Consider the following 72,089-nt stretch of genomic DNA (forward strand, 5'->3'; position numbering starts at 1 on the left):
CTGCAGGGGGCCTAAAGGAGGGAAATTAGAAAGGAAGGTGCTCTATTCCACAGCAATTTAGGATAGGATGGATTGGGGGGGAGACTAACAGGGATTATAGAGGATCAAGGAGTAAATAATCTAGAGAAGGGCCCTCTCCTTTTTGCCAAGGACACGCCTATTTCCCTTCCCCATATGCTGTAGTCTAGGGGAAGGCAGCTCCTAACCTCATGCATTCCCTCTGGGTGGGAGAGGTACCTCTAACCTCTTTGTGTCTCACCAGGGTATAGGTTGGCTACCCCTTAGAACTAGCTAGCTCCTCTCCTATACAGGCAGCCCAGCATCTTTCCAGACCCTTAGGAACTTTATTTATTTCCCTAGGTTTGTATTAGTTTCTTATGGGGAGGCAGACACTGACAGGCCACACACCACCACCTGGCCCAGCCTATTGATTGCTGAGTGCCCCACTTGGGGGAAACTGGGGGAGGGGCTCTTGCGCTCATTCCTTCAGGCTATATAATTTGGCCTTCTTGCCCTCTCCCACCTGTCCCTGGTGCTACAGACCTCTCGAGGCTTCCTCCAGATCCAGGAGCAGGGGGAACCTTGGGAGGCGCTATATAAAGACAGCTAATAAAGATGAGATCAGTGTGAATGTCAAAAAAAAAAAAAAGACTTCAAAATACTCATGTATTTTGGTAATCAAAACAATGCCTATATATATTTTATATTTTAACAATACAATACACTTATATTCATGAAACATTGATTCTACAGACCCTAGTTTTGTTTGTTTATTATTCTGAGTCATGCCTCATATGTGCTGGAATGAGATAAAGATCAAAATGATCAAAAAAGAGTCAGTACTAGGTAGAGTTGACTAATGTAAAGGGAATTTTCCAAGTCTCCATGGTTATAATTTGTATGCTAATGGAAAAAATTCAGTTAGAATATTAAGACTTATATTTAGGAAAGAAAGGCCAAAGTGAAACCCTGGAAAGTTTCCAGAAGGTCAACCATCCATTTTTATGGCAGATTTTCTCTTGGCTAAAGCCTCCAGGGCATTAACCTTTCCAAGAACAAAAGATATCTAATTACTTCAAAGAAGTAAGGATCACACCCATCCTCCTAAAGATTCAGAGGAGATCCAAAGATAGAAATGGAATTCGAGAAGGTTGAGAGGAGCCCTGGAGCTTCTGGTATGGCCACTATGGGATGATGAATAATGTTGAATCCGGAGTCACAAAGAAAGAAAATTAAGGACAAGGGGTAGCTAGGTGGCATGGTTGATAGAGCACTGCCCTGTAGTCAGGAGGACCTGAGTTCAAATGTGACTTCAGACACTTAATAATTGTCTAGCTGTGTGACCTTGGCAAGTTACTCTTAACTCCATTGCCTTAAATAAATAAATTTTTTTTAAAAAAGAAGATGAAGGGCAAACATTTATTTTTATTATTGTTGTTATTATTATTATATTTGCATGAATTTATGCAGAATGAAGTGAGCAAGACCAGAACAGTTTACATAGTAACAGCAGTATTTGAAACATAATCAATTGTTTTGAAACAGCAGTATTTGAAACATAATCGATTTGAAACATAATCAAAAGGCTTAATGACTAATTAACAATGACCAATGATAATTCAAAAAGACTCATGATGAAGCATGCTATAACAGCAGGAAAACTGGATTCAAAGTCCAAATTGAAGAATGTTTTTTACTATTTCTTTTTTCTGTGTATTTTTGAGGGGAGGGGAGGAGTTAACATGGAAATTAATTTTGCCTGTCTCTATATAGGCAATTTTTTTTGCCTTCTCAGTGAATAGGGAAGAAAGAGAATGTGGAACTGAAATTAAAATAGACATAAATTTAAATTTTTTTTGGAAAAGAGTAATCAGGAGAGGTTTTTCCTGTAGAAGGTGGGATTTTGAATGAAGCTAGGAAAACCAAGAATCAGAGATGAGGAGCGTGAGAATTCCAGACATGAAGGACAACTAGGAAAAAGTACCCAGAGTGTGGAAGTGAAGTGCTTTGCTCATGGTACCACAAGGAGACCAATGTCATTGGATTATGTGAGGGAATCTGTGTAAGATATAAGGTATAAGAAAACTGAAATGGTAAGAAAGACTAGGTTTGTCCTTGAATACCTTACATTTGTTGTATTACTAAACCATTTCTCTGCCTCAGTTTCCTCATCTGTGCACTGGGGTTGATCATATGATGCACATACATTGATAATACATACCATGCATACATTAATCCCCCTCTTGTATACTTTAGACCAGCTACTCTTGTCTTCATGCTATTTGTACCTCATGGATGTTACTCTTGACCTTGGCCATGTCAGAGATGGCAATCTGCTGGCCATTCCCTCTTAGCCATTCTCCCCTCTTCATCTTATTGATCCTACCAGCTGCTTAGAGGCTCCAAACCTTGTCCCTCAAATTTTACTTACATTTATATTGTATATATTTATATGTATACATGTTGCCTCTCTCAATAGTACATAGAAAGTCTTGGCAAGGATAGACTGTGTATTTGTATGTGCCTGATAGACTATTTATTGATTTATTTTCATAATCTGTGTTTATCAAGAGGTTCAGTGGGGTAATGTATATCAAGAATTTTGTAAAATCTCAAAGCACTTGAAATGCCAACAGTTGTTAAGTTATGATTGTTGAGGGTGGCTAGGTGGTGCAGTGGATAGATCACCGCCCCGGAGTCAGGAGTATCTGAGTTCAAATCAGACCTCAGACACTTAATAATTCCGTAGCTGTGTGGCCTTGGGCAAGCCACTTAACCCCATTGCCTTGCAAAAACCTAAAAAAAAAAGTTATTATTGTTGTTTGATTATCCTTGCCTATTATGTCCATTGCCTTTTTTTTTTTTTTTTTTTTTTTAGGTTTTTGCAAGGCAAATGGGGTTAAGTGGCTTGCCCAAGGCCACACAGCTAGGTAATTATTAAGTGTCTGAGATTGGATTTGAACCCAGGTACTCCTGACTCCAGGGCAGGTACTTTATCCACTATGCCACCTAGCTGCCCCAGTCCATTGCCTTTTTAAGGAGACTTTATGACTCTTTCCAGGCCTAGTCAAGGTCACAAATCTGGATGGAGCCTCTAATGGTTAGTCATAATCAGAGCGCCTGTTCTTCTCTTTGGTTAAAAGTTAAGTTAAAGAGTCAGAGTCAAAACATTGGGATAGCAGTAAGTTAGTCTAGGTTTATCTTACAGCCTCTCCACAAAGATCTAAGAAAGCACCAGACCAAGTCCTGACTGAAATCCAAGGGAAATAAACTCTCTAGATCTAAATCTAAAATCTCTTTATTTTATTTCCTATTTCCATCCCCTTCAATTCACCCATTCCAAAGTTCCTTGAGAACTTTGTATGGAATACTACCATCCCCTTCCACTGAGTTTTCTGGACTGCCTGATCTATAGGCAAAGCAAGCTTGCTTTCATCTTAAATCATTTCCTTTCTTAGCTATATCCATTCTACTCTATACTCTTCTCCCTTATCTCACATGAAGAAGTGGTCTTTCTTCTTGTCAAAGGAAACCCCTCTTCTTTTATTTTTAGTTTTTTTTTTTTTTTTTTGGCAAGGCAAATGGGGTTAAGTGGCTTGCCCAAGGCCACACAGCTAGGCAATTATTAAGTGTCTGAGACCGGATTTGAACCCAGGTACTCCTGACTCCAGGGCTGGTGCTTTATCCACTGCGCCACCTAGCCTCCCCTTTTTAAAATTTTTTAATAAATATTTTGTTTTCCAATTATATGCAATAGTAGTTTCTACATATCATTTTTTTGTAATGTTTTGAATTTTATATTTTCCCCCCACCCTCCCTTCCCTCTCCCACTCCCACAGAAGGTAGTCTGATAATCTTTACATTGAAACCCCTCTTCTCACACAAGTGATTGTAACCTCATTTCATCTTCTGCAGCAGATTGCCATCTCTGACATTCCCTTTTCACCTCCTCACACCTAGACTATTGTCATGTGCTGCTGGTTGGCATTGCTGCCAAAAATCTCTCCCTAGTTCAATCCATCCTTCATTCAGTCCTCAAAGTGATTCTCCTAAAGCATTTTGTTCAGTCATTTCCAATTCTTCATGACCCTCTTTGGGTTTTCTTGGTAAAGATCCTGGAGTGGTTTGCCTTTTCTTTCTCTAGCTCATTTTATAGATGAGGAAACTGAGGCAGCAGGATTAAGTCATTTATCTAGGTTCACACAACTACTAAGTGTCTAAGGCTAGATGTGAACTCAGGAAGATGAATCTCCCTCACTTCAAGCCCAGCACTCTATTCACTGTGCCACCTAGCTACTGCATTTTACCCACACCCACTTCTCACACACCATTAATAGATAAACTATAATGTCTCTCCCTATCATTGGCAAGATAAAATATAAAAATCTTCTCTTTAGTATTCAAAGACCATTCTAGTCTTTCCTACCATTTCGGTTTTCTTTTACCTTATATCTTACACAGATTCCCTAACATAATCCAATGACATTGGTTTCCTTGTTGTACCATGAGCAAAGCACTTCACCTCCAGACTCTAGGTACTTTTGCTAGTTGTCCTTCATGTCTGGAATTTTCACCCTCCTTATCTCTGATTCTTGGTTTTCCTAGCTTCATTAAAAACCCCACCTTCTACAGGAAAAACCTCTTCTCTCCTAATTACTCTTTTCCAAAGAATTTAAATTTATGTCTATTTTAATTTCAGTTCCACATTCTCTTTCTTCCCTATTCACTGAGAAGGCAAAAAAAATTGCCTATATAGAGACAGGCAAAATTAATTTCCATATTAACTCCTCCCCTCCCCTCAAAATACCCAGAAAAAAGAAATAGTAGAAAACATTCTTCAATTTGGACTTTGAATCCAGTTTTCCTGCTGTTATAGCCTGCTTCATCATGAGTCTTTTTGAATTATCATTGGTCATTGTTAATTAGTCATTAAGCCTTTTGATTATGTTTCAAATTGATTATGTTTCGAATACTGCTGTTTCAAAACAATTGGTTATGTTTCAAATACTGCTGTTACTATGTAAAACTGTTCTGGTCTTGCTCACTTCATTCTGCATGAATTCATACAAATGTAATAATAACAATAATAAAAATAAATATTTGCCCTTCATCTTTTTAAAAAAAAATTATTTAAGGTGATGGGGTTAAGAGTACTTGCCAAGGTTACACGGCTAGACAATTATTAAGTGTCTGAAGTCACATTTGAACTCAGGTCCTCCTGACTCCAGGGCAGTGCTCTATCAACCATGCCACCTAGCTACCCCTTATCCTTAATTTTCTTTCTTTTTAAAAAAAAATATATTTTTAAACTTTATTTGAGGCAATGGGGTTAAGTGACTTGCCCAAGGTCACACAGCTAGGTAATTATTAAGTGTCTGAGGCTGCATTTGAACTCAGGTCTTCCTGACTCCAGGGTTGGTGCTTTATCCACTGCACCACCTAGCCGCCCCCCCGTCCTTCATTTTCAAAAAAGACCATGACATCAGGGATGTAATACAATGGTAAGCACATACATTGGATTTGAGTGAGGGGATACTGTGCTAAGTCACCAACCTTACTTTCTCCTCCAGAGTCATCTGGGTCCAGTGACCATATATGAATCAAGATAACTGGAAATGACCCTGGATTCGAGACAGTCAGGGTTAAGTGATTTACCCAAGATCACACAGTTAGTAAATGTCAAGGCTGGATTTGAAACCTGGGTCTTCCTGATTCCAAGGCCAGTGCTCTATCCTCTGAGCCAATCTAACTGCCCTTCAATGCAAATATAAATTGACTAATGACCAGGCTTTCTTAATTCTTGTGCCTTCTTTCTGTTGATTGCTTCATGTTTATCTATAGTTCATATATTGTCTGCACATATTTTTTTGTCATATGTCTCCTCCATTAGATTGTGAACTCCCTGAGAGCAGGCATTATTTTTTGCTTTTATTAGTATCTCTAATGTTTAGCACAATGCTTAGGCTTGTTATGATGATGAAATAGAGATAATGATTTCAAAACAAAGAGAAGGAAAAATGTAAATGAAACTTATTTTATATAAAGAGAAGAGCACCCAAGGAAGTTTAGAAGAAGACCCCAATAAACCATCAGGGCAGTAAGCTATACAGACCAGAGATGTATAATTTCATATACCAGCTACTCTTTCTGTTTCTTTTATATATGGAAATGGTCACATTTTTTCAAGTTCACTAATAATTTTTTCAAAAGAAATTATGGAGAGGTCAAAGTAAATCAGGACTGAAGAAAAGGAAAACTTATGGTTTTTTTTCCCCAGAAGAGGGAAGAAAAATAACTCTATAAATTTTAGGTCATTGAATTTAATTCATTTCAATTCCAGGCAGAATTTTAACATTATTAATCAGAAGAGAAATATTAGTTAAATCTAGAAACAAAAGTGCTAATCCCCAAAATTCAGCACAACTACAGAAAGAACAAGTCATCTTAGACAAACTTCATTTCCTTTTTTTGATAGCATAGGTCATGAGAATGATGTGGATATTGATTCCCTAGAATTTAGCAGATTATTTGACATGTTCACACAGATAAGATGAAGAGATGAGGACTCCAACATTTCATGATTAGAAAGATTTGGACTTTTTCGATATCAACTTGGAAGGAAGTTTCTTATAATTCTTTTCAAGTCTCATGGGCTAATCTGCCAATAGGTGTTGACTGTTATGAGGATGGTGGGCTCCTTTCCTTCTCTACAGTAACCATCCTTTCAAAGAGGGCTACAGGGACGCAGATTGGATGTGAGGGGTGGCAACTGTTCTCAGGGCTCTTGGGCTCATTGCCCTGGACATTTCTCCATCTGTATTTGAAGGACAGTGGTAGTTTGTCTGGTACATGCCACCACCTGCATCTCTCTCTCAATGGATTTTGCTGTTTCAAATTGGCAGGAGAGATGCAAAGAAACAAAGTCTAAAAAGGCAAACTGAAAACTAACCAGAAAAAACAGATTTTTGTGTGAATCTGGCGCCATCTGGTGTATTCACAAAGAATCTGAATCAGAAGGGACATCAAAGACCATGTTGTGTTGTCCAGCTAAAACCACTAATAAACAAACAATAATAATAATAATAAGTCCTTAGTATGGGTCTGGAACTAAGCATCTGGGTTACAAAGAAAGGCAAAAGTAGTTTTTACAGTCAAGGAGATTACATTCTAATGGAAGAGAAAACTTGCAAACAACTCTTAAAAGATTTATACAGATTAGATAAAAGTTAATCTGAGCTGGGAAGCCACTAGAAGCTCTGGAGTTCAAGAAAGGTTGACTGAAGAAGTAAGGATTTGAGTGGAGACTTGAAGGAAGCCAGGAAGATGAAGAGGCAAGGGTCTAGGCGTGGAGAATACCACAGTTAGTGTAAGGGCAGAGAGTCAGGAGATGGAGTAGAGAGGTGTTGCTGAATCATAGATAGTATGGAGGACAGTAAGTATAAGAAGACTGGAAATACAGGAGGAAGCCAGACTTCACTTGATAAACTTTATGGAGAGGAAACCTATTCCCTCTCCATTCCACTTTTCATATAGCTCCAATTGTTAGGGGAATCTGTCCTTACAGAGAGCACAGCTCTATCTATGATTGTTAGTTTTAAAGAAGAATAAGACTTTTTGCACGTGACAGCTATTCAAACACTTGGACAGCTAGGTGGCATAGTGGATGGAGTACTGACCTTGGAGTTAGGAAGACCCAAGTTCAAATCTGACCTCAGACACTTGACACTTACTAGTTGTGTGACCTTGGGTGAGTCACTTGAGCCTGGTAACCTCCCATTCAGGGCCATCTCCAGTCATCCTGATTCATATCTGGTCATTGGACCCAGATGGCTCTGGTGGAGAAAGTGAGGCTGGTGATTTATCCAATTCTGGCTCAAATCCAATTCATGTGCTTGTCATGGCATCACCTCCCTGATGCTGTGGTCTTCTTCGAGTATGAAGGACCCTGTAAAAACCAACATTCAAACACGAACACTAAGACAAAATACAATGCTATTGTCATCTAGTGGGGATAGCATATGTTAGCACAACTTTTTCATCATATATTATTATGTCATCATATAATAAGAATAAATATCATAGTGAATACTCTTTCTGTGGCTAAAGGATTGAGCTTTTATTAAAAAATCTAGCAAAGAGTACTGTATAATAGTGATAGAGAAGGGATGAAGGTTGGGGAGGAGAGAGTTTTCAATTGATTGGATCTCTCTGTCTCTGTCTCTGTCTCTGTCTCTCTCTGTCTCTCTCTCTCTGTCTCTCTCTGTCTCTCTCTGTCTCTCTCTCTCTCTCTCTCTCTCTCTCTCTCTCTGTCTGTCTCTCCCCCACACACACACCAAAGAAGAGAAGATTAAGTTAGATTTCATGATTTTATTATCCTTCAAAAGGAAAAGGCAACAATGATGAGAATTGCTTCTCTGGACCCAACAATGATTAGAAAGAAGCAACTTGTTAGTATTTAGGAAAGAGAATAATAATAATAATAATAGCAAATATTTATTGGGACAGTTAATTGTCACAATGGATAGAATACCAGTTTGGGAAGACTCATCTTCCTGAGTTCCAATCCAGCCTGAGACTGGACCATAGGCAAAGCACTTCACCTTGTTTGTCTCAGTTCCTCATCTGTAAAATGAGTTGAAGAAAGGAATGACAGACTAGTCTAGGATCTTTGCCAAGAAAACTCCAATTGGGAGCATGAAGAGTCAGACATAACTGAACAACTGAACAAAAACTATTTATATGGTCTCTTTTTTCCTTTTTTTATTATATTAATACATTCTTATGGAATAAAATAAGCATTTCCATAGCCTAATATAATAAAAAAGATTATTGTCCATGAAACTAAAAATCTACCTTGCACAACTTGCTATTCTTTTCAAATTTACAACAAAATTGGTGTGTTAATGTAATGGGTCATAAAGGCAGTGTATGTCAGAGAGGCACTTGAAACAAAATTATCATGATTTCCAGTTTGTCTCATGCATCACTTCTTTTCTTTGTGAAACCTGTGCCCTACACATACACACACACACACACACACACACACACACACACACACACACATAAATTCCCCTTAGCATATGTGCAATAAACACAATAAATTTTTGTTGAATGAATGAATGAATGAATGAATGATGGAATATAATAAGAAGGCAGCAAATATACCACTTGTGTATTTTACACTGAATTCAATTATTCAGTTTTTGCCAACAATATGCTAACAATTGAAGTATGCCTAGAAAACAGCTTTTTCTGACAAGTTTCTGGCAAGTGGAAATGTTAGAATGTCTGTTACTCTATGGTGTGATAGCCATTAAATTCAGGGCAATAAGGGTGAAAGGTGCCCTCAAAACAACCTTATGTAAATCAAGATTTAGGAAGCATTCATTATCTGACTAAGATTTGGGAGTATCCTTCACCATCTCCTCCAGTTGTTTACTTTTCTTGTTATCTATTGCATATCCTGAAATCTACCCACTGATAACTTCTCAAGTGAAAAGAGGTGAATTAGAAGAAGAGAAGAGAAAAGGGGAAAAATATATACAAAGTATCCAGAATCCAGGCTTCATTCTGAAACTGCATGTTATTCAAGTACCAGCATATAACTGTAATGAATATTTGGATATTTTTGAATAACTATAGTCCTTGGGTAAAATCTATTCTATAGACTCAGCTCTGAATATTGTGACTAACACTTCACTTGGACTGGAAGGGCCTATTCCTGGGACAATAACAAAAGCCTGAGGGGGGGAAAAATGACTCCTTCTGGAAAAAACCAGTATCCCTGATGAGAGAAAACTTCTGTCCCTTCACTTCACCCTAGGCTTCACTTCAGTACACATGAAAGATTTATCTTGAAATCCATGGACCAAGAAGATAAAATTTTCAAAAAAAAGTTACAGTAAGACAGAGTTGGAGTGTGACTGGCAAGGGGTCTGCCAGAGAACTAGTGTAAAATGGAAGAAAACATTAAAAGAACAAGAATGTAAAAGAATTAAGATTGGGAAATGGAGTTTGTCTCTAGGAATTCCAAAGCACTGAGATCAACTGTCTCTCCTGGTTTAGCTGAGACTGGAGTAGGATGGTACAATTCTGCACGGGGACAAGTTTCAACTGGTGAGAATTAAACAAGGAATCTTTCTTTTTTAATTGGTAAATAGTATCTTTTTTTTCCAATTATATATATAGATTTCATCATTCATTTTTTATAAGATTTTGAGTTCCAATTTTTTCTCCCTCCCTCCTTAGCCCCCCCCCCCCCAAGATGGCAAGCAATCTGATATAGGTTTTACATGTACTATCATGTTAAACATATTTTCACATTAGTCAAAAGAGGAAATTCTTATAGCAAGAAATAACTCCTCTGCACTGGAATGGCCAATGTTTTCCTTCATTGTCTCTATTTCTTTTGCTCTTCTTTGGACCAATTTGAAACAAAAATGCCTCATATCTGTATTTGAAAGTATCCAAAGCTGAGGATCAGGGCTTGAGAGCTGAAAGCAACCTTAGAGACTATTTCATCTAACCCCTCCCTCCCCATATTTATTGCACATATCCATCAACTTCAGATACAACTGAGCAGGCCAAAGGCAGAATTGCCAAAGATGAATATTGCTTTCAGATTTATAAATATTGTGAGTCAAAAGTACCTGCCTCACCTGTTAGAGCCATTTTCAACATAGTAAATGTGGATTTTTATATTAAAAGCCTTCTTATTTGACATCATGGAAATTTGCCTAGCCTTTGTTGAACCTTGCTCATTACCTGTGGATTTCTCTTCCCATTTAGATCTTCAGCAACACTCAACTTCTTCCAAAGATGTTTTTTCTCCCCTTTCAGAGTTTTGGAATTACACTCCTCCCTTCATTATTTAAAAAGTTATAGTTAGGGGTGGCTAAGTGGTGTAGTGGATAGAGTACCAGCCCCAGAGTCAGGAGTACCAGAGTTCAAATCCAGCCTCAGATACTTAATAATTACCTAGCTGTGTGACCTTGGGCAAGCCACTTAACCTCATTTGCCTTGTAAAAACCTTTAAAAAAGAAGTTTAGATAATCAAGGCATCAACATCTGGTCATTCTCTCAACTTTGATTTGGTGTGCAAAATTTGCTAAGAGGATCTCTGTCTTTTTTTGTTTGTTTTGCAAGGCAATGGGGTTAAGTGACTAGCCCAAAGTCACACAGCTAGATAATTATTAAGTATCTGAGGTCACATTTGAATTCAGGTCTTTCTGACTCCAGGGCTGGTGCTCTATCCACTATACCACCTAGCTGCCCCTCTAGTCTATTTTTGATCCCTATAATGAGGTAGTAGAAATTCTAATCCTAGGAAGGTTTCCAGTCTAATTTGGAAGCAGTTGGACTTTCCTGTTTAAATTCTAACCTAAGCATGTTCTATTTTGCATTTTCCCATTTCAACCAAAAAAATTTGTCTGACTGCAATGTCATTCCCACCATAGTTTTTTTTGCATTTTTATATATTTATGGCATCATATACTTTTAAAAAGTGTGTAAAAGTTTTTAAATGGGGAAGAGGGACAATGAATTAATGAGCCATCCAAACACATACTTATTGATATCTTTTTCCTTCCATTGCCCTATAACATGAAAAATATTCTAGTAGAGGCATAAAATAAAATGTATAGATTATGAGAGAAATTATTATCAAGATATTTATCAAAATATTTTTTAAAAGTTTACTGGTCCCAGATATGAATTTTTCATCTATAGTTTTCTACATGGAGTTCATGAAAACCATGGTAACAAAATCACTAAAGAGAGGACAAAGTAAGAATACAGAGCTGGGGGGCAGCTAGGTGGCGCAGTTGTCAGAGCACCAGCCCTGAGTCAGGAGGAACTGAGTTCAAATATGACCTCAGACACTTAATAATTACCCATCTGTGTGACCTTGGGCAAGTCACTTAACCCCAATGCCTTGCAAAAAAAAAGCTAAATAAGAACTTGAAAGAATTCCAAAAAAAAAAAGAGATTTTTTTTATAGCCTTAGGGTATTGACAGCATAGGCAGAATAGCCATAAAAGTCAATATTTATATTTTAGCTTTTGTTTCATCTTCTGAAATTTTCTAATTCTTACAGGTTTTTCTTTAGTTGTAATAACAACAACAATAATAGGGAGGTTTTAGATAGTGTTTTAAAATGTGCAAAGTGCTATATATATTTTTTTCTCATTTGATTTTCATAACAATCCTATGAAATAAGGGCTATTATCATTTTCAGTTTACAGATGAGCAACTTGAGATCAAGACACTTGCACAGTGTCTAGTAAAGTGTTAAGAACTGATTTCCAAGGGGCAGCTAGGTGGCGCAGGGATAGAGCACTGGCCCTGGAGTCAGGAGTACCTGAATTCTAATCCAACTTCAGACACTTAATAATTACCTAGCTGTGTGGCCTTGGGCATGCCACTTAACCCCATTTCCTTGCAAAAAAAAAATTGATTTCCAGTTTTCTTGGTTCCATGCTTATCTACTGTACCATTCTGTTACCTTAAGTTTTCAGCAACCTTACCAATTGCCATAGAGCACTTTCTCATGGAGTCTAAGAACAACACATCCACAGTCTTATTTTATAAAATACACTTTAATTTAAAATATGGCCTTTTTAAGGGTTTGTACTATACATGATCATGCCCAGGTATTCATATAACTCAAAAGTTTCAAACCCAGTTCGGGGGCAATAGAATTAAATATCATTGAAACTTATGTACAGATTCAACAATTTTTCTTCTCTACATTTAAAAAATTTATACATTTTAAACAAACAATAGGGAGGAGAAGGCAAAGTGCAGGAAAAAAATGGCCTATACAAAAAAGTCAAATCTCATTTTTATAGTACATTTACTGAGATTCTTTCACACAAATTTTTTCTAATATGTGGATTTTGATAAAACCCATATTGCACAAGAGACTTTGCAGCAGAAGTGCTTGGAGAATGCTGAACCATCATCAAAGAGAAATTAAGAAGAGTCTTGGGAGCCAAAGGCAATTTCAGTAATACATGTTCTTATCCCACCAACCTATGGGGGGGAAAAAGAGATTCAATAAGAACTATGGAACCCGTGGGAGATACAAAAAGGCAAATGTTCAACAACCCCCAGTAGGGTCTCCCAAATCTGGACCCAAATTCTCCTCCTTTGATGTTACTTACTTCCTGGATATTGCCTAATCAGGAGTTTTCGAAATTCATCATAGAGCCAGATGAGAATGGCATATGGCACTGCTACAAACCAATACTGAACCCTGGAAATAAAAATGCAAGAATCAAAGTATATCAGAAGAACCAGCTTCTTGGGTAATTGGTGGCAGGATTATCAACTTCACTGCCTTCTTGGCAACTTCAATAATTTCAGGTCAAAACAAAGGAAGAGAAAGTTTTTTCCTAAGTTGACCAAATTAAGGTACAGGGCAAAGCAAGAAATACTGAAAGATGAGAACACAAAGTATGCTTTTTTTTTTCCTTCAAATTTTTTCCAAAGGGAATGTGATTTGAATTGGTTTTGAATGGGTTCTCATTCTCCTCAATGACTTGACCAGGTCTAACCACTTTTTTCCCCCACAAGTGAATATTTGGTCTCCAATCTTTACTACCTCATATCTGATCCAGATGTTTTCATCTTAGCCCAGCATGGTACTCTAACTTAAGACTTTCCTCAGAATGGAGGCCAGTGTTTTCCCTTGCCACATTAGGGCAAATAACTTACCGAAGTGTGGTGAAATTCATGGCTGTAATACTTCCAAAACCATAGGTGAGGATTAGTGCTATGATAATTTGAGATGCAATTCCTATCCAGATGACTTTATTTCTGTAAGAAATATAAACATGTACAGATTTTGAGTATATTTAGTCATTCCTCCCCTCCTACCTTCCCTATAAATGTAGAGAATACCACTGTCCTCTCAGACTCTCAGTTTCCCTATTTAGGAATCATCATGGTCTCTCACAAGCTTCAACCCTCCATATCTATTCAACTGCTAAGATCTGCCTATTTTATCTTTGTGACATCTCTTGTATATACTTCCTTTTCTCCTCTGACTCTGCCATCATCCTGGGGCAGGTCCTCATTGCTTTATGCTTTGCCTACTATAATAACTCATTCCCCACAAGTCTCTCTTGTCTTCAGTCCATCCTCCACTCAATTTCCAAGTGATCTTCCTAAAGTTCAGGTCTGAAAATGTCAGGTCCTTTATCCCCAATCAATAAATTTCTGTGGTTTTCTATCACATCCAGGACCAAATATAAAATCTTATTTGACATTCAAAGACCTTTATAACTTATTCCCTAAGTCTTCAGTATTCTTATATCTTTATGCTAACTTTCTCCCCTCCCCCTTCCCCCACTCCCACCCTACCAATTCTGTGATCCAGTGACCCTGGTCTCATTGCTGTTCCTCATAAGACACTTTTCCCAATTCTGAGTATTTTCACTGTCCTTCATTCCTGTATTGCCTTCCCTCTTCATTTTTGCCTCCTAGCTTCTCTGGGTTTCTTTACATCTTAGCTAAAATCTTACCTCCTATAGGAAGCCTTTTCCAATCCTTCTTACATTTAATACCTTCCTTTCATTGATATTTTCCAATTTATCCTGCATATATATACATACATATATATGTATATATATATGTATATATATATTTTGTTTGTATATAATTATTTGCATGCTGTTACCCCCCCCCCCCCCATTAGATTGTGAATGTCCTTTTACCTCTTTTTGTGTCCCAGTGTTTAACACAATGCCATGCCAGCACATGATAGGGTACCTTAAAATTTACTGACAGATATCCATCAGGCTAATATGGTCCAGGATAATATCAGAAGATCTTTTATCATAATAGGTATCATAACATTAGTTCCTTGAATGAGCCACTTGAACTTCACCTCCTTTACATCATAAGCCTTTGATATACAGTATAATTGATACCTGAAGAGGCCTTGCTGGAAAATAGAATTTCTCCGTGTCTTTCTGATAATTACATCTGCTATTTGCTGGACCATGATTGCAACAAAGAAAGCAGTATATCCAGTCCATTCCAAGGATTTTCTCTGATATCTTGTCTGAAAATGATCATGAAGAGAGAAAGCTTTGAGACGTAGCAGAGAAAGCTTTTTTGGAAATGTTAATGGAAGCTTCTTAAGGGCTCATTCCTAGGTATGCAAACAACTGATCACTTAGTTGTCCAGAAAGGATAACAGTTGAGTAGGGAAAAAAGAATGATGCCCTTTATGTTACTTAATCCCAGTTATGGTGTCTTGCAGCCTAATTGTTCTTTTTCATCTGTTACAAAACTAATGTGGGTCAGCTCTGTCATTGTCCATTTGGGGTTTTCTTGGCAGAGAGAGGAGAGATTTGCTAGTTCCTTCTCCAGAAGATTAAGGTGAACAGAGGTTAAATGACTTGCCCGGGGTCATCACACACCAAGGAATTCAGGTCTTCCTGATTCCTGCACTCTATCCACAGAACCACGTAGGTAACTCTAGCAAACTATTATTAGAGACCAAACAAATCCTAATAAAGGTCAGAAATTTTAAAATATTTTGCACCTCTTGGTCACTTCCACTCTGGAAAATCAGCTGTAGTTCCAATAGGCACAATTCTCATTTTCTGCTTTCTGATCACTTTAAATTGTAATTTAACTCCAAGAACTTAGGCTGACTCAAGTGACATTTCTTTATTATTTTGAAATGCATTACCAAATCAACAGATTTAAATCAGAAACCAAGTTTTCCTTCATGAAACCTTCATCCCATTGCTTTTATTTTTAACTAATTTTTTAAACAAAAACACACGTATACATACACATATACATAGCTTTTTAATAATAATAACTAGCACTTATTTAGCATTTAAAATTTTTTTCTTTGGGTTCTGTGAATTTAAGATCATTATTAATTCCATTTTACAGATGCAGAAACTAAGATTCACAGAAATTAAGTGACTTGTCTATGCTAATTCAACTAGCAAGTGTTTCATACAGGATTTGATTTTATGTCTCCCTGCCTTTAAGCCCACAGCTCCAATCACGAGGGCCATCTGCAGGATAGGTAAAAAAATAGTTGCCACAGTGAATAGAGCACTGGCCTTGGAGTCAGGAGGACAGGAGTTTGAATCCAGTATCAGACACTTGACACTTATTAGCTGTGTCCTTGGACAGGTCACTTAACCCTGATTGCCTCGCATCCAGGGTCATCTCCAGTTGGCCTGATTCATATCTAGAACTGGACCCAGATGGCTCTGGAGGAGTGAGACTGGTGACTTAAGACAACCCTCCTCACTTAAATAAATCCAATTCATGTGCTTGTCTTGGCATCATCTCCCTGAAGTCACAGACTTCTTTGAGAATGAGCACAAAAACATTATCAGATAATGAGGAAGTAACTGATGTTGTCCATCATATTTATCTTGAGATCTGATATTGTTTAATGTAGTATTCATTTATATAGTTGAAGGTACTATGTATATTTTCATTTTGTATTTTTTATATTTTATTTAAAAAAATATTTTATGCATATATTTTTCTCTGTTGGTCACTTCCCAATAACTGTTTCACTCTGTTACCCCTCATTTGTAAGTTCACCACTTCTTGATCAAGAAACATTTTAAGATCAAAAACCACGCCCTGGAGGTCTCAACCTTTTCAGCTCCAGATCTTGCTGCCATGAGAATAACCTTTTCTTTTCTATCAGCTTTCTTCTAGTTCTAGAGTAATGATTGAATCAACTGAGTTGTTCATGGCTATATGTGTCAGTTTACTCCCTCACAGTCTTTCTATCTGGGAGAAGGAAAGGACTTTGTTGTCCAGTTGTTATTCATTTCTACCCATGACCCTACTTCATGACCCTATTTTGGGTTTTCTTGGCAAAGATACTGGAGTGATTTGCCATTTCCTTTTTCAGCTTATTTTACAGATGATGAAACTGATGCAAACAGGATTGAGTGATTTTCTCAGAGCCATATTGATAATAAATGTTTGAGGTTGGGTTCAAACTCAGGAAAATATCTTCTTCACTTCAGGCCTAGTACTCTATCCACTATATCACTTAGTTACTCTCCTGGGCTTTTTAGTATTTTCTCCCACCATTAGAATGTATGATCTTCTGAGGACAAGGGATAATAAATACCTGTTGACTTTTTCATTGATTTATTGATTCTTATAAGATAGTCTTTATTAGGGTAGGACAGAAAATGGAATTACAGGATCAAGCAGGTCAAATGGGCAATAGAATGGAGAATAATGGGGTTAGAACTCTGACCATTCTTACCCATTCTTGTCCATAGCTATCTTCGAGGTCATTTTTATTATTATCTTCCCATTCTGATCTTAAGAAAATGAGCTGGGTAGGTAGGAATCCTTGCTCCGCATAGACAGTGAAATAGGCAAGGAAGGCTCCCAAAGATTGTAGAATTCCTAAGAAGAGATGAGACATGCTAAGAATTTAGAAACTCTAATGAGTTCAATGTATTCTCTTTCCATTTGTCCCCACTCATTAAAAAAAAAAGTTAGTCTCTGAACTCATTACTGGGTAGAACCTAGGAAAGATTTTGATACCAAAATAACACATGAGAGACACCTCAGCATACCTATATGTAGATAAGAGTATAAAGCTAGCTGTTGATTCACCAATCTGTCCTTCTTCTTGTGGCGTGGTTTCCGGTTCATGATGTCACTCTCAGCTTTCTCATAGGCTAAGGCAATGGAAGGAATCTATGGAAGGGAAAGAAGATAATGAAATCCTGTCATTTACACTGACCTGTAGCTAGAACACAGTCAGTTTAATATTTAGATATAAAATAATATAGAGAGAATAAATGAATCCGAGGCTCTGGAAATAGTTTGACTAGAAAACTTTCAAATCTCCAAGCAACAAGTCATTTGATATCAGTTTCAAAACAGATCTCTAAGCATTCAACAATGTATGAGCAACCTAGTAAATTTTTGATTATAGAAATGAAAGGAAGGAAAGTTGGCAAGGGCTATTTTCTCAAACTTTATTTATGTATTCTTAAAGCCACATGAATAATTTACCCTCAACAATGTTGTTTATGCTTCCACTATTTTTGAATTACTATCTATTGTGGATTTAGAGAATCACGGCTTAAATGTGTCTACTTGATGTGTCCTTATGTGAATCACTAGGCATGTTTCCTTATCTATAAGATGAAGACAATAAACTGGATGATCTCTAATCTCCTGGTTTTAGAGATTTGATTCTGTGAATTAATTTGACTGATCCTAGAAGCAAAGACAACTAAGGGAAGTACATGAACCTATTTTCAGCATTTGATCATTAGAACTAAGGATTACTGAAAATATGAATAATGCTATCTTTTCCCCTTTCAGTTCATTTAATATTTCATTCATTAGCTTCCATTAAACATACTTTTAGCAAGTTTATATTTCTTTTTGAAGTAGGGAAGATTTAAATGAAATGTCATAAAGGTGGTATTTTCATCTTAAGAGTTTTAAGACATCTCTGAGAATATTCCATATATTTTATTGAATTAACAGAACCTTAGACTACTTGGGAGTTTGCATCCCACTATATTGATTGGACCTCTTAAACATTTGTAAGGCTCATAAGCTTTGGGAAGATTTCTTTTGGTAGTTGTTTCACTCGTGGTCCTTGATCATTATCTCTAACTCAGGCACGAAGAATGTGAGATAATGGACCATATCTGCTTTTAAGGGTCAGGTAAATGGAATGGTTTGGAAAGTCAATTCAGGAGAGAATTGATTTTATTATAGATTTCTTGACAAGTTATTTAAGTCTCTGCAGGGGAAAGGAAACTCAGAAGGGGAAATGGTCCTAACAGTTTATAATACTTGGTATCATACTTTATTTCCTGGTACCCAGGATAGATTAATAAGATCAATCTCTTGACAAGCATATAAGTATCTTCAGAAGAAAAGAAATCCAGAAGGGAAAAATGGGATCAAAAGTTTATAGCAATTGATGCTGTATTTATTTTTAGTTTTTAGTAGCCCAGAAATGTACTTACGATATCAGTGCCTAAATCAATGAACAAGATGGTGATAGTACCGATGGGCAGGGGGACCCCAGCAATAATAAAGATCAGGAAGGGGCAAAGCTCAGCAATGTTTTTGGTCAGGGTGAAAGCAATGGTTTTCTTCAAATTATCAAAGATTAGGCGACCTGTGAGGAGAATGTTCTTTTAAAAAAAACTGCTCAACACTGTAAAGGAATTTGTAATATGGCTTTTATGGAAGGGACCTTACCTACCTTCCTCTACACCTGTGACTATAGAAGCAAAGTTATCATCTAGTAACACCATGTCTGCTGCATTTTTTGCAGCATCTGAACCAGCAATTCCCATGGCAATCCCAATATCGGCCTTCTTCAGGGCTGGGGAATCATTAACACCATCCCCTGTCACTGCAACAACAGCATCCTGGAAGAACAAAGTGGGATTCAAACTTTAAATTGAGAAATTTCAAGGAGTTTACCAAGTTTGGAGAACTTATAGAAATAATAGCCTTCATCTTCTCCTCAAGGTAGGATGTCCAGTGTTTTCTCTGTGAAAAGGGTCATGTTTCCTTGTCCTGTGAAATAAGCATTCCCCAAGATCCTTTTAAACTATTACAGACGATGATGTGATAGAGAACAGGGATGGCCATTTCTAGATATAGTGATAAAATACTAAGCACAGGTATTTATTTTTCTCTTAGTCATCTTTGCATCTGACCCTAACCAAATGAATTCACTCAAAAGAGAATTCATAAATTAGAAAATGACTGTCAGATGCCCCCAAATCTTCATACAGCAAGGAAGGAAAACTTGTTGAAGTCAAGGTGATGGTATATGAATGAAATGGAATATAATGTAATGTACTGGCAATAATGAAAGTGACCATTAATAATGAAAGTGACCATTTCAGAAAAAAAAACATGAAAAAATTTGTATGAACTGTTATAGAGTGAAGAGAGCAAAACCAAAATAATTTGTATAATAATAATAATAATACTGTAAAGACAAAAGGCTTTGAAATGCTCAATCAACACAATGATCCACCACTATTTCAGCAGAATGATGATGAAGCATGTTCCCCACCTAACACGTAGAGTCAATGAGATAGATAAGACTTTTTTTTTTGACATAGCCAATGAAGAAATTTGCTTTGTTTGGACATACATGTTTATTTAAAAAAATTTGGTTTTTAGTTTTTGACTCTTTTTTTTACACCATTGTGGGAGGAAGAGAAATTTTTTGGTGAATTAAAAAATTAAATACAATCTTAAAAATTAAGGACAAGAGGATATATTTGATGTTGAAATTTCTTTTTTTCTGAAGCCAAATATATGCTCCAGGAGCTGGTAGGCACAATGGTTTAGAATGTTGGACATGGAGTCAAAATGACCCATTTTAAATCCAGTCTCAGATTATTACTATTATGTTATTTAGAAAGTCATTTAACCTAGGATTGCCTCAGTTTCCTCAACTACAAAATTTGGAGTGAAAATGAAAGAATAACACTAATTCATGGGGTTGTTGTAAGGATCAAATGAAATAATATTTATCAAGTTCTTAGCATAATGTCTGATACATAGAAAACACTACATAAATACTCATTATAGTTATTTTTTTTTTTTTACAAGACAATGGGTTTAAATGATTTGCCCAAGGTCACACAGCTAGGTAGTTAAGTGTCTGAGGTTAGATTTGAACTCAGGTCCTCATGTGCTTGGCACAGGACCTAGAATATAATAAACTGCTTAGTAAATCCTTGTGGAATTTTGTTGAATTGCTCTGAAATAACCAGTCATTTTTTTTCCTCCTGATGCTTGTAAGGAAACATCAGCTGTATTTTAGGAAAGAGCTTTCTGTTCTAAAAAGCCATGGCCATATCTGACTTGGACTCATTTGGGTGCCTGTCAATCAGTCCATCAATAAACATTTGAGAAGCACCTACCATGAGGTGTCAGGTACCATGGTAAATGCTTCCTTCCCCATCACTCACCTGTCTCTGACAGCCCTCCACAATGATTAGTTTCTGCTGGGGTGAAGTCCTTGCAAAGACAATTTCAGTGTGGTTGAGCAGGATCTCATCCAGCTCCTCTGGGCTCATGTCCTTCAGCTCCATTCCATTCACCACAGCTGCCTTTGCTTCCCTAGAAGGGACAAAGCATTAGCAAAAAGGACTAATGATGAGGAACTGTTCTGAATTGAGAAGCACAGTAGGTAATAATACTATGAGGTGACTAGCCCCTCACATATTCACTAATGCTCCCAACATTTGTAAAATAGAGAAGCCTAGCTCAGTAGTGGGTTTTGCCATGTTCATTCAAGATGGGGAAACGAGGTTAGCAGGGGACTCACATTGCAGCCATTGGAAGGAATACTACCAAATCCTTCCCTTGTAGAGGGGACCCCAAAAGAGCTGACAGAATGTCTGACTGTTCCCTGTGACTAGAATGCCTTCCTTTACCATTATCTTCTGCTTGTTGAATTCCTTCTCATCCTTGAAATTCCAATGCAACATTTTGTCTCTTTGATGAAGGCTTTCCTGCTTCTTTCAGTTGGTGGTGATTATTTACTTTCTTGGACTTCCTGGTATATTGCTTATGTGATCATGTAACACATATATGTATTATTCTGCATTTAATCCAGAATTGGAATTTAAGTTTATTCTCAGTAATATTAAGGTAGTATGGAGACTAGGAAAGGATTCACAGAGGAGGTGGCATTGGAAATAAATCTGGAACAAAGCTGGGAATTTTTAGAGGTATAGGTAAGAAGTAAATATATTTTAGGTAGGGAAGACAACCTGTAACAAGGAGATTCTTAACCCTTTTGTGTCATGGATCTCTTTAGAACTGGAGAAACATATGGAACAGTTAGGTGGTACAGTGTATGGAGTGCCAGGTCTGAAGTCATCTTTCTGAGTTCAGATATGGCCTCAGACATTTGATAGCTATATGACCTCGGACAAATCAGTTAACCTTGTTTGCCTCAGTTTCTTTATCTGTAAAATGAGTCGGAGAAGGGAATGGAAAATCACTTTAGTTTTTTTGCCATGAAATCATGAAGAGTTGGACATGACTAAAAATGACTGAACAACAATGATGCCCATGGATCTCTTTTCTGAATCATGGTTTTAAATGTTTAAAAGAAATAGCATGGGGGTGGCTAGGTGGCGTGGTGGATAAAGCACCGGTCCTGGATTCAGGAGTACCTAGGTCCAAATCTGGTCTCAGACACTTAATTACCTAGCTGTGTGGCCCTGGGCAAGCCACTTAACCCCATTTGCCTCTCAAAAACCTAAAAAAAAATAGCACAAAGAACCTCAATTATATTAAGATGTAGACATTAAAAATTCTTTGAAAAATTCATGAGCTCCAAGTTAAAAACATCTTTTAAATTCTAATGTAGATTATTGGTGGAGCTGTGAACCCATCCAACCTTTCTGGAGAGCAATTTGGAACTACACCCAAAGGGCAACAAAAATGTACATACCCTTTGATCCAGCAATACCACTGCTGGATCTATACCCTGAAGAGATGATGAAAAAGGGTAAAAACATCACTTGTACAAAAATATTCATAGCAGCCCTGTTTGTGGTGGCAAAGAATTGGAAATCAAGTAAAGAATTGGAAATCAAGTAAATGTCCTTCAACTGGGAAATGGCTTAACAAACTGTGGAATATGTATATCATGGAACACTATCGTTCTATTAGAAGCCAGGAGGGACAGGAATTCAGGGAAGCCTGGAAGAATTTGCATTCACTGATGCTGAGTGAGTTGAACAGAAACAGAAAAACATTGTACACCATAACAGTAACATGGGGGTGATGAACAACCTTGATGGACTTGCTCATCTCATCAGTGCAACAATCAGGGACAATTTTGGGCTATCTGTGAAGGTGAATGCAATGTGTATCCAGAGAAAGAATTGTGGAATTTGAACAAAGACCAAAGACTATTTACCTTTAATTTTACCCCCCACCCCGATATCTTATTATGTAACTTTGCTATCTCTTATACTTTATTTTTTTCCTCACATTCAACTTAGATCAAAGTATACCATGGAAACAATGTAAAGATTAACAGACTGCCTTCTGTGGGGGGAGGGAAGCAAGATTAGGGGAAAAATTGTACAACTCAGAATAAATAAAATCTTTCTAAGAAAAAATAAATTCTAATGTAGACCCAATATTGGATGAAAATACTGAACTCTTTAGAGGAAAAGTAAATGTATGTATGTATATAAACAATCCCTCAGTAGTAGCCTAAGAGTCTACAAGACCCCAAAATGATGAACCCCCAAATACTGCAGCTCTTTGGAATCAAAGAGGGCTGGCTCATCTCTAGAGTCACATTACCACCTACCTTTTGTTAACCTGCTCCACAGGAACATTAAGACGTTTTGCTATGTCTTCCACAGTCTCACTATTGACTGAAATGATGCCCACACTTCTGGCAATAGCTTTGGCTGTGATTGGATGATCACCTGTCACCATAATAACCTGAAGTGGGTGAGAAACAGATAACCAATGAGAGGCAGGCCCAGTAAAAGCAGAGGTAAAAGTGAGCATTACTGCTCTTGTCTGAGCCAAGAGCTAATAGGGTATAATACTAAGATAGATTTTCCCTTTGGGGGACCTTTAGTTGTGATGTGCATCTTTCTTCCCCCAGGAAAAGACCAGTGCCAGTACATTTTTCATATATCTGCTGGGCCCAGGGTTTTTTTTTTTTTTTTGATTCTTTTCCTCCTTCATAAGAGGAAACCTTCATCTCTGGTACAATTCTTATTTGATTTTTTAGGGGAAAAATTATAGGATAGTCTTTGATTTAAACAAACAAACAAATCAGTGTATAAATTTGAAATCAAATATTCTAACTATCACAAAGAAAAAGAATCAAGAAAGTGGTAAAAGCTATTACTATTGTGAATTTATATAGTACATGATAGTTTAAGAGGCTATTTTGTGTCTATAGAGATCAAGATTTGTCAAGCATTTAATCCCCTTTTTTAGATGATAAAACAGAATTTCAGGGAGGTTAAGTGATTAAATAAAAGCTAATAAAAATGGATTTAGGAATAGCATCCTTTGTCATATTGCCAAAAGCAACCATTGATTTTTTAAAAGTAATCTTTCCTTTGTCTTTTCATTCTTGTCATGGTTCATGAGGAAAATATAATGACTTGGATAGGATCATATATGTAAGGTACTTTGCAAACCATAGAAGTGTATTTAGCTATTGTTATTATTCAGCCAATCTTAAACCTGTCTCCATTGCACCAGAGTAGAGTATCAGGTATCAATTAAACAATAACTGTAGTGTGAAGAATCCTCTTTATAGAATTCTTTGTGGTATCTTGAAAAGGACCAATCACTAAAACCTTGACATATCAACTTAAAAGGAATAGAGTTAGGGTTTGGATCTATAATTTTATCAATGACATAATGCTCTCTACCATTGCAGATTGGCACCCCTTCTCTGAAATTTAGTCTTAGAGAGTTGCCTATGGGACTGAGAGAATATTACCATCTTGGCAGGGTCACTTAATATATAACAATTGTAGGACTTGAATATGTTAAATCTGAGGATGGACTGGAACCCAGGTCTTCCTGGCTTTTACACTAACTCTCTATCCCTTTTGTCATAATGCCTCTCAAATATAAATGAGAAAAAAAATCCATAGGTTTGCTAAAGAGGACTTTATTGTAAAATGAAACTTTCTGAAAGGATCTTTTTTTTAAAGTTTTTTTACAAGGCAGTGGGGTTGAGACTTGTCTTATTCTGTGTATGAGGCTGGATTTGAACTCACGATCTCCTGACTCCAGGGCCCAGTGCTCTATCCACTGTACCACCTAGCTGCCCCTCTCAAAGGATCTTTTTAACCTGTAAAGGACTCCATGAGGTAGAGAAAAGGAATTCTACCTTGATGCCAGCACTGCGGCACTTGGTGACTGCATCAGGGACAGTGGATCGAGGTGGATCAATCAATGATAGCAGCCCCACAAAGCAGAGACCAGAGGTGGGAAAGTTCATCGTCTCTACATCAAAGGGATAAGTATCTGGAAATTCATCTTCTGGCAGGTAGAGATGACAGAAACCTGGAATAGACATGCATGGAGAGCAAGCAGGGAAGGCATCAATAAGAAGAGAAAGAAAATAATGACTGTGCTTCCATACCACCACATAAGCACATTAAAGCATCAAAGTTCTTTTCCTTGAATGGAAACTTAGGTCCCTTCCTTGCACTTTCCTCAGGAAATGTACAATAGATATTTGTGGGAAAGGAATCTTATTAGGGACAGGATAGAGTCCTTTAATAATCACAAGAAGTTACTTGTCTAATTCTAGAATATTGCAAATGCCATTCCTGAATTAGATCAAAGAATCACAGATACTTAAGTGGAAATCTTACCTGCCAAGTAGTCCAACTTCCTCAGTTTTACACATAAGGAAACTGAGATCTGGACTTGAAAATTCAGGTAGGAAAGCTCCTAAAAGTCATCCTAGTTCGGTTAAATAGATCTTATTTTTAAAAATCTTTCCATTTCTCAATAGCTTTAATGTTTTTGAGCTTCCTAAGAACTCTCCTAAGAATTCTCTAGTATATTATCCTTCCTCATCATTGGAAAGTCTCATTATGCTGCAAAATTAACCTCAGCTTTTCTGATCGGTCCCTATGACTTGGAGAGTGGGGCCATGGGTTCCAGAGACTATACAGTACAATTTTTCTCCCCATTTCCCAACCAGCTACATTGCTTTTGAACTTTTTTAATTGGTGGGGCAATGCAGTTAATTGACTTGCCCAAGATCACACAGTAAGTATCAAGTGTCTGAGGCCAGATTTGAACTCAGGTTTTCCTACTCCACAGCTGGTATTCTATCTACTGTACCAGCTAACTGTCCCCCCCCCCCCTTTTTTCTGCTTTTGGACTTCTTTAGAACTTTCTATTATATCTTTGAGTATCCCTCTCCCTTTTCCCCTTCCTTTTATACTGTCTTCCCTATTAGATTTTTAAGTTCTTTGAGGTCAGAAAGAAACTGTGTTTTTATTTGTTTGTTTCACTAGTACCAAGAACTGTGCTTAGCACAGGGTAGATGTTTGTTAATATTTATTGACTGACCAAAGGAAATTACATTATAATAAATTTTGGTCAGGCAGAAAAATCAGACATTTCTGTGTTGGGAATTCTTCTCATGAATAAAATTGATTTCTAACCATTAAAAAAAATCTATTCAAGGATCCATGATTTTATTGATAGTTTCTGTATCAGAGAATGGTGGATCATTAATAAAATCAAGGATCTTTAAAGTTTTTTTTTAAGAATTTGTTTAAGTATCAATCATATGCTTTTTTTTTAGTTTTTGCAAGGCAAATGGGGTTAAGTGGCTTGCCCAAGGCCACACAGCTAGGCAATTATTAAGTGTCTGAGACAAGATTTGAACCCAGGTACTCCTGACTCCAGGGCCAGTGCTTTATCCACTGCGCCACCTAGCCACCCCAATCATATGCTTTTCTCTTCCCTTCCCCTCACCCTTCACAGACTCCAATGTCCTTAAAAATATAAACCCTATCAATTTAGATTCATTTGCTTCCTTTGGAATCACCTGCCTCTGTTTTTTTTTTTTTTTAATAAGCATGTCATTCATTTTTTTAGCTTAATTTTTTTTATGCTGCAGTCACCAGTGGCCCCTTTTCTTCTGTTACCTTCCCAGGCCAACTCACCCAGCACTCTCTCCCCTAAGCCTCCAAGCTCCAGGTAGGCAGTTTGGAAGGCCTCTGCTGAGCTTTCATCAAGAGGTTGCTCTTGGCCATTGATCATAATGGTGCTGCATTTCTCCAAGATCCTCTCAGGGGCTCCTTTCATCACCAAGAGGAAGCGTTTGTCATTGGGGTCATCTGTTTCATGGATGGAGAGCTGGGAGGAAGGAATTAAGTGAATGGGTTAAATGGGACATGCCATGTAATTGTCATTTCCAACAAGGCAGAAGAGATCCTCCACAATTAGCCACATACTCAGAGAAGGAAAATAATCTTTTTCTTTTGCAGGGGAACAGGAAGCATATTGATTCCCTTGGTTTACATTCAAGCCTCCTTCATTAATGAGATTGAGGTAGAACTGGAAGGGACCTTACAAGAACATAATGTTCAATGCCTCATTTTATGGATAGATCTAAAAGACCTGAAACCCAGAGAGTTAAATGACTTACATCTCAGGCATATAGGTACTAAATGACAGAGGTAAGCTTTGGATCCAAGATTTTTCACTTCAGAGTCACGAGTTCCTTCTGTGACATGCTATTCAAGCCCAGGGGGATGTCTACGATTCCTTGGTGCCTCCACTACAAAAGGAGACTCAAACTTGGCCCAAACAGAAAGCTATAGTCCTTCATATGAGAAATCAATAGACCCAGGACCTCCCTCCCTCCCCCTCTCTCTCTAAAGAGGAAGTGAGGGAAGGTAAAGCCAAGATGGCAGAGTATGGGTAGTAACCAAAGTCTCCTAACAGTTCTCACTAATCAACTTTAAAATATCAAATATTTTTTTTTAGGTTTTTGCAAGGCAAATGGGGTTAAGTGGCTTGCCCAAGGTCACACAGCTAGGTAATTATTAAGTGTCTGAGACCAGATTTGAACCCAGGTATTCCTGACTCCAAGGCCGGTGCTTTATCCACTACGCCACCTAGCTGCCCCTAAAATATCAAATGTTGAAGCAACTGAGTCAACAATAGAACAGAACAAGCCATTTTCCAGTCTCAGACAACTCAGGAGGTCAGTAGAAGAGGTTGTGATACCAGGATGGGGCTGATCTAGAGCATGGCAGGAGCACCAGCAGTGGACCTTGGAGGAAGCTGAGTCAGTGACCACAGGAGCAATAACAGCTTCAGGAGCTCTCAGCCTAGATATTTTTGGAAAGGGGATTTGACAACTGATTAGAAAAATATTACAGGATACCTGTTGTTAGTATTGAGGACAGTTGGTGCTGATTTGGCAACTCCTTTGACCATATACAGTTCTGAGTTGCAGTTCAAATGAGAAGAGGAATGTGTGTGGTCAACCAGAAGGGAGAAATTGGCCCTGGGCACAGTTCTAAGGCAGAGAGGAACAGTTTGTGGCTGAGGGGAAGTAGGGACACTTTTTTGGTAAAGTTCAGAGAGCAGAACAAGAGAACAGTTAACTACATTTCACCTTGGAAGCACTGAAAATTCGCAGATCCCCAGAACTAACTCTAAAACAGGAGCATGGAAAAGCCTATAGCTTGAGATAGTCTTTCCACTCCAAGGTGAGTGGAGTTCAATCTTAACATAAAGTTCAAAGTCAAGAAAGAGGTTGGAAAAACGAGCCAAAAACAGCATCAAAAAAGAACTTGATCATAAAAACCTAACACAGTGGCAGAGAGGACCAAGACATAACCTCAAAGGCAAAGTTTTTAAAGAAAAATGCTACTTAGATCCAAGTCCAATAAAAATTTCCGGAACAACTAAAGAAAGAAAGAATAAAAAAAGGAAAATAAGTTGTAATGATACAAGAATATCATAAAAAAAGAATTACAAACTTGGTAAAAGAGGGACAAAAATTCTCTGGAGAAAAGAAATTCAAAAACAGAACGGACTAAATGGAAAAGGAGATACAAAAATTTACTGAAGAAAATCTTTTAAAAATTATAATTAGTTAAGTGGAAGCTAATGACTCCAAGAGACATCAAGAAAAAAGTCAAATGAATGGGAAAATATAGAAAGAAATGTGAGATATCTCACTGGAAAAGCAAATGATCTAGAAAATTGATTTAGGAAAGGTAATTTAAGAATTATGGACTATCTGAACATCAAGATAAAAGAGAGAGGCTGGACCTCATATTTCAAGGAATTTTAAAGGAAAAATTTTCTAATATCTTGGATTCAGAGTGTAGAATAGAAATTAAAAGAGTTCACTAATCACTTCTTGAAAGAGATCAGAAAAGGAAAATTCTTAGTAATATTATAACTAAATTCCAGAGCTCCAAGGTCAAGGAGAAAATATTGTAAGCTGTCAGAAAGAAACAATTCAAATAACATGGAGAGCCAGTCAGGATCACATAACATTTAGAAGCTTCCATTTAAAAAAAAGCAGAGGACTTGGCATATGATGAAAGCAAAGAACTAGGATTATAACCAAGAATAATCAACCCAGAAAAACTGAGTAGAATCCTTCAGGGGAAAAAGAGATATCTAATGAAATAAAGGACTTTTGAACATTCTTGATGGAAAACCAGAGTTGAATAGAAAATTTAATATTCAGAAACATAAGAAACATAAAAAGCATGAAATAATAATTATAAGGGATTCAATAAAGACAGATTATCTATGTGAGAAGATGATTCATGTAACTCCTAAGAACTTTATCCCTGTTAGGGCAATTAGAAGAAAACAAAGGACCTGAGTATGAGTTGATCATGTTGGGGTGATCTCAAAAAAAAAAGTGAAGGGGTGAGAAAGAGGGATACACTGGGAAAGGGGAAAGGGAGAGGGAGAATGGAGAAAATTTTCCTCATAAAAAAGGCATGCAAGGAACAGCTTTTATAGTAAAGGGGAAAATGGAAGGGGAAAAGGTGAATGTTTGAATCTTACTCATTGGCATTGGTTTCAAAAAGGAAATGCACACACCCACATAGATTCAGTTGAGCATAGAAATCCACCTTTCCAATAGGAAAATAAAAAAGGGAAGGAGATAAAAGATTATAGAGTGGGGATAATTATAAAAGGGAGACTGGTTTACAAGAGGCAGTGGTCAGAATTAAACTTTTCAGGAGGGATAATATAAAAAGAGAGAGAAGGATAAATGGAAGAAAATGGGATGGCATTAACAGCTCTTAATCATAACTCTGAATGAGACAGGGATGAACTAGCTCATTAAAACAGAAGCCAAAGAGCAGAATGCATAAGAAATCAGAATCCAACAATATGCTATTTACCAGAGAAACATTTGACACAGAGCTAATATATAGGGATGGAGAAGAACCTAGTATGCTTCAGCAAAAGTGAAAAAAAGGTTAGGGTAGCAATCATGATTGCAGACAAAACAAAAGCAAAAATAGGCCTAATTAAAAGAGATAATTAGGAAAAAAATATATATTTAATTAATTGTATATTATATATATATATATGTATATACACATACTTTTTTATGTTTTTGCAAGTCAAATGGGGTTAAGTGACTTGCCCAAGGACACGCAGCTAGGTAATTATTAAGTGTCTCAGTTCGAATTTGAATTCAGGTCCTCCTGACTTCAGGGCCAATACTCTATCCGCTGTGCCATCTAGCTGCCCCAAAACTATATTTTCTAAAAGATACATGACAGTATCTTTTAGATACTTTAATCAATGAATACAAAAATTTTTATAGCAAATTTCTCTGATAAAGGCTGAGTAAAATTTATAAAAATAAAAAAGGCAGCTTTCAGAAGAAGAAATCAAAGCTATCTGTTGTCATATGAAGAAATACTCTATTGATTAGAGAAAGGCAAATCAAAACAACTCTTTGGTACCACCTCACGTGCATCAGAAATGATAAATGAGAGAAAATTGGTACAGTAATAAAAAGGTTGAGTTGTGAACTGACCCAATCATTCTGGAGAATAATTAGGAACTATATCCAAAGGGTAATAAAACTATGTATACCTTTTGATCTAGCAATATCACCACTATAGCTATACCTCAAAGAGATAAAAGGAAAATGACCTAAATGTACAAAAATATTTATAGCAGCTCTTTTTATGATGATAAAATATTAGAAATTGAGAGGGTGTTTGTGAATTGAGGAATGACTCATCAAGTTGTGGTATAGGATTGTGATAGAGTATGACTGTGCTGTAAAAAAATGAGAGGGTAATTTAAGAAAAATGACAAAATTTATATGAACTGTTCCAAAGTGAAATGAGACAAGCTGGGAGATCACTGTGCACAGTAATAGCAATGTGTAATGATGATCACCTGTGAAAAACTTAGCTACTCTGATTGATGCAATGATCCAAGACAATTCCAAAGGACTCATGATGAAAAAAAATGCTATTTACCGAGAGAGAGAGAGAGAGAGAGAGAGAGAGAGAGACAGAGAGAGACAGAGACAGAGACACACAGAGACAGAGAGAGACAGAGACAGAGAATGGACAAACTGAGTACAAATTGAAGAATAGTTTTCAAGCAATTTTTTTTTGTGTGTCTATGTGAGATAAGGCTAATATAGATTGTGTTTTGCATGATTTCACTTGTATAACTGATATCATTTTTGCTTGCCTTTTCAGTGGGTGATGGGAGAGTGAAACAGAAGAAGAGAATTTGGAGCTCAAAATTTAAAAAATAAAAGATTATAATAAATAATATTTTTTAAGAGCAAGTAAAGTCCTTAGTGGTAATAAAAATTCCATTGAATTTCATACTCAGGGATGGATTATTCACTGCAGTTTTCATATCAGCAGTAGTCATCTACTTCTGTGATCTTTCTCCATTTCAGGTTCAGTCTGTTCTTATAGACATTGGGCAGTCAATTCATATTTCCAACATTAGGGTTAGACACTATTTCTTTGTGGCATAGAAAACTGAGACCAGCAAAGATCCCTTTCTTTCCAACCATAAAAATGACCTGCACACTGATATATTTGCACTAGTCTCATTATATTCCATCAGAACCCCCTAACATTAACCAAATCATTAGGAAAATTCAGGGTCCTGTGAAGGCAACATTACAGGAAAAAAAGAAAAAGAAATTCTGGGAACCCAGAGACTGAAATTCCATTAGTTTTTAGTTTAGTTAAATTCACCTGGGGCTCTTTTTCTTTTTCTGCCCACTATCAGTGAAGAGAATCTTACATTTATGTATTCTCTCTGACCACCCCTTGGGAGAATGGTACCACCAAGCTAACCATCAACTTAAACTCATTTACTTAAGTATATATTAGGAGGGCTGAAAAAAAGTGTATGTTTGTATGGGAGAAGGGTTGGAAAGGGGGGGGAAGGAATTTCTACTTTACTGCTCAATTCCACTTTATTCCAGATTGAGCAAGAAAGCCAGTAGAATTTCTAATATTAACTAGGCTTTTCTCACAGTACCAGCCTCCCCAACACTTTGGGCTCTGAAGAATGATTTTCATTCCCATTCCACCATGAAGGAGATAGAGGTAGTCAGCTTTTGGATAACTCCTGAAGCAAAAGCTCCAATAACTTCTAGGCTGATTTCCTGAAATATTGGCAAAAGGCCCCCTAGATTCCTAGAAGCTCAATGGTCTGGAATGGGATGTAATCTAGAACCATTTTGGTTTGCCCATGGATTATCCACATGCCTAATGTGGTAGAGGTCTTCACTGTCTTAAAAAAAAATTTTTTTTTTGAATAAAGCAAGCATTTCCATAACATAGTGTGAAAAAAGTGATTACACATAAAATTGCAAAACTATTATGTACAACTTGCTATTAATTTTAAATATATAATAAAGTTATTATGTATTTTCTTTTTTCTTTCCTCCTCCCTTCCCCCACACCCTAGAGAAGGCTACCATTAGACACAAATGTTTGTATGTATATGTGTGTCTATATATATATATATATGTAAAATCATTCTCATACTCTTATTAATCAATTCTTTCTCTATATTCAGATATTGCTTTCCTTCATATGTCCTTTATAATTAATTTAGGTATTCATAATAAATAAAAATGACATTCACTCAAAATCATCCCTAAAATAACATTGCAACAAAAACCCAGACCCCCAATCCCTCAGCATTAGAAACTAAGGCAGAAACTAATTGCAGGGTCACCCACACCCACACCCTAGATTCATTCTTCTTTACCTACTCTGCTTCTGGGAAAACAGTGGTTGAAATAATCTTGATCAGAGAATACCAGCCCACATTTCTCAAACTTAGATTTGTGAGGGCGTTTAATAATTGTAGGTAAGAGTACTACTGGACTAAGAAATGAGATCCCTGGTCATAAGGAAAAACCCACCTGGAATTTGTTGGTGGAATTAAAAGGGATTTCAGCCACTTTTCTGTTTCTGTTTCTTCTTTCCATCACATCCCCCATGATGACTTCTGAGAACTTCAGGAGGGCAGTTTCTGAAGCATCTCCCACCACAATTTTCTAGATTTAAAGAATTGGTTAAAACAAATAAATCATTATAACCAAATTCTGACTCTTCCATGGCATTTAAAATTACTTTATGTATTTACTGAATGCCTGCCATGTCTTTAGTATTAGAGGTAATAAGGGACAGGGGAGAAGATGATCCTTGCCTTCAAAGCCTCGGTTCTTATTGAAGATAAAAGAAAACTGAGACAAGATAATATGATTAAACTTTGAATTGTGTTTTCTAGACAATAAGTGTAGAGAAAGGGTAGATCAAAAAGGGCTGGGGTAGTTGAGGTGGGAAAGATTTTCTTTCAAGGTGTATTTAAGCTAGGCCTTAAAAGGAGAAATGGAATAGAAAAAAGTGAGTTATGAAGAAAGAAACACACTTGGCACTTTGCTATTCAAGACTGTAATGATACTTCATTTCACTAAAGCTGGAAAATAGTGGAGAAATGAGTTTGAATAGGGCAAGGTGGGGCCAGGTTACAGAGGGATTTGAAAACTAGGTTTGAACAAAATTATATTTAGATAATATAATTGACTAAGGAGCCAGTGAAGTATGAACAAAAAGAAGAATATGATGAAAAGTGTTATATAAGGAATATGTCTGGCTGTAAGATGCATGAAGTTTTAGAGAAGTAAGAAAATAAGATCCAGCAGCCCAGTTAGGTGACTGCAAGAGCACTATGAGTAAAAAAAAAAGGAGATGAGGGTGGAAGCAAAGAAGTTAGAGAGAAGTGACATTTTACAGGAAAAAAGGTATTTACAATTATCCTGTGGATATAGGAAATGAAGGAGAGAGCTAAAGGTGACTTCAAATTCAGAGCTTGGGTGACAGAAAGAATGTGGTTGAATTAAATGATTTTAAAGTGTCTTAAAAATTGAGAAATGGAAACATAAATTCACATGAAAGAAAATTTTTCCTACCTCAACTACTTCAGTCCTTCTTGATATCCCCTTACTCTAAACTTACTGTCTAAAAAACACAATTCAGTGCTTAATCTGATTATTTTATCTAATTCATTCATAAAATATATTTTATCTAATTTATAATTGTATCTTCATTAAAAAGCAGAAGTACTTAAGCTTGGTTTTAGATATGTTGTTTTCAGGGCAGATGATAGTGGATTAGCTAGGTGGCAATAGCTATTCATTATTAGGAGAATAGATAGGGGACTGAAGTTTTATCATATAAGATTTAGGTAATCATTAAGATTTGGGTAAGCACAAGAGTTCAGGGACTAAGCTTTGGTAAAATACCCCTAGTGAGTGGGTAGAAGGGGAATTCTGTTCTTCTGGACTCTAAACCCAGAGCTCTATCCACTACAGCACCTAGCTGCCATTTTTTTTTTACCTAGCTGCCTTGCTTATACTACTACAACACACTTTCTCAAAACCAATATTTTGAAAATTATTTTGATCTTTCCTATGACTCTACAAATCAAAGTAGCCAAACCACTTTGTTGTTTGACTAGTTAACACGTTGGCAATTCAAACTTGCTCTTCTTCCCATCTCAATAACTAGTTCTACAACAGAAGAGAACACATAGATGACCTGGAGACTGACTTTACGGTCACACTTAAATGAGCAAAAATCCTACCTTCATGATGGGGACACTTTCCTGTCCTGGTCGGAACTCAGCTCGGTTGCACAGTGTTACAATCTTGGACAAGGAGGCCCAGGTTGCAGAACTTTGATCAAAGATCTGGGCTGGAAAGTAAGAGAAAGAATCATGTAGCAGAGAGAAATGTGCTGGGGACAAGAGAATGCTTTTGTATATCTGTAGGGTCTAAACAGATTTCACAACCATCTTGCTCACTCTATCAGGGTTGACATTAACTTCCCATACTCAGCCCCTCTTCCGTGAGATTGCTTTCAAAACCTCACCTCTCTGATCTTCACTTGTATCAGCTTGATAGATCTGGTTGTCAAACCAAAGATGGGCCACAGTCATTCGGTTTTGTGTTAAGGTTCCAGTCTTATCAGAGCAGATGATGGAGGTAGAACCCAGAGTTTCCACTGCTTCCAGGTTCTTCACCAGACAGTTCTTCTTGGCCATTCGTTTTGCTGTTAGTGACAGACTCACCTAGAAAAGAAAGGAGAGATATGAGTACCATTGAGTCAATATAATAAAAAACTTTGTGCTCACTGTAAAGACCACACTTTAATTTTTCTTTGATAAATAACCAAGTCAATATTTGTGACTGGATGTATATTTTCAGAAAATATATGGTAATGGTTGTTATAAAGAAAATTTTGTTAGTTTATTGATCAAATGATACCAAGGGAGTTTTTTTTTTGAAGGTAAATAAAAGTCCCCCTTTGGTTCTTTTCTCTTTTGAATAAAGTGATTCATAATGATTTAATGTTTAAGGCAAGGTCATCAAGTTAATACCATAGGATGTAAATCACTATTTGCTCTTGACAACTTCAGCAACTATGCACCTCTCCAAAAAAGAAATTATTAGATAGTTGCTAGATTGTCATGCCAAAGGGGACATCTTAAAGCACTTGTTTCATTTTAATGCTCTACATCTCAAAATTTTTTGGTTTCTGTTGAATTCAGAAATCTCAAAGACCCTTTACAAATATCCACTAACTTACACTTCACTTTAAAAGTTGATTATTATAGAAATCAATTTACAGTTTCTTTTCATCTTTTACCTAGGGGAAAGTACAGCAGAAAAATGAACATATAAGCTTACTTAAACAGACCCCCCCCCAAAAAAAAGGAAGAGTAATTTCCAATGTTCAAACCATCATAAATAATTCTTTTTAATTCCCCAAGGCCTAATCCATTGAAAATACTCAATATTGCTCCCCCTCATGGTGAAACAATTTCATTTTAAAGCATAAAAATAATTTGCAATATACAGATTCATGATATACAGAGTATAGGGATCAAGTTAGAAGGACTTACAGTGACAGCAGCCAGAAGACCCTCTGGCACATTGGCCACAATGATGCCAATGAGGAAGATGATAGATTCTAGGACAGGATATTTCATGGATACTGCAATGATGAAGAAGACAACTCCAATAGAAACAGCTACTCCCGCCACAATATGGACAAAGTGCTCAATTTCAATAGCAATGGGAGTCTTTTCATTCCCAACACCAGAAGCCAGTGAGGCAATTCTTCCAATGATAGTCCGATCACCTGTATTAATGACTATGCCAGTTGCTGTCCCTGCAAGAAAAGTATATGGGTGATATTCCAGGAAAAGAGGTGCAGACTGCTTGGGTTTCTGTCTCTATCCTGAAGACCTGTCAAAATAACCTGTCAAATAGCCATTGCCCTGATCTGAAGAACCTCATAGTATTAAATCAAGTTTTGACTAATTGAGTACAAATTTCTTTCTTTTTTTTTTGCATTTATTTTGGAAAAAAAAATTTTGTATGAAGTAGTAGAAAGCAAACCAAAAAGGAGAGCCTGAACAGAAGGACCCTTAATTTTTATGGAATATTTGATACATATGTGCACTAGACCTACCTTCCAGGCAGGTTGTAGAATAAAAACCAATGTTCTTCGTCTCCAAGGGATTTTCATGGGTAAAATCACAGGTTCGAGATTGAGGCTCTGATTCCCCAGTTAGAGATGAATTATCTACCTGTGAATGAATTCAATTCAAGAGACAATTCAATTTAAGTATCTACACTGTGTAAGATTCAATAGTAGGCACTGAGGTTATAAAGACAAAAATACAGTTTCTCCTCTCAAAGACAGTAAGGAGCAAAAGAAATAACATGCACAAGATTAAATACACATAAAACATACACTAAATAATCTAAAGTAATTTCATGGAAATAAAATTGATAAAAGTCTATAATTAGGTACTTTGAAATTCAATCAGGAAAGAGTACTGGATGAGGTTGTAGATTATAGTGATTGGGACTAGATCCAGTTATCATTAGAGAGTATTACATTGGTGCTTACTTTACAACCATGTGAGGACAGAAGCCTGATATCAGCAGGAATCTGGTCTCCACCTTTAATCTCTACGATATCTCCTACAACCAGTTGCTCTGCAGGGATCTCCCTCTTTTCTCCATCTCTGATGACAAGGGCTTGCTGGGAAATTAAAATGTAAAAGAAAATTCAGAACCTGACTTGGCATCTTCTTTATCTATATTGCCCCCATCCTTTTGTCTGAAAGCTCATAGTCAGAGGTAATGACAGCTATAGGCAATAGTTAAAACTATTTAAAAGCTATTTAAAACTAACATTTAAACAGTACTTTAACATTTGCAAAATTCTTCATGCTATCTCATTTGATTCTTACAACAACCCCAAGTAAGTGATATTATTATCCTCATTTTTCAGATTTAAAACAAACAAACAAACCCGTGGCTGAGATAGGTTAAATGACATGTCTGGGTTACAAAATTAGTGTCTGAGGCAAAATTTCAACTTGAATCTTCCTGACTTCAAGTCCAATGTTCTATACACTATGTGGCCTGTCTATGAGTAGGGCAATATGTGTTTGTTTCTCTTGATCCTGAAAGCCTTGAAGTGAGGTAGTGCAGAAGGACAGAAAATGCTGGAAGAAGATTTGAGGTGAGTTGCAAGCTTGAGAAAGAGAGAATAACAGGGACCTACTGGGACTGTAGCTAGCTACAGCATCAGGAGGAATCTTAGCTTGAATAATGAAGATGTAAGCCAAAATTCAGGATCTTAAATTTAGAACTGTAAGGAATCCCAGAAGTCAACAAGAAGAATATTCTCATTATACAGTTGATACTAGAAGTATGGAGAAATGACTAGATTAAGACCATGCAGCTAGAAATTATCTGAGGAAAGAGTTCAAGTCAAGTCTTCTTGATACCATGTCCAGTGCCCTATCCTTGATCACATACTGCCTTTGTGTGATATAAATCATAATTATATCAGTTTTGAGCTATATTCTTCCCTTCTTGAAAAAAGGGTGACTCATTCCCTTTTCTATCCCCCCCCCCAGTTAAGTTTGGCATTTTCTTTGGCTATTTTGGAAGAAAATGGTTTGCTTCAAACATAAGACTGAAAACCTACCATGGAAAGACCAGTGTGCAATAGGAAGGACATTGTGTTAAGCCATTCTGCATCCTTTTGGTGGCAATATAAATGAATACAAACAATGAGTTGAATGAAAAGGGGCAGTCAGGCTCATCAACTCAGGTAGATATGGTCACTCTTATGTCCTATTAAATAATTCATGGGGGCAACTAGGTGGCACAGTGGATAGAGCACCAGTCCTGGGGTCAGGAAGATCTGAATTGAAATCTGGCCTCAGACATTTAATAATTACCTAGCTGTTTGACCTTGGGCAAGTCACTTAACCCCATTGCCTGGCCAAAAAAAATCAATTCGTTAAAAGTTATTATTTGAACCTCTCAGGTGGCACTTTAGAAGTGAATAAAAAAAAATCAGGCAGAACCATATGAGAAGTATTTGCCACAATATAGATCAAGAGAGTTTTGACCTACTTACCCGAGGTATCATTTTAGAGAAGCTGGCAATGATGTTGGTACTTTTTGCCTCTTGGTAATAAGCAAAAATCCCAGTGAATATAACCACCAAGGCAAGCACAATACCTAAATAGACCTGCATGAAAGGGAAAGGAGATCTAAATCAGAGAAGCAGATATACAAAATAAAGTGGGTACCATTTAGGGTGAGAATCTCTACCTTCAAAAAGTTAGATGCCCAAGTATTTGTTATATAAGTCAGTAGGAAATTCTTTCATACATTTTGGTTGCCAAGCATGATGAATCTCTGAAAGGTTTTCCTAAATGCTTCAATTCTCAAATTAAGAAAAGAGAAAAAAGGCTTTGAAAAGGAGGTTAGAGCCCAAGTATATTGATTATTAAGTTAGAACTTTTGCTTCTTAGGAATTCATGGTTTTTTCCTGTTTTGTCTCTGTGGTACAGCAAAGGCAACTGTCAGTAGATCCCTACCTCCTATTCAAAAAAAATGTAGCCTAGAGAGGCTCCATTCCATAGCAGAAATAGAATTGAATTCCCTGATTCCTTCATGCTCAGTTCAGGACTGGCTATGAGAGCACTTAGCCTCTGGCATCCCTCCCATGATAGAGATGTCAATGACTAAACCATTGTAAGAAGCCTGATATGTACTTACATTATCCATGGAAGCAGACTTGTCCTTTGCCAATTGGATCCCATAAGCAATCCAACAGAGGACAGCTCCTGCCCATAAGAGGATAGAGAATCCACCCACCATTTGTTTGAGGAATTTGATGATTTCAGAAGTTTCTTTAGGAGGAGAAAGAGCATTGGGGCCATCTTGAACCAAGATCTCTGCTGCTTTTGTGCTAGTGAGACCCTGCAAGGACAAAGTTAAGAAAAGATCATTATTAAAGAGTAACTGGACATTTCTAACTTTGTAGATGTGGAGCTCCAAGAGTTTTTTTTTTTTTATAAAGCCCCTAGTAATTTTTTTTTCCTTTTTGATAACTTCTACCTTTGTTTTGTTGTTGTTATTTTCAGAACAAGGAAATGACTATTGAAATTTCTTGGGTACAGAATGAGGATTTGCAGAGAAGAAGTAAAAAACAAGATGGTGGTAGTTCTGGAGACAGGGAATATGGTTTCAAAATTTTGCCTCTGACACTATCTGTGTGACCTTGGACAAGTTATAATCTCTAGGCTCTTCTGTTTTTCCTTTCATAAAATTAGTGAGTTGGGCTAGAAGATCTCTGAGCTTCCTTATATGTCTTTGATTTTTAAATGCTAAAACAGTTCGTACCCTGAAAAAAATATTATTCTGAAACTTTTATAGTAGAAATTATAACCTAGCTCTTTTTTTCCCCTATATATCCTCAAGGTAATATGTTATTCATAAATTATGACATCTTCTCTGTCCTTCAATGCCTTAATCACAATATTCAATATTGTTATCCTAGCATTATATGACCTCTAAGAAATATGTTTCTGTCTTGGCCAGTCTAAACAATTTTGGTTGTATCATTCTTATACTTAATGCATACTGTCTTGGGTTATATTTTTTTATGTACAAGGCACACATTTTCTCTCCCTTACTACAATGAATTACTGACTGAAGATTTTTTTCCCACCTCTCCCTAATCCCTAATAGAAGGCAAATTCCTGATGTCTATCCTCTCAGTGACTTACTCGGATGATGTTTGTTCCATACTTGTCTTCTAATGCCTTAGCATTGAGTTTGTGGTCATCCTAAAATTCAAGAAAAATAAAGAAAACCAAGTAAAAGAGATGCCATTTAAGTGACTATATAAATCTGAAAAGTTATTGGAAGATAGGGATAGAATTAAATTCATATTATAGTATCCCAGAGCTGGAAGGGCCTTAGAAGACATCTGAATTAATCTTCAACTTCTAAAAATACAGTTTGTCACAATTTTCCTGGCAAATGGTTGTCCAGCTTCAACTTAAGTACTTCTAGAGATAGCTCATGACTTCATAATATACATCATTTCACTGATGAGCAATACTGATTGATAGGAAGTTCTTCCTTATATTGAAACAAATTTACATTTCTTCAGCTTCTACATTTTACATATTTGAAAAAAAAATCCTTTCTCTCACTAAGCTTCTTCTTCAGGCTAAATATCTGCTAGTTCCCCAGGATAGACTTCTTAGGACGCACAGGTAACTGTGAATTGCCCTGAGTTAAAGCTACCAGCTGTTAAGCAGAGAAGAACCGATGCCTCATCTTCTCACAATTTGTTCCTTGGTCTCATCAGTCTATTTCCATTATGGTTTTTGCTTTCCTACCTATCTCACTAAAGCAGAAATATTCCTCCCATGTGAAACTCACCAGCAATGCAAATAATCATTAATTCTACCCTTTCAATTGTGCTAAAGGAGCCCAATCTTTCTCTTAAACCAACAAACTCTAAGATTCCCTATGAGTGAATATTCAAGTTAAATGTGAGATTAAGGGATCAAATATCTTCAATTGTCTGAGATCTTATTCTTCAGACTCTAAATATCATTAATTAGGTTGGTTAGCATTAGAATTTGTATCAGCAATAGCCCTTGCTTTCAATTTTTAGGGTTTTATTTTGTCCTGGATGACAAAAGACTCCATTTTCCACTAAAAGTATTAAAGTGAATATTGGCTCTCCTTTTCCAACTTCAGTCATGCTTTATTTGGAGCAGTTTCTCCTACTTTTGGTCCTTTTCATGTTTTAAGATGTGGTTTTGATAAAGAACTAGTCTATTCTAGTACAAGGTCCTGGACTCTTTTTCTTAGGCATTGTGAAATTATATCACTATGCAAATCAAAAGGGTAGTTAGGTGGTGCAGAGGATGGAGCACTAACCTTGGAAGCAGGAGGATGGGGGTTTGAATCCAACCTCAGACATTTGCCGCTTACTAGCTGTGTGACCTTGGGCAAGTCACTTAACCCTGATTGCCTCACATCCAGGATCATCTCCAGTTAGCCCTGATTCACATCTGGCCACTGGACCAGATGACTTCAGAGGAGAAAGTGAGGCTGGTGACTTAGCACAGTATCCCCTCACTCAAATTCAGTTCATATGCTTATCATCACTTCCTTGATGTCTTGGTCTTCTTTGGGAATGAAGGACAAACATAATCATGCAAACCATCTCAACTGGGCAGCAAAGAGACCTTCCCTCTCTCCACCCTCAACTCCAGTTATACTGTCTTCAGTTGCAGCTCCCAGGGTAGATGTGAAAAGACAGTAAAGGTCCCAGAGTGGTCCATAGGGCAAACTGTATTGGTCAGAGAGGAAGGATTTCCTCAGAGTACCACCTTTACAATAGTCTTATTGGTATTGAGAAAGGAAAGAGAATTACTTGGCCAAAAATGCTAGGAATCCTTGAATCACAAGCCATTAGAACTGGAAGGGGCTTTGGAGATCATTTAGTCCAATTCCTTCACTTTCCAGGTGAGGAACATTTCAGACAGCTGAAATAGATGCTTAAAAATCACACACCCACCTGGCCTATGGCATAGCTATGACCAGAACTCAGATTTCTAGATTGCCAGTGTCTTACTCTTTTCACTATACTACTTCTGAGACGTTTATCTTCTCAGAAAGATGTAAAATGCTTAGAGAAAGAAGGTTGCTATCATAATAGAAGGTTACTATCATGATAAGATTTAGAAATAGATCTTCATGAAAAATAATTATTTCATGGAGAAAAAAGGCATTTTTTCAACCTTAATTTTAGATGCTTCACATGTATCAATACAAATTTGTGACTTTAGTGTGGAAATAAAAGCGACCCTTGCAAATACAGTAAACCTTTCCACAAAACCTTTGATATATCATATCAATTTTATGTACTTGATCATTTCTGGTAACAGAGAACTTCCTACTTTATGCAACAAAACTGTTAAATGGTTGAGAAGTTCCATTGTTAGAAAGTTCTTCCTGATACTAGGTGTATTTTGTTGTTCAGTCATGCCCTGCTCTTTATGAACCATATCTCTCCATGGGGTTTTCTTGGCAAAGATATTGGAATGATTTGCTATTTCCTTCTCCAGTGGATCCTTTTGTCAGCAGAGGTTAAATGACTTGCACAAAATTCACATAGCTTGGAAGTATCTGAGGTTGGATTTGAACTCAGTTCTTCCTGACTCCAGGACCAACATTCTATTCACTGAGCTACCAGCTGCTTTACAGTGTCAGAAGTGGGATGGATCTGTATATATATACAGATCCATCTATTTATGAGTTTTGTGTATACACATATATGTGTATATGTATATATACATAAACTCATAAATATAAACATGCATACATACACATATAAATAGTGGATATATACATATATGCAATCTAGTGGAAGGATGCCAGGAGAGTGGATAGCTATCCACTATGCCTTTGGAGTTAGGGAGATCTAGGTTCAAGTCTTGCTTCTAGTATCAGAATAGCTGTGATTGGAAGATAAATAATTTATCCTCTCAGTGCCTCAGGCAACTAACAGTTTATGTTAGCAGTAGATCTTACCTGCAAAGAGTATATGTATTTCTACAGTGGGGATTCCCTACTTCAATTTCAGTCGTGCTTTCCCCACCAGGAAAAGAATTTTTTTCTTCCTCAAAATCTTAGAAATTGTTCTCATTTTAAAGTGCAATAAACAGATATTCAAGATTTCTTTTTTAGTCTCTTGCCCCATTAATGCCATTATAAGAACTTAAAATGATTAATTTTGTTCCATTTCACTTTAAGTGGTTGAATAGAAGAGAAATCCTAAACTATGTGCCAATGATCCTTCTGATTAGGATTATTAAGTCTGAGTTCTACACTTCAGTGCCTTTATGTAGAATACAGGAATCATCTAGTATAGCTGGCCTTTGGGCAAAGATTACATCAGTCTCATTTTATTAGGGAACAAATTTCTTGGTTGTATTTTTTTTTAAAAACCTCAAACATTGGATTTTTCATCTACAAGATATATTTTAAAGGGGCAGATCTCAAAGGAATCCTGGGACCTATGGACAATATGGTATAATAAATGAAAATAGCACCCAGTTATAGAGTCTGGAAGATAGAAATTTGAATCTGACTCAACTAATTACAATAAGTATAACAATATATGTGCCTCAGTTTCCTCCTCTATAAAGTGATATTATTGGATTAGGTGATTGTTCAGTCAATTCCAGCTCTAAAACACTTAATTCTCTTGGCAAATAAAAGTACCATGAAAACAACAAAATACTCCTTGAGATAACTGACCAGATCAAGTTCTTTCTTTAGTTCTTCTTTCTGGTGGTCCTTCTTATGTCCCAAGTGATTCTTCAGGCCCCTGTAATTTTCATTGCCATTCCCCTCATCTATTGTTTCAATGTCTTTTATTCCATTGACCTCAATAGAGTAAACTCCTGATTTTTTCTGAAAAACAAAGATTGAATGTCAGCTGAAAATTAGTCTTTTGAGAAACGGGTATCAAGGTCATTCATCTCAAGTCAAGGAGATGAGAGAAAAGAGAATGTATCCTGATATCCCACACACATCTTTGCTTACCCTGCCTCTCGGCCCCACAACTTTAAAGAGAGGGAGAAGTAAGTGGAACATGAATGAACAGGGTATTTTACTTCCATTAACTCCAAGGGCAACATCACATTTCTTTTCTTACTTACAGGAGAGGGCCCTAAGATTTCTTTACTACCTTTAAAGAAAGGTACTGTGGCAAGGCACAGGCAGACAAGCCAGTTAAACATTTCTTTTAAGTGGATGGGTGATTAGGTAGAGGCAGGGCGATATAATCTTAAGGGAGAAAATATTTCACTCTTCTTTAACCCTAGAGCAGAAAGAACTTTTCAATGAAGTAATCATTTATTCAGGACTATGTACCCAAGTACTTTACAAATTTTATCTCCCTTGATCAAGAAGTCGAGAAGTCACTTGCGCTCCATTGTCAAACCCAAGTGGACAAGTTCACTATCTGGAGAAAGGGGATCTAGGTCTGAATGACATGAGTTAGAGAACTAAAACAGATCGCAGCTGCCCGTTTTCTTTTAGCTTTTCCCATCCCGAAGATCCATAAGCAGGTTTAGTCTTTTCTCCTTTCCTGTCTACAGTTGGTCTGAGCTCAGTTCTTCACATTGAATCTGAAGTGTGTAGAAATTTGTTGTAGATGGGGAGGAGAGAGGGAGGAAGGGAGAAAAGGAGCATGTTTTTATTCCAATCTTTCATTTTCATCTCCCCATCTAAATTTGTGGTAGACTGCGGAAACTGATGTGGAGATATACCTCTCCAGCTCTGGGGAAACGTATAAACCCCGAGGATAAAGAGATTCTACTGAACAGACTTCAAGCCCCTCTGCTCTGTAGAATCAACTGTAGAAGGCCCCCAATTCCCGTTTCTCCCTGCCTTTTCCAAGCCCTGGGTGTCCGGGGAGCGATCAGCTCTCTGTAGGCAAAGGAGGGGATCACAGAGCGGTGCAGACGGTAGTGGGGGGCCGACTGCCGCACCAGCCTAATAACCCTCCTCCCGCAGCCAATCCAAGAATGAAAGATAAGGTTTGCAGGGAGGCGCGGCTCAACACGCACCTTGCCCATAAGTGCTGATGGCTTAGCGTTGGTCCCAGGCTGGGGTGAGGCGATGGGGTCCCGGGCCGAGGAAGCAGAGGGGAACTCGCGAGTCCGGCGACCAGGTATCAGGAGCTCACAGGTTCGGATGGGACCGGTCCCCAGGTCCCAGCGATCACTCAAAGGTTAGCTGCGGGCTTCTCCCTCTGCTGACATCCTGACAGGTTCAGCCTATTGCTCCCTGTAGGGCAGTGAGCCCATGCCCGGCTCCTTTTAAATCAACACCTGGGCCCCTCCCACTCTCACCTCTGATTGCTGGTCTAACCGGGTCTCTGCCTTCTCTGGGGAGGCGGGAGAAAAATATCACAAGTATGTGGCCCCCCCTTGGCCAAGGGATGCAGAATCTGGAGCCAGACGGAGGGTTGAGGGGAATGGGGGCTGGGGAGTACGATGGGGAGGAGAGAGGGAGGGAGAGAGAAAAGGAGCATGTTTTTATTTTAATCTTTCATTTTCATCTCCCCATCTAAATAACAGCAAGAGAAAAGCTCACCAATTCCAGTCTTAATTTAAAATATTACCTGAAGCACCTGAGAATTGCTCTTGAGGGTTGTGGGGAGGGGGTGTGTGTGTGCATGGAGTTGTCTGTGAGATGTCAGGGTGTACTTGTTCATTCAAGGGCCAGCAAAACCTTAAAGAAATAGGGAACTCTACTTTGTAATTTGTTTTAATAAATCCTCTCTCTTTCTTCTCAGCTGCATTTCCTATGAGGGCAAACCCCTAAGTGGCCCATTCAGGTTCAAAGAAAGGTGGCTCCACTCTTTCTTTTTATCTAAGGGACTTTCAGTTTCTACTGGCATACACACTCATTCTTTCATTTGTTGGTATCTTCACATGAAATCTAAAATTTGCTTGCTAAAGGAAGGTGTAACCACATATACATTCATGTGCACACATTCAATCAAGATCCATCTACCTGGAAGATGCTTTCCTTTTGAAATGGTGTTTATCAAATAAAGAAGTAATTGCTATTTCCCTAGGTCAGAAGATTAACCATTCACCATGGTTGGTGGAAAGAAAGCACAGACTTTAGAGCAAGTAACACCTGCAGAGAAAAATTCCTTTGGCTTAAGTTTACAATCCACTACTCCACTCACTATCACTATCTTCAGAAACCAAGGAACAGAAAAGTTGATGCAATGGAACTCATCTAGTTGTGGTCATCAAAGAAAGTAAAAATCTGATTTTTTGATATGCTTTTGGAAGTGGGGAGGAGGGAGGAAAAGAGAATTCACAGATTTTTAAAAAACTAATGCCATTTAAAAACTGACTGGGAGAGTGAACTTGGTCATACCCTTTTTCATGAATTTTAGAAAAGGATCTCTGCCTGATTGGCAGATTCAGCTCTTATCCTCCTTCAGATACCATAGGACCCTTTAGATAACATTTACTCTGAATTTTTCCAGGGATCCAAATTCAGTCACCACTGAAGTGACCATGTGCCATCTTCTGGATGCCTGATTCTCAGGTGTCCCATAGGATTGTGTGTGTGTGTGTGTGTTGACATATTTGTGGGAGAACAAATGTACCTTTCTCTTAGTCTCATTCCTCTGTTGTTACAAGTCCTCCTACCTTCTCTTCTGAGTATTCCACAGTGCCCTTCAGCACAAGGGACATGATGAACTCTCTAAATTTCCCTGTGAACACCAGGTGTTTGTGATGCCATAACTCAAGCAACATAGCTGGCACCTGGTGTGGTCTCCACCTTGTAAAACTATGGAATGGATTTCCTCTCGGAAACTCCTTCCTCGGGGGCAGTCATCCACACAATTTGGGGGTGTGGCTTCTAAACTCCACCTATCTCTAATGAATCTTTGAGGGGGAAATGGAAGTCTGAAACAGGAAGGGGGTGGGGGAAGAGAATAAGCATTATCAAGCACTTACTAAGCACTTTACAAAAAACACATTTGTTTGTCACTCACTATCATTATTTTACAACTGAAGAAAGCGAGATAAAGGATCATCATATGCTCAACCTCATATAGCCAGGAAGTATCTGAAGTCAAATTTGAACTCAGGTCTTCCTGAATCCTCTTTATCTACTATTACCACCTAGTGGAATGGAGACCTCTTTACCCTAATCTAACTGTGATTCCCTCTAAGTGAGTTTATGTCTGTTGGATATTAGACATTATATATTAGAGTATTTAGAGAAATTTACTACACATTTTGTATCTTTCCCTGTTGTTTTGTGTATCAGTCCTGGTCTCTAATAGATTATAAACTTTTTTTTGAGGGGGGGATTTTCAAGGCAATGGAATTAAGTGACTTGCCCAAGGTCACACAGCTAGGTAATTAAGTATCTGCGGTTGGATTTGAACTCAGGTACTCCTGACTCCAGGACTGGTGCTCAGACCACTGAGCCACCTAACTGCCCCTTGATTGTAAACTCTTTAAAGGCAACAATCGTGGCTGATGGAGAAGACTGTTGGAGATAGGCTTCAAGATGTTGGTCACTTCAAGGATTGTTCTGGGTCATATTCATATATATATGGAGTAGCTGAGTAGAGTCGAATGCAGGATTATAATTTTCTACGACAAGGACTTTAGGGTCTTCTAATCTAAATCTTTCATTTTATTGATAAAGACACTAAGATCTGGAGAGGATAAATGACTTGCTATCATCATGTATAGATAGACATTGAGAAGAGCCAAAATTGAACCTAGGTTCTTGGTACGGCAATCTTTCATTGTGCCACAATAATTACATGTGTAATACCTTACATTGCTCAACAGATTATGTTGGCTTTTCTTGGAAGGGTTTTAGTCAATCAATCAAGTATTGTGGTGCACCTTCGTTTCACCTAGGACTATTCTCAAAGCTTATGTTTATGGAAGAAGGCATAATAGTTGCTTTTAAAGAGATTGCAATCTATTAGAGAGACAAGACTGATACACAAAAGAACAGGGAGAAATACAAAATGTGTAGTAGTTATCTCTAATTGTCTCTAAATATTCTAAGAGCTTAAAGGAGAAATAGATAAGAAGAGGACCAACAAGATTTCACTTTTTTCCTTCCTTAAATAATTGCTCATTTTTTCTTTTTCTTTTCTACATGTCATGTCCTCCATCTCAGAAAGGTAGAGCAGAGAAGAAAGCTATATTGATTTTCTGGAAACCACATTTTGTAGAACACTTATTTAGAAAAGGGGATAAGGAGTTCCTTACTGAACTGTGCAAAAAGAATTCCAAAATATAAACTAGAGAGAGGTGGTGGCTGACTGCAGGGAAGAGAATAATTAGATTAAGAATGGTGAGAGCAAAATTTTTCTTCCTGTTTCACTTCTGGGTCAGTTTATGATTCATCTGCCCTCACATTCCAGCTAAGCATATTGATGCCTCACTGACACACTTTAGATGTTACCTTGTGTCTCACCTCCACAGGTAATGGCTAGTTCAGTTCTACCTTGCCACTGAGTGAGGACTTCTCTGAGCCTGAAGGAAAATTGTGAGAAAAAAAAAACTTTAGCTGAATATGATTTCACAAACTTACTGAAAGACTTTTGTTTACTAAGATGTCTAAAGACTATAAATATATAGGAGAAGTCAGTTTCTGTGAAAAGGATCTCTTCTGTTATTGGTCCTAATTGATGCTGTTAGAAAAAAATTATAGCTAGCATTTTTATAATCCTAAGGTTTACATAGCACTTTACATGTATTTCCTTATTTGATCCTCACAAGAAATTTGCAAAGGTGTTATGTTCAAACCCATTTTAAAGATAAGAAAACTAAGACTCAGAGAAATTAAGTGAATTTCCCAGTCACACAGTTAATAGAAAGAAAACTCAGATCTGATTGACTCCCAATCCAGTGAGAGATAATAAGATCATTGAAAATAGAGTATAAATGAAAAAAGTTGCTATCTATATCCAGAGAAAGAATTGATAAAAGAAGTATGTATAGAATAATTTTACATTTATACACACATACACACATACATACACATTTGTGTCTAATGGTGGTCAACTCCAGAGTTGGGGAGAGGGAAGAAAAAATATACATGATAGTTTGGTTGTATTTTTAAAAGGAATAAAAAATTATACATAAAACATTTGCAATTTCATGGTAATTATCATTTTATTTTAGTTTTTTTTGCAAGGCAATGGAGTTAAGTGGCTTGCCCAAGGCCATACAGCAAGGTAATTATTAAGTGTCTGAGGCTGGGTTTGAAATCAGGTACTCCTGACTCCAGGGTCGGTGCTATATCCACTGCATCACTTAGCCGCACCTATAATTATCTTTTTAAAAAAATATACTATGTTTTGGAAATGCTTGTTTTATTCTATAAATTAACAAATAAAAATAGGACATAGAAAATGCTTTTCCAATGGATAGGTAAAATTTTTTAAAAAGGGAAAACTAGCCTTTGATAAAATATTAATTGTATTAATTATATGCCAGGGTGTGAAGCTGCAAATTAAAAGTAAATGACAATCCTGCCCGCATTCTAATGGAGGATGGCAATAAATTAAAGGATACCAGAAAGAGCAGGAGTGTGGTGTCATGTTGTGGAGTCAGCAAGGAAATGAGGTGAAAGCTCCCTCTGACATTGACTCAAATAATTATCTACTACCCAAAGAAAATTCTGGTAGCTGTTATATACCAATCTTCATTTGTAAACTGGATCCCATAAGCAATCCTACAGAAGACAGCTCCTGACCATAAGAGAGTGGAGAATCTACCTCCAGGATGGTCCTCTGCTTGATGAATTCGATGCCTTGACACCTTTCCCTCATATTAACTCCTGCCCTCATTCTAGGGAACTTCATGTTGATATTCTGTCAGACTTTCTAACTCATAATTCCTCAACTTATTCATTCACATGTCCTATTTCTTTACTTCACCTCAGTTACACACAAAGGTGATTATATGCTTGATCTTTCCATCATTCACAAATGGTCATGAAATGTTTCACATTCACAGACTCAGAAATTCCTTTATCTGATCATTGCCAGATCATCTGAGTTGGCATTTCAACTCCTCCTCTATCTTGCAATTCTTAATGTTCATCTATATTGTGACCTTCAAACACTTGACTCCTCAATTCTCTGCCAGTCTATCACCCCAACTAACACTCCTCTTTTTCCCATTTTCATCCCTTGATGAACCTATTTAACTCTACATTGTGCTCTTTCTTCCCTTGTCCCCTTATCATGTAAGTGATTGTATACTATTCAACCTTGGATCATATCCAGAATAATCTGTCTTTGCCCTTATATAATTGCTATGAATAAAGCTGTAGAAAATCATGAAAGTGTGCTAAGTCCATGACAAATTTGTATTGTATAACCTCAACTTAATCCTCATTGCTCCATGGCAATTATTTACCCCCCCCCCCAATTAACTTACTATCTCACTTTCCAGAATGGCTCTTCCAAACTTCTTCATTCCTCCTCAAGTCTCCCATGGTTTATCTCCTTTCTCCTTCTCTACTAAAAACCTTGTCTTATATATGACTGAAAAAAAGAGGTCATTCACCAAGAGTTGCCTTTTTATTCCACTTTCTCATCTCACATTACCCAGATACCTTCTGCCACTCTCTCCTTCACTCTTCTCCCATAAAAAAGGTGGCCCTTCTCTTTACCAAGTGCAAATAATCCCATTCATCTCATTCATTCATTCATTCATTCATTCATTCTCTTTCAGTAGATTGCCTCCTCTATCACCCCCCAGTATCCCATATATTTTCAGTCTTTCCACTATGCATTGGCTATTATCTACTGCCTATACACATGCCCAAATCACACCCCACCCCCCATTCTCAAAAAGCTCTTACTTGATCTATCCATTCTTGTTGGTTATCCTTCCACATTTCTGCTGTCTTTTGGGGCAAACTTCTTGAGAAATGGGTGCTTTAACATCTTTCCTCTCATTCCTTAATTTTGTATAGTCTAGCTTCCAACTTCATCATTCAGTCAAAACTCCTCTCTTAATTTACTATTTTTTCTTAGTTGCCAAATCCAATGGCCTTTTTTTTTTCAGTTTCCATCTTCCTTACCTTTCTCTAAGCCTCTGACACTTATTCTTCTTGATATTCTCTAGGTTTTCATGACACAGTTTCCCCCTATTTTTCTTCCTGTACATCTTTCTGTTCCTTCTCAGTCTTCTTTTCTTTATCCAGGTCTCTGATAATCTTGGGTATCTTTCAGGGCTTTGTCCTGGGTCCCTCTTCTATAGTATTTCTTTTGGTGATCTCATTTAGTCTCATGTATTCAATTATGATCTCTATGGTAAGGATTCTTAAATCTACTTACCCAGACCTAACCTCTCTTCTGACCTTCAATTTCATGTCTCCAAATGACCACTGGATACTATAAACTGAATATCCTGTAGAAACCTTAAATGGAATATATCCAAAACTAAATTTATTATCTTTCCTCCAACTTCTCCTTTCTAAACTTCCTGATTAATAGAAGTTACCACTACCCTTCCAGTCCTTCAGATTCTCACCGTAGCTGTCATTGTCAATCCCTCACTCACTCACCCCCATATTCAATATGTTGCCATATACAACATTATTCTATACATATTTATACTTATCAATTCTTTCTCTGGATGCAGATGGCATCTTTCTTCTTATGTCCTTTACAGTTAACATGCGTATTTATAACAGTCAAAATGACTTATTTGTTCAAAATTATTCTTAAAGCAATATTCCTGTTCTGGAATACAGTGTTTTATTGGTTCTACTCATTTTGCTCTCGATTATTTCATGCAAGCATTTTCATGATTTTCTCCCTCCTCATTTTTCCCTCCTGACTTTCTTGATTTCCTTTTCATCCAAGCTAAAATCTCGCATTCTATAGGAAGGCTTTCCTGATTTCTCTTAATACTAGTGTTATGCCTCTAATTGTTTTCTTATTTATCCTTTATATAACTTGTTTACATTTAGCTTTTTACAAGTTGTCTTCTCCATTAGATAATAAGATCAATGAGGCTAGCCTATCTTTTCCTTTTCTGTGTATTGCCAGCAGTTAGCATAGTCCTGACACCCAGTAGGCACTTAAATTTTATTGACTGACTTTAATATTGAACCAATTTCAGTTTTCTCATTTGGAAAATGGGGAAAATAATTTCCTCCCTCACCAAATTGTAATGGGTATCAAATAAAATAAGCAAAGTGCTTTGCAAACCTTAATCAACTATGACCATAGTAGCTATTATCAGACAACTAGGTGGCCCACTGGATAGAGCTGTGGACTTAGAGTTAGAAAGTTCTGAGATACTAAGTGTGTGACCCTGGGTAAGTCACCTAATTCAGCATGATAAGCATAATAACAGCATCTACATCTCAGAGTTGTGAGGAGGCTTATGCAAAGTTATCTAGTGAACGTTAAACACTTTATTAAATGCTAACTCTGATCATCTTCCTGGATTTTTTCTCTCTGGTTCCTTTAATATTTCATGGCTACCAGGGCAGCATTTGGCCTGTCTGTATGTGAACTGCTCATTTCCTTTCTACTAGCCTGCTTTTTTGGCCTTATCTATATACTTATACTGATACCTATACTGATACCTATACTGATACCTATACCTATACCTATACCTATACCTATACCTATACCTATACCTATACCTATACCTATACCTATACCTATACTTATACCTATACCTATACCTATACCTATACCTATACCTATACCTATACCTATACCTATACCTATACCTATACCTATACCTATACCTATACCTATATCTATACTTATATCTATATCCATATCCATATCCATATCCATACCCATATCCATATCTATATCCCTCTCCCTCTCCCTCTCCCCATCCACATCCCCATCCCCATCCCCATCCCCATCCCCATCCTCATCCCCATCCCCATCCACATCCACATCCACATCACAACATCCACAATATCCACATCCACATCCAAAATCTATCTCTATCTCTATCTCTATCCATTTCCATTTCCATTTCCATTTCCATTTCTATATCCCCATCCCCATCCCCATCCCCCATCCACATCCACATCCACATCCACATCCACATCCACATCCACATCCATCTATATCTATATCTAATCTATATCTAATCTATATCTATATCTAATCTATATCTATATCTATATCTATATCTATATCTATATCTATATCTATATCTATATCTATCATCTATATCTATATCTACATCTATATCTATCTCTATCTCTATCTCTATCTCTATCTCTATGTCTATCTCTATGTCTGTCTCTATCATCTATATCTATCTATATCTATATCTATATCTATATCTATATCTATATCTATAGCTATATCATCTATATATCTATATCATCATCTATATATATCTAATCTATATGTATATGTATATATATATGTATATGTACATGCATATTCATATCATCTATATCTATATCTATATCTATATCTATATCTATATCTATATCTATATCTATATCTATATCTATATCTAATCTATATGCATATGCATATGCATATGCATATGTATATGTATATGTATATGTATATGTATATGTATATGTATATGTATATGTATATGTATATGTATATGTATATGTATATCCATATCATCTATCTCTATCTCTATCTCTATCTCTATCTCTATCTCTATCTCTATCTCTATCTATCTCTAAGTGTGCTACAGACCTGAAATCACTCTATTATTTTATGGCACATGTTCATTTGATAATAGGATACAGCCTATTTGCATCCACGCTGATTATGATTTGTAGATATATATTATTTTGGAGAGAAAGACATTGGTCTTTGTCTAAGCTTAGGATAATTTACAATGTAACGAAGTGTCTCAAATTTTCAAAAATGTCAAATTTTATCTCCTTTTCTTGCTAGTTCAGTTCTGGGTACAACTCACCATATAGTTAAGGTAAGTGTCTATATCCATGTTTGTGTGTGTGTGTGTGTGTGTGTGTATACCTATGTATATATAAACATACTATATATATATATATATATATACATACAATCTTTATGAATACATCTATCTCTATCCATACATGCATATTAGGCTCTAATCTAACATCTATCTATCTATCATCTATCATTTATCTATTTATAATCTATCTACCTATCATCTATCTATCTATCATCTATCAATCATTTATCTATCTGTCATCTATATCTATCTATCTATCTATCTATCTATCTATCTATCTAATCACTAATTCAATGAACTGCTTTAGCATTTGCTTGTTGCTATCTGAGCAATATGTGCTTTTCGATTTCTTTGTCTTTTTCCATTGTAGGTCACCAAGGAGATAGATCTCTGCTGAATAATCATGGATCCTAGACTCTTATGCTATGAGTACAATGTCATTTGTGAATAGTAAAATCAATAGAACTTTGTTATCCATAGGAGAAATCTCTCTTTATATGGACTCTGTACAAGATATCATCAATAATACTGTGTAACACTTAAGATAAACATGTCTCTTTTTTTATATTCGACGTTGATTTTTAGCAAGCAGGTTGATGAAGAGACTTGTGCAGATGATGTCATCTTTTCTGGGTTCTTATATGTTATTAAGTTTGAATGGAAGATACCTTGTTTAAGAAGAAGCTAAATTTGAGCCAGTATTTTGTTTGACTGAATCAAATATTTTTTAAAAATTAACACAAAATAGATATCACACAAACTTTTGTGACTGAATTTCTACTCCAATATGGCACAACTTTCTTGAAGGATAGCCCTGTGATTTTCTTTACATTTGTGTAGGGGGAGAGGACTCCTGATTGGTTGAGAGAACTCTGTGCCTTGATGCTGTTTGGAGGAGAAGGAACTTGCTTCATTTTGTTGGAGACATTTTTTGAAAGAGATTAAGAGGCAAACCATGAACTTCTGAATGGTTAATGGAAGTCTATGTGGTCACAGATAGTAGGGAAACAGGCCCTCATCAGTCTCTTGATTTCCAATACTTACAGTGCCTAAGAATGGATTTCCCTTAGTGAGATTGTTTCCTCCCTCCATGGTTGAACTGATAATTCCATGGTTATTTCACTCCCAACCGAAGAATTAATCTACTCTAGTGTATTTTTTGGCCTTTTACAATCTGATTAAATTCTCTGACTTCTACACAATGTTTTTTTTTTTTTTGGGGGGGGTGGTAAATGTGTTTATTTAGTATTTGTAATCAGCATTTGGTGGGAAGGTACTAAACTGGCTAAACTCTAAGTTTAGGAGTCCTTAACTCCTTTATTCCCCTATTCCCTCCTCCCCCAAGGGCAACCAGTATCGGCAGCTTTCATTCTTAACCCAGAAACAAGCAATATTTGAATGGAGGCAGATATAATTCTAGGCCCTCTTGGAGATTAGAGGAGAATATGCCTGGATTTTTCCTCCTCCTCCACCTAACCGGGCTACTGACAGTGGCATCAAAACCCTATTAATACAATATATCAAGGTAATAAAAGTAAGTCAAATCCAAGATCCTATTTTATTCATTCACTTTAGGACAATGCCAGTAAGTTAAACTCTGAGTGAGGCAAACATATACACACATGCATACATATACACATACATACATACATACAAGCCAAGCCTATTTCTCTATAATTCATTTATGTAACTCTGAAGATATGTGTGTGTGTGTACACCTATGTATATATATACATAGGTATATGTATATATATATACATATATGTATATACTTTCACATATAAGAAAATTATATGTGAATATTTCTTTCTCATGTTTAATCAAAGATACCTTTGATACATGCATAGACTACTCTCATAAAGATTTTTAAGGGGATGAAACAACAGGCATGTTTCACAACTGTTGCTGAACTTTTTGGTTACCTTTGATTGGTAAAAAATATCATCTATAATCTTTCTGTTCTTTTGTAATATTATCCTCTGTCATGATTGCCACCATTTGGAGATCTAATTATATAATTAGACCTGGAAGGGACATCTGAGGGTTATCAAGTCAATGCCTCTCCTCCCTCTCACTCCTCATTTTTCTTTTATTTCCCTATCCCCTCTCCACTCTCCCTTCTCTATTCCTTTCCCCTCCTCTATTCTCATAAACTCTTTTCTCTTTTAATTAAGTCAACAAGCATTTATTAAGTTCCTACTATGTATTAGGCACTAAGCTAAGCCAGAACAAACAAGTATCTATGTCCTCCCCTCCCCCAATTTAAAAGGAAAAAGTTCCTTATTTTCATAAGAAGAAAGTAAGGCCCAGAGAACTTACCCAAGTTTATGCAGGTATTAAATGGAATAGCTGGTTTTTTAATCAATCTTCTGCCTTCAGGTCCAAGTTTTCTTTTTAATGTACTGTATATTGCTTCATACTCCTGGTGATTACCCTATTAATTAACTTTATTGAATTACATTAAATATGGTAGAGGAACTAGATCCTTGATTTAGAATTGGAAGGGATCAGAGAGGTCATCTAGCATAAAGTTCTTTTTTTTTACAGATGAAGAACTGGGACCCCTTAGAAACTGGATGTCTTGCCTGAGGTTCCACAGATAGTCAGTTGCAGAGCTGGGGTTTACATCCAGTTCCCTTGATTCCAAATTCAGTAATCTTTTCAAATTTGCCATGCGATCTTTAAAAGTAATCATTATAATTATTCCATTTAGCTCAAGAGAGCATAAATTGAATAAATAGTCATAAATTACAAGGAGTTTGGTTTGAGCTCAGTGGAAGGAAGAAGATTTTCTAACAATTTAATGCTCTCTGTGTGGGCAGCATCACATTCACATGTTTTCAGCCCTTTCATCTTAGCTCTCTGCCTCCAACTTCACCACCTAGCCCTCTGTAATAATGATGGAATAGAACTTTTCCAGGGACTTCATGGCAGGTGGACATTGCCACTGCTATCTCTGAGAGGAGGTGGTACCTACTGAGAGGCTGGCTTCTATTGCAGGTACAGTCTGAAAGTAACGAAGTGCTACAGATTAGCCAGGGAGAAGCACAATGGATTTGTATAGTTCAAATTCCAAAGAAACATGGCTTCTAGTAGGGGTAACTTAGAAAAATGTCATTAGATATTTCCTCACCTAGTTCCTTAACTTTGCATTTAAAGATAATTATACAAAGGTGTTTGGAAGCAGTGGATAAGTACACACAATTTTGCAGGTGTTTTGCTGATCATCTTGCCTCTGGTGCCTCTGGACACAATGAGAATAGATCATGTAGAATACATAAACATACTTAGTGTTTTGGACAACTGACTTTCAAGAAATTTCTGTGTCTTTTTATCCAGGCCAGATCATGTTTGTAGAGGAGTCAGGGAAAGAATGCTCTTAGAAGAAGTGTCTTATTTATTGTGATTCATTATTCACACAATGGAACTGATGAAGATTCAGTTTATTGATTCTATTGATTTTTGGGAAAATAACAGTTACTATGAATTTAAGGAGGTAGATCAACTTAGACCATCTAGATAAAATGATATTTTTAGAACTGTAAATTTGTGTTTAAGTTTTTATTTTGGGGGGCAGCTAGGTTGTGTAATGAAAAGAGCACTGGTCCTGAAGGATCTGAGTTCCAATCTGTTTTCAAATACTTAGTAGTTATGTGACCCTGGGCAAATTGTTTAACCTTGTTTATCTCAGTTTCCTCATCTGCAAAATGAGCTGGAGAAGGAAAGGCAAATCATCTTTGCAAAGAAATCCCAAATAGGGTCATTAAGAGTTGGATACCACTAATCCCCCTAATTTTATTTTTAAAAATTATGCCTATCATTTGTACTGTATTTACTATTTTTCACAGCTATTTACTTGACAGTTATACTGATCTATGTCGGACATTTTGCTATAAAGCAACAAAAACATAAAACGTTTTTTAAAAAATTCCCAAACAAAGCTACTCCTCCCAATGACCTGGCTATTTTTTTTTTGAAACACTAAGTTTTTTTGTTTTCTAGAGGGTATTGAAGCAAAGACAGGTGACCTCCTAGCAGGAATGTTGCATTATTCTGGAGGTTGGATTATGTGACCTCTAATGACCCTTTCAATTTTAGGATGAGACTAAGAATCTGTTACTGCCTGACCATTGGGAAAGTTTGTGCCTTGAGCTATTTTTCCAGAAATGATAAATGGACCCATATTGAGTCATGAATATCCACATCTGTAACCTACTTTGTGACATGTCTATCTGAATTTGGGAGTGTTACCTGTTACTGAATAATAATTTGCTCACATGGGGATCATACCTATGTCCATTGTTGTTTCTAAGCCAGTAAGCACAAAATGATCTCAGTCCAGGTGGAGAGGCATTAGGAAGCAGGTGTGGATATGTGTGAGGATGTGGATTTGACAGTATTATATAAAATCTATGGTATTCTGAAACTCTGACTTCCTGGTGCTGACTGTCAACTTTCCATAAGTAAGCAACCTCTCCCCTGATATTTCAGCAAACTTAATTCACCCATCACCTGAATGTGAAAAAACAAACAACCCCCCAAACCAAGAAAGAACATCACATTTTGTCCCTGACCTCATTTGTACCAAGGTTTAAGCAACTGGTGACATTACAAGAGACTGGAAGTTTCCTTCAGCAAAGTCCATCAATTATTGAAGCACTTATTAAAAATCACCATAAGACAGGCATTGTGCTATGTACTGAGGATACTAAAAAAGACAAAAACACTGTTCTTGTCTCTCATGAAGCTTCCTTCTTATAGGGGAAATTCTAACAGGGAAGACAACATGCAAACAACTAAGAAAATACAAAATCTATACAGGGTGAATGGGAAATAATCTCTAGAGGGAAGACACTAGCATTGAGGAAATGATGGAAATACTGTTCCCCCAACTTTTTTTTTTTTTAGACTCCATATTCAGGTAAACTGCTACACATATTTTTTTCTTATAGAAGTGGCTGGTGAGATGGCAGATAGAATGCTGAACCTGGAATTAGGAAGACCTGAGTTCAAATCTTAGAATCTCACTAGCAAACTGGGCAAATCACAAACTCTTTTGCCTCAGTTTCCTCAATTGTAAAATGAGGGCAATAATAGCACCTATCTTCCAGAATAGTGAAGATCAATTGAGATAATATTTTAGAAAAGCCCTCCTCACAAAAGCCTGGTACATAATTTTGTTCAACCATGTCCAACTCTTTGCGACTTTATGAGCTGGAGAAGGAAATAGCAGACCAGTATCTTTGCCAAGAAAACCCCAAATCGGGTCATGGAGAGTTGGGCATGACTGAAACAATAGAACAACAATGGACAATGAGATAGAATTGCTGGGGTCCACATAGTAGGAAGGGGCTGCCTCTCTTTACGTGAGGCATTCTTTCTAAGGCTCTAGGAGCCTAACCTTACTATAATCATATCTTTTAAAACAGGCAATGTACAGAAAATTCAAAGGAGTTTCCTTTATTTACTTTTTAGAAGCTTAAGTCTTAACTGTCTTCAGGTATGTGAAGAGATTTATGGATTACCTAATGATTCATTATTTGCTATGGCTACTGAGCATAGCATGAGGGAGAATAATTGACAGAATTTTAGATATGGAATGGACTTGGATATGAGATACCTCAACCAAAATCAGGACAAGAATTCCTTCCATGATATCAATTCAGGCTTTGCTTGAGGACCTTCAGGGAGTGAGAAAACTCCTGAGGTAGCCCATTTCACTTTGGATAACTCATCATTTTTTCCTCAATTTACTTCTTTAAAACTGTCATTGATCCTAGTTTATGCCCTCCGACATCAAAAAAGAACAAGACTGTTTTAGTCTGTACTGATACAGAGAATTTGAAGCCTGTAAACATTCTGAAATTCTAGTACCTCATAATGGTATTTATTTTGTAGTGCCTTATCCTTGGAGGGACCTTTTTATTTTTTTGTAAGGAAATTTGGGATGGTTTTAGATGTGGCCTTACCAGGAGTGAAAGGTATGAATCCGAAAATCCTTTGATGTATCTCTTGGCTCCAAATTTCTCTGATAGACTAAAAAGATAGTCTAGAGGGAGAGAAGTATGGTGCTGAAATTAGCCCACTCCACAGCAGGAGATTATTGCAAATCCCTAGGATCAGAGAATGGCAAATATAGAACTCATTTTCTAGTCTAACTCCCCTCATTTGATAAAGGAAGAAACTGAGAGGTTAAAGGACTTATTTATCCAAGCTAATACTCATTCTGAAAAGTGAGAAGGTCAGCATTTGGATCTAGTTCCTCTGACTCTAATAGTTATCTTCTATATTATATAGAGTCTTGGTGGAGTTCAGCCAGTTCCCATCAATTAACAGAAATGTATTTTCATGAAAAAAATCTATTCTTTCCTCAGTTTATTTCCTTTACTGACACTGATAGAAATTCCTTCCTACCACAGTATGAGGTTTTATTGATCACAATAATTAATCACCTGCTGGCCAATATCCTTGGTGTTTGTTGAGTATAAGGTTAGAAGAAAACAAACATTTATGAAATACCAGCTGTGTCAGGCACTTTACAATATTATTAGGTTTATGTATGTGTGTGTATATATATATATATATATATATATATATATATATATATATATATGTATGTATACATGTGGGTGAATATATATGAATGTGTGTTTTGTGAGTAGGAATATTTGTGTGTGCATACACGTATATATGTATATATATATATCCACAATTGTGGATTGTAGCCTTGGGGAGAGGGGAAAACTAAGTAAACAGTGCACAGCAGAGAACAGAAGAAAACCTACATGGAAGCAAAGTTGGACAATTCTGAAAACATTGTGTAGTATTTTATATAAGCTTTCTTGAAATGGAAATTTATTGCTTTATATTATCAATACTTATGTTTTGCTGTGCACATTTTTTCTTATTTTGTATTCAAGTTTAAAAAAAGAAAAGGAGAAAAATTTTAAATAAAAAAACCAAATATTATCTCATTTGCTCCTCACAATCTTAGGAAGTAGGATTCCAGACTCAGTTCTCCATCCACTGCCTCACCTAACTTGCCTGTAGACAAATTAAGTTACTTGCTCCTTAATGACTGAACTGAACCTAAAATTCTTTCATCTGAGTCAAACCTGCTGCAACTTGTCTTTTACTGGCATATCGTTTGAGAACCCAAGGTCACTTCCACACTTATTAGAAATCAACTTCACAAAAAAATGGAGGCATGGTAAGCAGTTTGTCCAAAAATGATCTGGGTTTATTTTTCCTTGTCATAAGTTCAAAAGAAATCAATGATATAATATAGCAGTCAAAACTCCTAATGAGATCTTAGGTTAAATCAAGAAAGCACAGCATCAAGAAATACTATGGTAGAAAATTAGCTCTTTCAGTGCTGGAAATTTTTTTCCCTTTCATCTCAGTAATGAATATTTTGTGCTAAATTTGGACCAAAAATACAAATTTTTCCAAGGAGTCAATTACTGTTGCAGTTTATGTTAGTTTCTTCCTAACTGGCCAAAAAAATGAACCTAAAAACAACTAAATAACAAATAAAACTTGCAGAAAAACATGTATTTTTCAACATAACATGCTCCTGCACTGAAAGAGTTAGTCATCTTTGATCCCCATCAAATGCCTAGCAGAGTCTGCCATAGGGTTATCTCCACAAGTCTTCTCTTTGCCTTAATGTTCTATGTCCAGGTTTGTATAGTTTCCCTGTTCAGCTTTCTTGGAATTCTCTTCTCTCCTCATCGCTGCCTCCCAGCTTCTCTAATTTCCTTTAATTATCTCCACTTTATCTTATTTGTATGTAGTTGTTCTCATGCTGTATCCTCAATTAAACTCTGAACTCCTAGAGATCAGTTGACTATCTTTTAAAATTTTTTTCTACTTATTTTGAGCCAAAATACAAAAAGACAAAAAAAAAAAAAAAAAAAGAGAGACCATTTCCATAAATAGAATGCAACATGGAGGATTAAGTATAAAACCATGAATTTTAATTTCAGATTATTTACTTTAAAAAAGTAAAGCCAAAACTTTTTGCTTTTTGTATTGCCCACACTTTTCACAGTGTCTAATATTATTAGGTGTTTAATATATAGTTACTGTTGTACTGGGAAGTGGAATGGGGAGTATGGGTCCAGTGAGGAAAGGGGGCTATGGAAAATCAAGAAAATCCAAAAATTCATCTGTGCACCAGAAAGATATTTTGGCTTTCCTTTTTAATTTTTTTCCAATTATTTGTAAAGATAGTTTTCAACATTATTTTTTTGCAAAATTTTGAAAATTTCAACATTAATTTTTGCAAAATTTGAGTTCAAGATTCCAGATTGAGTTCCAAAATCTTATTGTCAGCGAGTAATCTGATATTGGTTATACATGAACAACTGTGTTAAATATATTTCCATATTGGTCATGTTGTAAAAGAAGAATCAGAACAAGAGGAAAAAAAAAACATGAGAAAGGGGGAAAAAACCCTATAAAACAAAATTTAAAAAGTGAAAATAGCATGCTTTGGCCTGCATTCAGACTCCTTAGCTTTTTCTCTGGATGTGGGTGGCATTTTCCATCACAAGTCTTTTAGTATTGTATTTGACCTTTGTCCTGCTAAGAAGAGTTAAGTCCATCATATTTGATCATTACATAATGGTGCTGTGACCAGAAGAGGGAGCACAGTGTAAAATAATAATCTGACTTCCTGATACTGACCTGAAACTACAGACAATTAAACCAAGAGGAAATCTGTCACTCACCAAGTATTTGCTCAACATATATAGAGTGGGCAGCCCCATCCCAGGTGCTTCCCATTGTCTCTGACTAAGCAATGAGCAATTTAAATAGAAGACAAATAGAAAAAAAAACCAAACTATAAAATGAGGGATTTGGACCAGGGGACTTTTATAGTCCACCTTTTAGGTTCAGGCCTGTGCAAAATGCAAAAGAATCATGAAGTAGAGCTGCTTGGGCCAATCCTCTAGCAAACTTGGGGCTTCTAAGTACCCTCCCTCATTAGAGGAAGTCTGGGCTCCAGTGGGAAGTTCCCCTCCACTGCCAGAACTGAAGATTTAGCAGCATCATTCAAGTGTTCCTCTATTGTTTCCTGAGTAGTGACTAGACATTTTAATGGAAAAAAAATCTCAAGATGTTTTAGTGACTTTCAATTGAAAAGAGAAGAGGAAGGAAAGATGTCCAGTGTTTTCTGCCATTCCTATGTTTACTGGGTGACAGAAACTTTCAGAGGAATCATAGGATTTAAAAATGATCCATTTCCTGCTCTTAAGAAGTTTATATTCTACCAAATACACATGAGAGATGAACATAGATAACCCCAATGCAAACATGAGATAAGAGATGAGAAAGGAAATTTCTACCAAAATGTTCTAGCAAAGTTTGAGGGAGAGAAGGCTAAGGATGGTTTGCAGATCAGAAAAATCTGCATGACACCAGAGTTGAGTCTTGAAGAAAAAGGACAGGTAGAGATGAGGCGGAAACATATTCCAGATCTAAGAGTGGCCAGTGCGAATATACACAAGTGGGAGGTAAGAAGTATGGTGGGACTTCAGAGTGCATAAATGAGAGCCATATTAAGTCAAACTGGAAAGGTATGTTGGAGGTGGATTATAGATGACTCTAAATATCACAGTAATTATTTTATTTAGGTAATAGAGAGCCAGTAAATGTTTGGGAGCAGGGGGATATAACCTTTTTAGGCCTGTGCATTGGGAAGATTTTAGGGCATCTGTGGGAAGGTTATAATGGAGAAGAAAGTTCAAAGAGGGAAAACATTTAAGAATCTTTTATAATAGTCTGGCTAAGAGATGGTGAAGGTCTGAACTTAGGTGGTAACAGTCTGAGAAGAGAGAACAGGACAGTTTCAAGGGAGATTAGGGAAGAAAAATGATTGTTATTTTTGTTGTTCAGTGATTCTTCACTTTGTGAACCCATTTGTAATATTCTTGCCAAAGATACTAGAATAATTTGTGGTTTCTTTTTCCAGTTCATTTTACATATGAGGAAGCTGAGGCAAACAGGGTTATTGATTTGCCTAGGACCACGCAGTAAGTGTCTCAGGTTGCATTTGAACTCAGGAAGATGAGTCTTCCTAAAACAGATCTGACACTCTCCACTTTGCTATGTAGCTGCCCCCCAAATAAATAGTCATTGGCAAATGAACCGATGGTGTTGAACTCTGAGAGAGGAGGACTAATCAAAGATGCTTCAAAGTTTTCAAATCTGGGTAACTAGGAGAATGGTGGAATTCTCAATATGAGTAGGAAAGTTGAAATGAGGAGTAGGTTTAAGAGGGGAAAGATGGGGAGGAGGATAATGACGAATTTGGTCACAGTCAAGGGCAATACTATTATTCTGCTAGTCCCCTAGGCTAAAAACTTAAATATCATCCTCACCTCATTTATCTCTCACCTTCCATATGTAACCTATTGCCAAAGCCTATTGATTTTACCTTTGAAACATCTCTTGGACATGCCCCCAACTCTCCTTTGACATTACTACCACTCTAGTGTAAGCTTCTATACTCCCACACCATTCAATAGCCTTCTGGCAGGTCTGCCTGCCTCAAGTCTCTTCTTATGCCAATCTATCCTCCATATAGCCTTTGAACTGATTTTCTTAAAATGCAGGTCCAACTATATCACTCCATTTCTCAATAAACTTTGCTGAGTTCCTATTCCCTCCAGGAATAAATACTAAATGCTCCGTTTAGTATTCAAAACCCTCCCTAACCTGTTTATTTCTTCTAGCCTTCTAACACCATACTCTCCTTCATGACTCTTTCATCCATTGACATTGATCTTCATGCTGTTGCATGAACAAGATACTCCACCCCTCAGCTTCAGGCATTTTCTCTGACTGTCCCCATGCTTGCAAAGCTCTCCCTTCTCATTTCTTCCTACTGCTTGTTTGTTCCCATTTGTTTGCTTGTTGTATTCCCATTAGATTTTGAGCTCCAGAAAGCTAGAGACTGTCTTTTGCCTCTTTTTTTGTACCTCAGTTCTTTTTTTATGATATAAATATTTATTATTCTGCAGAAGTGTTTGTATTTAAAAAATTTCCTATAGACTTAACATACAATAAGCCATTGTATTATTCATTTAATTACTGACAACACATGTAAGTACTGAAATTTTCTCAAGTGGGAACAATCTAGTATTCCATTATCCAGAGATAGGCAATTTAATTATGGGCCATTCAGTTTATGCCTGAATAAAACAGAAATCATGACTTGGGTTATAAAAACTAGGAGATATTCTATAATACTCTTATCCACTTGAATCAGATTTATTATCTTGACCCTGAAATATGGAGAGAAGGGATAGTTAACATATTACAGTCAAGTCAAAAAATTGGTGATAGTAGGATAGTCTTAGGTTATATTTGCCTGATTATACGTTTCTATAAGAGTTACAGTCAATAAGGTATTTTGAGTACATGCTGTATATTTAGACACAATAATGAGAGGGTTTGTAGTAGTGTATAAATATAGTTAATAAATACTTGATGAAAATGAAAATTTTCCCTAGTAACTGACTACTTTTTTTTTTAATGGAGTCTTATTTGAATGATTTCACAAGAGTGATATTATTCAATACTAGGCCAGTCTTTCATGGACATCTAGCGAAGAGGTTCCTTTTCCAAAAAGGTTAATTTACCAAAAGAATTGTGCTCTGAAGACTAAGTATTACCTTCAAGTAATACCATGGTATGCACTTCAGGAATTAGAGGTGTATATACTCACAGATGACTACATTTAAAATGAAACAAGTCAGTTGAACCAGTCCTTTTCCTCAAGGTTGTACAATCTATACCAATAAAATGGAGGTAGTATTATGGGATTGTCTGGGCCTCTTAGAGATAAAATGTTGATGGTGTTGTGCTAATGTTAGTCTAGATAAACTGAGAAAAGTGGTCTCCCTATCCTTAGGTCTCCTCCAAACTATCAGTGTCCTCATTTTCTTAAATTGAGAAGAAAATGGTCTCTGCTAATTATTAGCAGATATAAGTTCCTGGGAAAATTCCAGAAAGTAATGAACTTAAAGAAAAAGAAGCATGGTGATGAAAGATCAACAGGAATAGCTCATGTCAGACTTACTGCTTTTCATTTTTGGACATGGTTGCTACAGTGGTAAATCAGGGCAAATGAGATCTACTTAAAGAATTTGATGAAATCTCTCATACTGTTCTTGTGGGAGGAAGTGGGGAAAAAAGCATAAGCTAACTGGTAGCACATTTAGGTGGATTTGGAATGAGTTGAATGATTGGGGATGGGAATGGAGGGTTCAAAGAATCATTTTAAATGAATTGCTTTCCACTTAGGAGGACTTCAGTGGAGCACCCTGGGGATCTCTGCTTGGTTTTGTGCTGTTTGGTGATTTTGTCATAGAGATAAGCATGGAGGGTGTGCTTTTTAAATATTCAGATGGCTCAGAATTGTAAAGGTTAGCTGATATACTGATTGACAGGATTTAAAAGACTGTGATGGGGTAGAACATTGGGAGAAATCCAAGTGGATGAAATTTATAGGGAAAAATGTAAAGATTCACTTGGATTCAAAAAAAAATTTTCATAAGTCCAAAGTGGGAAAGTGCAGAAGTTTGTCTAAAAGCAGATCAAACCATATCTGGAGCAGAATCTTCAGTTCTGGTTACTACAAATTTGGGCAGAAGTTGAAGAGAAGAAACTTTAGGTTTGATGTAAAGAAAAACTAAAAGGGGGGGAAGTAGAATATTTTGGATCATAGTTGATGCCCCCTCTTGAGCTCTTTGAACAAAAGGGTTTCATATAAGGAATAATGAGGAAAGATCAATTTTTTCACATATGGTTTGAATTGTTGACCTCTTAAGTTCCTTCCAAAAATTCTGCCATCCAATAGGCAAATAAAATCAACATTTCTTACTCCTGTTGTGGTAAGGCTCAAGAAACTGATTAAAAGACTATTGTTAAGAGTACAGCTGCTGGAAGTCAAGATCTGATTTCAAATTCTGGTTCTCTCACTGTCTTGGTAATTTTGGGCAAGTCCCTTCACCTCTGTTAATCCCACCTGTTGCTAACTACAAAAATGAGGAATGAGGTTAGTCTAGAATCAATGGGGGGGGGGGTGTCTTAACACCTTTTTTTTTAAAAAAAAATAGTTTAATAACTGCTATTCAATATTTGTACCTCCAGTTTTTAGAATAGTGTCTGGCACAGAGTACTTGCTTAATAAATTTTTATTGATTGATTTCCTCAGATGGAGATATTAAGGAAGCAGCTAGTATTGCAGGACTAAAATTCAAAGGAGTAACTTTAGGATATGAATATATAGATTTGAGAGTTGTCTCTAAGATATATAAGTTTAGCAGTTTCACTTGATTACTGTGACACAGATTTATGTTTTCCCTCTCTGGAGGGAAGAGAGAGAGAGAGAGAGAGAGAGAGAGAGAGAGAGAGAGAGAGAGAGAGAGAAGAATAGGACTGAAATTTAGCCTTGATCATACTCAGACTTAGGGACAGAAAAGAGAATAAAGAAGATTGAGGTGTGGGAAATCAAGAGGCAGCTGCATTAAGGGGAAATAAAGAAAGAAAAAAATTTCCAGAAGGAGCAATCAACAGGGCAACAGGGTTAAATTTTTTTTAATCATATAAATATTTTACTTGTTTTCCAATTATATATAATAGTAGTTTCTATCTATCATTTTTTGGTAAGGTTTTGAATTTTACACTTTTTCCTCCACCCTTCCTTCATTCCCCCCCAAGGCAATATGATTATCTTTACATTGTTTCCATGCTATGACTTGATCAAAATTGAATAATTAATCTTTGAGAGAGTAATTTCAGTAGATTGGTTCAGTCAGAAGTCAAAATGAAAGGGATGAAGACTGACTAGGTTTTAACTTTTTTTTTAGTTTTTTTTCCCCAAGGAAATGGGGTTAAGTGGCTTGCCCAAGGCCACACAGCTAGGTAATTATTAAGTGTCTGACTCCAGGATCAGTGCTCTATCCACAGCACCACCTAGCCACCCCAGTGGCTGACTGTTTTTTTTAAAATTTTTTTTTTATTTTAGGTTTTTGCAAGGCAAACGGGGTTAAATGGCTTGTCCAAGGCCACATAGCTAGGTAATTATTAAGTGTCTGAGACCAGATTTGAACCCAGGTACTCCTGACTCCAGGGCCAGTGCTTTATCTACTATGCCACCTAGCCACCCCAGCTGACTGGGTTTTGAAGAAGCTGAGGTACCAAGTATAGATGATTCTTTCTTTAAGAAGTTGTGTGGTAGAGAGATAAAACTTTTCAGGATGACATGAGTTCAAATCCTGCCTCAGATATTTTATTAACTGCATAATTCTGGATAAGTGACTTGACTTCTCTGAACCCCTATTTCCTCATTTCTAAAAGAAGGGATTGGATTCAAAGGCATCTTCCAGTTCTAAACCTATGATCCTTTGAAAGGGAGGAGAGATACAGGTTGATAAAGTGAATTGATGGCAGGATCATGTTAGTATACTTAAATCTCCAAGAACTATCTATTTACCTCTTTAAATACTGTTTTGTTTTATTCCAATTGTCCAATAAAGATAATTTTTAGTATTAATTTTTTATAAAGTTTTGAGTTCCAAATTTTCTTCTTCTTTTCCTCCCCTCTTTCCTCTCTAAGATGGTAAGTAATTTGATATAGGTTATACATGAACAAACATGTAAAATGTATTTCCATATTGTCATGTTGTGAAAGAGAAACAGACCAAAAGAAAAGCATGCAAACAAAGAAAGTGAAAATAAGATGCTTCAATGTCCTTTCAGATTCTATCATTTCTCTGGATGTGGATGGTATTTTCCAACATCAATCTTCTGGAATTGTCTTGGACCATTGTATTGCTGAGAGGAACTAAGTCTATCAAAAGTGATCATTGCATAATATTGTTGTAACTGTGTATAATATTCTCCTGGTTCTGCTCACTTTACTTTGTATCACTTCATGTTATTCTAGGTTTTTCTGAAATCTGTCTGCTTGTCATTTTTTATAGCTCAATGATATTGCATTAAAACATATACCACCAACAAATCACACCCTATACCAAGATAAGATCCAAATGGATACAGTATTTAGACATAAAAAAAAACAATACTATAAGCAAACTAGAAGATCAAGGACTAGTTTACCTGTCAGATCTATGGAAAGGGAAGCAGTTTATGACTAAAGAAGAGATGGAGAACACAAACTAGATGATTTTGATTACATTAAATTAAAAAAGCTTTTGCACAGACAAAACCACTGTAACCAAGATCAAAAGAAATGTAGTAAACTGGGAAACAATTTTTACAACTAATGTTTCTGACAAAGGACTCATTTCTAAAATATACAGAGAACTGAGTCAAATTAAAAAAAAGCCATTCCCTAATTGACAAATGGTCAATGGATATGCAAAGGCCATTTACAGATAAGGAGATCAAAGCAATCCATAGTCATATGAAAAATTGCTCTAAATCATTACTTATTAAAGAAATGCAAATTAAAGCTTCTCTGAGGTACCACCTCACACCTCTCAGATTGGCCAATATGACCAGAAAGGATAATGATCATTGTTGGAAGGGTTGTGGGAAATCTGGGACACTTACACTGTTGGTGGAGCTGTGAACTCATCTAACCTTTCTGGAGAGGAATTTGGAGCTATGCCCAAAGGGCAACAACAGTGTGCATACCCTTGATCCAGTAATACCACCACTGGGTCTATACCCTGAAGAGATGATTGAAAAAGGGTAAAAACATCACTTGTACAAAAATATTCATAACAGCTCTGTTTGTGGTGGCAAAGAATCGGAAATCAAGAAAATGTCCTTCAGTTGGGGAATGGCTTAGCAAACTGTGGTATATGTATGTCATGGAACACTGTTGTTCTATTAGAAACCAGAAGGGATGGGAATTAATGGAAGCCTGGAGGGATTTGCATGAACTGATGCTGAGTGAGATGAGCAGAACCAGAAAAACACTGTATACCCTAACAGCAACATGGGAGAGATGATCAACCTTGAAGGACCAGCTCATTCCATCAGTGCAACTATCAGGGACAATTCCGGGCTCTCTGCAATGGAGAATGCAATCTGTATCCAGAGAAATAATTGTGGAGTTTAAACAAAGACCAAAGACCTTTAATTTAAAAAAAACCCAATATCTCATTTTGTAACTTTGCTATCTGCTATACTTTATTTTTCTTCCTTAAGGATATGATTTCTCTCTCATCATATTCAATTTGGATCAATGTATGCCATGGAAATAATGTAAAGACTGGCAAATTGCCTTCTGTGGGGGGTGGGGGAGGGAAGTAAGATTAGGGGATAAATTGTAAAACTCAAAATAAATAAAAATCTTTAAGAAAAAAGAAAGGAGTCAGGAGTACCTGGGTTCAAATCCGGTCCCAGACACTTAATAATTACCTAGCTGTGTGGCCTTGGGCAAGCCACTTAACCCCGTTTGCCTTGCCAAAAAAAAAAAGAAAGAAAAAAATCATATACCATGACTTGTTTAGCCATTCCCCAATTGATATACATTCTTTATGTTTCTAATTCCTTGCCACCACAAAAAGAACTGCTATAAACAGTTTATGTATGTGTAAATCTTTTCCCTCTTTTTTATGATCTCTTTGGGATACAGACATACTGGTCATATTACTTAGTCCAAAGTTGTGCATAGTTTGATTCCCTTTGGGTATGTTCTCCAGAATTTTTGGATCAGTTCATAATTCTAAGAAGAATGCATTAGTGTCCCAGTTTTTTAATATTTCCTCTAGTATTTATCATTTTTCTTTTCTGTCATATTAGCAAATCTAATAGGTGTGAGGTAAAATTTCAGAGTTGTTTTAATTTGCATTTCTCTAATTAATAGTGATTTAAAGCATTTTTACATGATTTAGAATAGTTTTGAGTTATTTGTTTGAAAACTGCCTGTTAATATCCTTTGACCATTTATCACTGGGGAATAACTTGTATTCTTTTAATTATCACCTAGTTCTCTATATATTTGAGAATGAGTCCTTTATCAGAGACACTTACTGTAACAATTGTTTCCCTACTTTCTGCTTCCCTTGGTTGCTATGGTTTTGTTTGTGCAAAATCTTTTTAGTTTAATGAAATTAAGATTATCTGTTTTATATCTTGTAGTGCTCTCTATCTTTCGTTTGGTCACACATTCTTCCCTTATCCCATAGATCTGATAAGTAAACTATTCCTCATTCTCCTGATTTGCTGATGGCATCATCCTTTTTGTCTAAATCACATACTCATCTTGACCTTATCCAGGTGTAAAATGTTGGTCGATATCTAGTTTCTGCCATACTGTTTTCCATTTTCCCCAGCAGCTTTTGTCAAATAGTGAGCTTTTATCCCAGAAGCTAGAGTCTCATTTACTATGGTGTCTTATGTACAAATCTATTCCAGTAATCCACTACTCTATTTCTAGACCAGTAACAGATAGCTTTGATGGTTGCTGTTTTATAATATAGTTTGAAATCTGGAATGGCTAGATTACCTTCTTTTGCATTTTTTCATTAATTCCCTTGATATTCTTTACCTCTTATTCTTCCAGATGAATTTTGTTTTGACTTTTCTAGCTCATAAAAACAATATTTTGGTAGTTTGGTATGGTACTAAATAACTAAATGGCATTAGATCCTCTTATTTTATTACTTGGCCAACCCAGGAGTGATTACAATTTCTTCAATTGTTAGAGCTGACTTTATTCGTATGAAAAGTGTTTTGTAATTATATTCTTATAGTTCATGGATTTATATTTGGTTTGGCAGGTAGATTTCCATTTATTTTACATTGTCTTTTATTTAACTGAAATTTTTCTTTGTATTTCTTGCTGCTGGACTTTCATGAAAATATATAGATAGGCTGATTATGTGATTTTATTTTATTCTTCAAATTTGCTAAATTTGTTAATTATTTCAAAGAGTTTGTTAGTGATTTTCTAAGTATGCATCATACCATTTGTAAAGAGTGATAGTTTTGCTTCTTCTTTACCTATTCCTTCAAAATATTTTTCTTCTTTTATTGCTAAAGGTAACATTTCTATTAGAATATTTAATAATCATGGTGATAATGGGCATCCCTATTTCACCCCT

At 36.6% G+C, this 72,089-nt stretch overlaps 1 protein-coding gene across 1 annotated transcript; it reads right to left on the reverse strand.

Moving 5' to 3' along the window:
- Positions 1–12,600: 12,600 nt before the first annotated feature.
- LOC141508022 (potassium-transporting ATPase alpha chain 2-like) lies at positions 12,601–48,780 on the reverse strand. The gene is made up of 24 exons (XM_074216268.1): positions 48,494–48,780; positions 45,094–45,510; positions 43,778–43,933; positions 40,219–40,278; positions 39,206–39,409; positions 38,559–38,672; positions 37,029–37,163; positions 36,585–36,702; positions 36,013–36,281; positions 34,980–35,178; positions 34,693–34,802; positions 32,969–33,103; positions 26,715–26,907; positions 24,914–25,089; positions 23,357–23,493; positions 20,988–21,138; positions 19,253–19,421; positions 19,011–19,165; positions 17,592–17,715; positions 17,273–17,418; positions 14,934–15,067; positions 13,717–13,818; positions 13,164–13,255; positions 12,601–13,032 (listed from the first exon to the last, which is right to left on the reverse strand). The coding sequence occupies exons 2-24, from the start codon at positions 45,100–45,102 to the stop codon at positions 13,004–13,006; spliced, it is 3,117 nt and encodes a 1,038-aa protein (XP_074072369.1). The 5' UTR covers positions 45,103–45,510; positions 48,494–48,780; the 3' UTR covers positions 12,601–13,003.
- Between the last annotated feature and the right edge of the window lie 23,309 nt (positions 48,781–72,089).

The sequence above is a fragment of the Macrotis lagotis genome, chromosome 1 (genome assembly GCF_037893015.1).
Source record: "Macrotis lagotis isolate mMagLag1 chromosome 1, bilby.v1.9.chrom.fasta, whole genome shotgun sequence".
NCBI lineage: Eukaryota > Metazoa > Chordata > Mammalia > Peramelemorphia > Peramelidae > Macrotis > Macrotis lagotis.

Coding starts and splice junctions, on each gene's coding strand:
- LOC141508022 (XM_074216268.1), bottom strand. Junction 19,422..20,987: donor TGGAGGGCTGTCAGAGACAG/GTGAGTGATGGG, acceptor TTGTTCTTCCAG/GATGCTGTTGTTGCAGTGAC. Junction 13,256..13,716: donor ATGAATTTCACCACACTTCG/GTAAGTTATTTG, acceptor TTTTATTTCCAG/GGTTCAGTATTGGTTTGTAG.